The sequence below is a fragment of the Primulina tabacum genome, chromosome 6 (assembly GCF_025594145.1).
Source record: "Primulina tabacum isolate GXHZ01 chromosome 6, ASM2559414v2, whole genome shotgun sequence".
NCBI classification, from domain to species: Eukaryota; Viridiplantae; Streptophyta; class Magnoliopsida; order Lamiales; family Gesneriaceae; genus Primulina; species Primulina tabacum.
The window spans coordinates 11,400,937-11,473,025 of NC_134555.1; the positions used below are offsets into that span (position 1 = coordinate 11,400,937).

Here is a 72,089-nt window from a genome sequence, read left to right on the forward strand (position 1 = left end):
GTCATGAAAGATGATTGACAGAGGCGCGCGCGGCCACGCGCGCATAGATAGAGCATGAAGACCAGAGGCGCGCGCGGCCGCGCCATTTCACGCGCAACCGCGCACGCGCAGATACGAGCCATCAAGCAGAAGCTCGCGCGCAGGCCGTGCAACTTCACGCGCAACCGCACGCGCGGCGTTCAGAAAACTTATAAAAAGCCGCGAGGCTAGGTCAAATTGGAGAAAGCAGCTGCCGTTTGGAGAAAGTCACGAGAACAGCCGTCCTTGGAGAAAAAAATGCGCGAGAAATCAGAGCATACACACGAGACAAAGATTCAGAGTGCGAAGAACATTCACAAATACGAAGAACGACGGATCTGGGGACGGAGACGACACCTCGGATTTGTTCTCTTTCCTTCGCTTTTACATTTTCGTTGTCTAAAATGTTGAACATGTCTTGTCTTTGCTTGGATTCCGTGATGAGCTAATTTTTCATTCTAGAGAATGATGTAGCTTTGTGGAGATGATGATTTGACGTGGTTATTTTATATGATTGAATTCCATTTCATATTTAGTTGTGTTATCTTGTGTTTATTTCACTGCAATTTACATGGCCACAAATTGTTTGTTGTTTGATTAATTCTATAACTCGGGAGAGGGACTAGGATTGTAGAACATTAGAAACACATCGTTGAATGTTTATATCGTTCGGAAGGCGTATAACTTTAGCGAGACTTAGGTAAGAACATCGTTTGTATTTATCAATTAAACTTAGATTTTATTAGGAATAATTGAATCGAAGTTTGATTGATACAATTTATTCGTCACTTGGGAAAGGAGGAATAAAATAATTGAGTGTTCTTGGCCATTAAATAATTGGAATTCAGGAATATAAATTTACCTGAGAATAATTGTCGTGGAAACTTGGTGAAATCATTTCTCTAGATATTTTCTCTAATTGTTATTCTTCAATTCGGTGATTAGATTAATCCTTTGTTTTTAATTAATTCTTTCAAACAAACCAATCTGGTTATTGATTTTGCTAGATAAATTCTTGACTATTTTAATTACAAGCATTGATATATATTTTTATACACACTTTTTGTGGGATCGACACTTGCACTCAAAATTACATTTTACTATAACTTGACAGTCGTGCGCTTGCGAGCATTAAGAAAACACGCAACATGTAGCCATGATTAGTTGATTGAATTCTGCAATGTTGAAACCCGGAGATCGGTGTTCATGATTGTATTCTCCCCTACGTTCTTCTAGCGGATCTTCTTCATGGTTCTCATTCTCGCTATTTTCATATTCGGGATTGTTGTTCTCACGATTTTCTTCACCGCCTCTTCAGTGGGTTCGCATCTTCTTCTACCTCTAACCATCCTATCTATGTTTTCTTCTAATTTCCAAAGACGATGCCAATTGATGTTATCAAAATTTGTACTTTGGGTCCGTTATGCTAAGCCAGATATTCTTCACCTCATGGTACGGGTCAACCAGGGTTCTTGCATGAATTTGCACAGAAAGACAGGAGTTAGAGGGCACTAGAGATGTTTCCGATGTAACCCCTCCGATAATTGAGTTAGTACTCGGACAATACTTAAGAGTGCATGAGAAATAGTGTTGAGTGATAGTGCTGAGTGATTGTGTAGAACCATGAGATTTACTTGATATGCACAGAGTTAGGAGAAGCTAGATACTTTATATGAAAATAACTCTGGTGAAGCAAGTTTCTTGAAATACAAGATTTGTTTTTGCATTCGTACCGATTTGCTTTATTTATGGTAAATTTTGAACTTTGAATGCACTATGATATATTCGAGTTCTTTCATTATCATATCATAAAGTATTTGTTCGCGTATTTTATATTTAGAATACTTTATCAACAATTACCGCAAATATGTGGGATCGGCTCGAATAATTGTGATATGTGTATGGCTATCCTGACCCTTTTCTTTTGTGAAGTGCTTCCCGAGGTGATAGCAATCCAAGTTCCTTAGGAAGTGTTGGTTCTTATCCTGATTTTAAATGTTTAAGATGTGTGCCAAACACACTTTCTTAAATGAGCTAGGGTCTTTTGGCGGTTCGGCTCGAGTCTTCCAAAATACATAATACATGCAGCTACATACCATTTATTAATATCATCTCAAAATATTAAAACTAGAACATTCAATTTTACTCACGTTTTGGCACATTAATATCAAATAAACTCATATATAATTAATCAATGTTATTTTTAAAAGGAAACTTATTTAAATAAAGAACTTGGAAGGTGAATGATACCCTCGGAAGAGCCCGGGTCATGGATGACCCAGGACAATATATGGATAGCCCAAATCAGGGTAAGTTTGCAGCAGGAGTTCATCAGAAGCCGGGCAGGTGAATGCCCGGGACATCTTCTCCCCAGGTTATCAGAAGCCCGGTCTTTCATACAAGTTCCTGAGAGGCTTTCTACCTGGGCCACCTCGAAAGTAGCACCTCACTCGAGTGCACCAGTATGAGATACCTTATGCTTGAAAATCATTACTGTCCGAATTACAGGGGTTTGGCGTGTCAGAGAAGTTATCAGAAGTAGGGTATGGGCAGCCATCTTACCCTAATGAGTAAGTAGGCACTGAAAACAAGGTAATCATTGATTTTATTCTTATAAATAGCAGGTATGTTTTACATTCAAAGGATTCTAGATTTGGCATTCACGTATATTCACACATATACAACCTTTTTCCTTCATCTTCACCTGCTGACTTAAGCATCGGAGTGGTCACGCCGGACACCCCTTCGACGCCCATTCACGAGTTCATCTTCTTGTCTGCAGGTCACGGTTGCAGCAATAACTGACAGATATATATTCACCTCAAGAAATATTTTCCTCGCTCATATTTCCCTTAACAAAACTCTTAACCGATTCGGTTTATTGCCGGACACAGCTCACATAATTCAACCGGATCACATCATTGGCGCCGTCTATGGGAACTTGAGCTCAAGGCGTAGACATGGCTCCTACCAGAAGACCAAATCAAGAAAATTCTCGGGTTCCTGGAGATAACTCACCTCTTTCTGGTCAATGTGGTCCTCCACTTACAGGACCTCAGCCCACTATCACTCTGTCACCTGAAGAGTTGACTAGGATTATATCTAACGCCGTCGAGAAGGCCATAGTGAGAAAGGCCCCTTCTCATCATTCTACCCAGCCAGAAGGGGAGCAGGAGCGAGATCAAGAGGGGAGAGAAGAGGAGGTGAGAGTGGAGGAGAGGGAGTCTTGTGCTGGTTCCAAATCTGCTACTGTGGCTGAGAAGTTGGAGGAGTTGAGGAAGAAAATGAAGATCTTGGAAGGAAAGGCCGGTGATCGAAACAACGCTCGGGTTGTCACGCCAGGAGACCAAGGCGTCGATGACATCCATCATTGTTTAACAATTACTTGAAAACAATTAAGCCTCGTAGCAATTGGCCAAAAACAAGTCTTTTCATATAATAAAATATTGTCTTTACAATGACAACCGAATAAAAATTACATCGGAGTTTGCGGAAACTAAACAAAAGAAAAGTTAAAAATCTTGATTCTTGATCTTGTTAATCGGTCACCATCCCCAGAAAGCCTCTTGTTCATCCTCATTCAGTTGCTCTTCATTCTTATCTGTAAGTTGTAAAGGGTGAGTGTTTTGGGAAACACTCAGCAAGTGGGGGTCGATCGATTTTCAAAGATACATATAGAACTTAATCTTTAAATCATTTCTTTAACAAACTTTCAAAACTTATTACTTTTGGCTTATCATAACAGAAACAAATCAAATATGAGACAAAGATTATCAGACGATTCAGAGCAATTCAGAAACAAATCAGAACGAATCAGAACAAACACAACACTGTTACTCATCTCATTTCTATGGTCAAATTGTCCCCAATATGTTAGTCCTCTAAGGGGTGAGGCCAGAACACGGTTTTATACCCACTGAAGGGGGCTAGAACACAGTTTTATACCCACTGATGGAGGCAAGACAGAATTACTATTATCGTTCCATTTCAAATCAATTTGTAACAGTGTATCACAGAATTCAAACTTATTGAACAGAACTTATCAGAATCTTGAACGAACATAGCGGGATCAAAGAATATTGAAAACCAGAACAAACAAACCAGAAGGAGCATATCATCGATCGAAATTTTAAAATATGATCATGTTGTTTTTCGAAAATAAGGACACACAAACAAGTATGTCACGATATTTTGCAAAAGTTTTAAAATACAAGGAATTATTTAACAAAAACCCACTTATAGAAAATTGAAGATGTGGTCCAAAAATTGGCTTGATTCTTGAACAAAGTTGCTCCCAAAAATTGGACAGCTCTTCGACGTATTTCTTGAGCTAATAATGCCGTGAATACAGCAGCACTTCGACGTAATTTGTTGAGCACACAAACTGTACAAAGCTTCTTTCTTTTTCTTTCCTTGCCTTGGCTGAATTTTGGATGCTTTGTGGATGGAAGGAGCTGAATTTTTCTATGGCTTTGTGGTGTGATTTCATCAGAATATTGAAGGGTATTTATATGTGAGAAACTGGCTTTTCCTTACCCCCAAATGGACGCCCACTTGGTGCCCAATAAAGGCATTTAATGTGGTCAAGGTTATCAAGCATCAAGAGTCACCTTGGTTTTCTAAAGGGACAATTCTTGCACAATAAATTCGTCCAAGCCTCTTAGCCCTTGCCTTAGCTCCCTTTCTTGGTTAATTCAATGGTCATCTCTTGCATAATAAGTTTCTCCAAACCTTTAGCTCATTTAGTTCCTTCCTTGGTTAACTCAATGATCATAAATATGTCCAATCTTTTAGCTCTTCTCCTAGCTCCATTTTTGGTTTTTTTAGGACAAAAGAAAATGAGCTTCCTTGAGCTGAGATATTGAGTTCATGAGATTGGGATTAACTCCTCGGGTGATGGCTCTTCCATTGTTGCGTTTTCCTATAGTATAGATTCCCGTTGAGTTAATCTTTGAGCTTTTGATCTACTTCCTTGAGCCATGTTAGCTGAAATTTTAAGTTTATATTTGAGTTTTATAGTTAAGATTAAAGTTTTGAGCTTAGTTCCGAGTTTTATTTCTTACATGATTTGCTTTGAAATTTCGGATCCTCACATGTAATCATTAAGGGTGCCTTTTTGTTGATGCCATCGTCCGGGAACCTCTTCCCGGGTATTTCAAATCCGCGAAGATCAAGGATTATGATGGGAGTGCTGATCCTGAGGAGCATCTGGCCTGATTTGAGAATAAGGCTATGTTTCATTGATATGGAGATAGAATCAAGTGCAAATTATTCTTGACTACTATGGTGGACTCGGCCCAGAGGTGGTTTGAAGGATTGTCCCCTCAAAGTATCCAGTCTTTCGAAGACTTTCAAAATTTGTTCTTGCACCTATTCAACAGCAGCAAGAAGTATAAAAGACTTGCTTTCAGTATATTTGAATTAAAGCAGAGCCAGGAAGAAAGTTCGAGAACATACATCCGAAGGTTCAACCGAGTTGCTCTGGATGTTCCTTCCTGTGCTCCCGAGACAAAGACTACTGCATTTACTCAGGGTCTACGGGAGGGGGATTTTTTTTTATCTCTAAGCAAGAAAGCTCCCGAGGATTTTGAGGATCTTTTGCCCCGGGCAGAACAATATATCAACATGGAAGAGGCCCAGAAGCAGAAGCGGGATGCTCTGAAGAAAGAAAGAAGTTACCGAGTGATAAGACCCGAGGAGATAGCTCATAAGAAGGTCAATTTCAGGCATTTTTTCCATCATGTGCCTTTGAGAATTGATCGGGACAGGGACGTCCAGGAGTGTAGCCTGGAGAGATCAAGGGACATGTACCCCCCTCAACAATCTTGCAGACCTGAGAAGAAGGGATTCTGTACCCTCTACAAAGTCTGTTTCCATAACACAAATGAATGCCGGATGCTGAAAAGGGATTATGTCCACCCTGCTGCCACAGGATATAATCCATCAAATAAAAGGCCGAGATTGCCACCCTGTACAACTCAGTGTCAAGGAACTAGTGCTTGAGAATATGTGCGAAGTGCCCCGAGTGAAAGGAGAGAGCCTGAGAGGAAGAAGGCATCCTCCCCTGCCTTAGGGATAATAAAAATGATTTCTAGAGGCTTTACAAATGGTGATTCCAATCGAGCTCAGAAGGCGAGGGGCAGGAGAGATTGCATGGAGGTTGAGGGAGTGAAGAGGAATGAATTGGTTATCAGCTTTGGCCCAGATGATCTCAAGGGAGTTAGCCTTCTTCATAACGACGCCCTAATAATCCAGGCCTGGGTTGATAATTATGATGTTATGAGAGTTTTTGTGGACTCGGGCAGCTCTGTGAATTTTATTTTCAAGGAAGCCTTAGTGCAGATGGACTTACAAGGGTACCAGTTGGAGACAGTAGAAACTGCCCTTTTTGGCTTTGCTGGTCACGCTGTGTACACCCGAGAATTGAGGAAGACGTTCATGACCACTTTCACAGTTGTGGATGCTCCTTCATCCTACAACATCATATTGGGATGACCGGTCATGAATGAGTTGAAAGCTGTAGCATCCACATATCATCAAAAGATCAAATTTCCAGTTGGAAATCAAATGGGAGAAGTACGGGGAGATCAACCTTCTTCCCGAAAGTGTTATGTGGAAGCGGTCTGGGTGGATCAGAAGAAGGCAAGGCAAGAGGAGAAGGGGAAAATCGTGTTGAGGAATTGGAGAGGGTAGCAGAGAAGGAGGAGGTTCATTTTATAGTAGAGGAAGAGTAGGAAGTGGTGGAGATTGTGCCAGGAAAGGAGATCCGGGTGGCTCAAGATCTTTACTTATTCACCCGGTTAGTTTATTAAACTGTTTAAAAACTAACATTAATGTCTTTTCCTGCTCATAGCAGGAGTTTGTTGGGATCTCACCCCTAGTAGCTGAGCATCATCTGAGTATCCTCCCGGGATCTCAACCTGTTAAACAAAAGAAGAGACACTTTGGTCCTGAGAAGGACAAAGTAATTGATATGCAGGTCCGAGAATTGTTGCAGGCCAGGCACATTTGGGAAATACAATTTCCTACCTGGCTCTCGAATGTGGTGTTGGTTCCAAAAGTTGCTGGAAAGTGGAGGATGTGTGTGGATTTTAGAGATCTTAACAAGGCTTGCCCCAAAGATCATTATCCTCTGCCCCAGATTGATCAACTGGTGGATTCCACCTCTAGCTATGAGTTACTCAATTTTATGGACGCTTATCGGGGGTACCATCAAATTCCCATGGCAAAAAATGATTAAGACAAGGCCAACTTCATTACCTCTGGAGGCACATTTTGTAATGTAGTCATGCCTTTCGGGTTAAAGAATACCAGAGATACTTATCAGCGTCTGATGAACAGAGTATTTGAGAAGCAGTTGGGGAGGAATGTTGAAGTATATGTTGATCATATATTGGGCAAGTCTAAAGAGTTTTCTTACTTTATTCCTGATCTGGAAGAGACGTTTGCCACTCTTATGCATTATGGGATCAAGATCAACCCAGCCAAGTGCATCTTTGGCGTGAAGAGTGGTAAATTTTTGGGTTTCGTGGTAACTGATCGAGGAATCATGGTAAGTCCTGAGAAAGTCAAGTCAGTGCTAGACATGTCATTCCCTCGATCTATCTGGGACGTACCAAAGTTGACCGGGATAATTGCTTCACTTTCCCTGTTCATATTGCAATCTGTACATCGAAGTTATCCATTCTTTCAAATCCTTCGGAAGGCACATAAATTTGGTTGGAATGACGGGTGTGAGAAAGCATTCCAAGATCTCAAGAATCACTTACCCGAGCTTCCAGTCTTGGTAAAACCAGAGCCCGGGAAAAAATTGTTTGTCTATTTATCAATCACAGAGTATGCTGTCAGTTCAGTGCTTATACGGGAAGAAGGCTCCGACCATAAGCTTGTGTATTATGTTAGTCATGCACTCAAAGGAGCCGAGCTCAGGTATAGCAAAGTGGAAAAGATAGCTGTGGCCCTGGTTATGACTGCCTGGAAGTTACGACCTTATTTTCTCTCGCATCCGATCATTGTGCTTACGTACAGTCCTCTCGAGAGAATCATGACTCACCCTGAGGTTTCTGGAAGAATGGTGAAATGGACAGTGGAGTTAGGAGAGTATGATATTGAATACAGGCCCTAGGTTGTTATCAAAGCGCAAGCCCTGTCAGATTTCCCTTCCAAAAATGATTCAGTTTGATGAAGAAGAGGTGTGGAGAGTATTTGTGGATGGAGCATCGAGTCTAGTCGGATTTGGAGTGGGAGTGGTGATAATAGCCCCCCAGGGGAGAAAAAATTAAATTGGCTTTGAGAATTGACTCCCGGGTGACCAACAACGAAGCAGAATATGAGGCTGTTCTCGCTGGCATATGTGCTACCCAGGAAGTAGGAGCCTCCCGAATCATTCTTTACTCTGATTCACAGCTAGTCACTCAACAGATAAAGGACATTTATGAAGCTAGGGATGACAAAATGCTCAAGTACTTGCAACTTATTAAAACTCAAGCAGAATCCTTAGTGGATTGGAGCATTGAGCATATCCCTAGAGACGCTAATGTTGAGGCAGACGCCCTGGCAAAAATGGTTGTTTCCTTGCCATATATCAATACCCGAGAGGTATTATACTTCGCCCGGCTGGTTATTTCTATGATGAACATGTACCACCTCACCAAGAAAGCTCATGGATGACTCCTCTGATTGAATTCATAACACATAGTAAATTACCAGAGGAGCAAGCCCAAGCCCGAAAGATCAAAAAGCAAGCTCCCAGGTTCGTTCTTTTAAATAAATTCTTGTACATGAGATCGTACTAGGGACCTTTATTGAAATGAATTGCTATGAGAGAGGTAGAATATGTCCTCCGGAAAATTCATGAAGGGTGTTGTGAGGAACATCTCGGAGGAACAGCACTAACATGGAAAGAAATGCTGGCTGGATTCTGGTGGCCTAGCATGAGCCAGGATTCTTCCGGGATGGTCCGAGCATGTGAAGGGTGTCAACATCATTCCAAATTTCAGCACAGCCCGTCCACTCCTATGAAGCCTATATGGGCATCATGTCCCTTTGATCAGTGGGACATGGATTTTGTGGGACCTTTCTCAGTTGCTCGAGCTCAAAAGAATTTTCTCTTGGTCGCAGTAGAATACTTCTCCAAATGGGTTGAGGCTGAACCTCTGGCCAGAATCACTGTAAAAAAGGTGTTGAATTTTCTGTGGAAGAATATTGTATGCCGATTTGGGATCCCCAGAAGATTAATTTCAGGCAATGGAAGGCAGTTTCAAGGAAAGAAGATGGCGTCCTGGTGCCAAGAAATGAAGATCACTCGGTTTTTTACCTCGGTTACTTATCCCCAAGCAAATGGGCAAACAGAGGTAATAAATAGAGTTATTGTACAGGCCTTGAGAGCCCGACTACAAGGAGAAAGAAAAGAATGAGTGGAAATGCTGCCTAGTGTTCTCTGGGCATACAGGACTACACCCCGAGCACATATTCAAGAAAAGCCTTTCAATTTGGTATATGGTTCTGAAGCAGTCCTAGAGGTAGAAATCGGACAATATTCTGCCGGGTAGAATCTTACCCGGACAATAATGATCAAAGTCGGGCAATGAAACTCGATCTAGTGGAGGAGAAGAGAGATCAGGCAATGATTCAAATCGAAACTTATCGGGGTCGTACTATGAAGTCATACAATAAGCGAGTCCGGATCCGATATTTTCAAGTAGGTGATTTGGTGATGAAAAAAGTCAATCCAGCTGGAGAAGTGGGAAAACTTGAAGCACGATGGAGTGGCCCTTCAAGATTTCTCGGAAGGTTAGCTCGGGAGCTTTTTATCTAGAGGATGCTCAGGGACGCTCTCTTAAGTGACCATGGAATATTTTTCACTTGAAAAAGTATTACGCTTGAAATTTATCTATTATTTGAAGTGATAATGAAGCTCCTTTCTCCTCAAAAAGTGCATGAAAAATTATATTTAATCCCGGGAGGCATGAGGCCCCGGCTTGTCACAAAGTCCAGGGACCCGTACCCTGGCCCAAGGCTCCGTACCCTGGTTATGCATTAAACCCAGGGACTCATACCCTGGCTCGGGGCTCCGTACATCAACCATTCCAAAGTCCAGGGACTCGTATCCTAGCCCATGGCTCCATACCCTGGTTATGCATTAAGCCCAGGGACTCATATCCTGGCTTGGGGCTCCGTACCTCGACCATTCCAAAGTCCAGGGACCCATACCTTGGCCCAAGGCTCCGTAATTTGATTATGCATTAAGCCCAGGGACTCATACCGTGGCTTGGGGCTCCGTACCTTGACCATTTCATAGTCCAGGGACCCGTACCCTGTCCTAGGGCTCCGTACCATGGTTATCCAATAAGTCCACGGACGCGTACCCTGGCCCAGGGCTTCGTACCCTGGTTATGCATTAAGCCCTGGCACTCATAGCCTGGCTCGGGGCTCCGTATCTCGACCATTCGAAAGTCGAAGGACCCGTACCCTGGCCCAGGGCTCTGTATCCTGGCAATAAGTCTAGGGACCTGTACCTTGGCTCGGGGCTCCACACCCCGACCATTTACAAATTACAAGGATTCGTACCCGGGCTCAGGGCTCCGTACCCCGATCACTTATTGAAAATACCGGTTATTTTCCAACATTTATAAAAATTCAGCTATTCAACATTCAAAAGCAGTGTATGAATAAGAAGATTTTAATTATTTCTAAGACAGGATATCTTGCAAGCATTATAAGTTTATCAAGAAAAGAGGAGGATTTTATTAATAAAAAAGCCTGAAGGCCAATATTACAATCAAGAAAAGGAATAAAATTTACAATCCTACTCTAAATATATTGGGCTTGGGCGTGGCTGCTCCGTTTCTTTTGGAACCTCCTCCGCTTCAGCGTCCTTGGGAAGGGATGTTATGGCCTGTCCAAAATCGGGAAAATCTTCCGGAAGAAGCCCGGCTTCTTCAAATTGCTCGCGGCATTTATTGAAGCCAGTCTGGAAGAAAGATTAGGCCCGATCTTCAACTGCCTTCTTGAACTCGGGAGACTGGAGAAAGGAGGTTCGCCACTTATCCTGGTCATATTTATAAGTAGCCAGGGCATCCTCAGCAGCACTTGCCCGGGATATTTGTCTCTCCACCTCATTGGTCAAATAATCATTCTTTGAATCTAAGGCAGAGATATTCCTCTGAAAAGTTTCCTCCCAGACAAGGCCATCGTCAGCATCATCTCGGGCCTTTGCCAGATCCGCTTGAGTTGTTTCCAATTGCTGGTTGGCCTTATCTAAAGCAGCTTGGAGGCCAGCAACTGTTTTTTCGTGAACTGATTGAATCAGAGACAGCTCTCCTTGGAGTTGCTCGTGAAGCTCTTGAGTCGTCCGGGCACGACCGCTTTCTCTTGTAGCCACCGCAGCTACTTCTTCAAAAGCCAATACCAGCATTGAAATATTTCATGTTCGCAATCTTGATTTTGATGTTAACAAAACTTGTTATTTTATTTCTAATAGATTTACCTAAGTGCGCAGCAGTTTACGAGCCAAAACTGAAGCTTTCAAAGACGTAAACTGAAAGTACCAACTCATTGATCGAACTGAACCAGTTCAACTGAAGCAGTGAAATCAGTTCAACTGACGAGCCAACTGATTTCACCAAATCAGTTCAAGACCAGTTCAACTGACCAGTTAAGAATTTACCAGTTTGCAGAACACGACAAGTTTAACTAATGGAATCCAGCTGAGCACAAAGGTACAAAAACAAGTGTACTATCAATAGTACAATAATGAACATTGCAGCAGATCTTAAAGACAAAATGTTCCAGAATGGATTCAAGCTGCAACTGATACAATTATTGAGTCTCAATGTACGATCAAGCTTCACGCCTATAAATAGAAGATGAAGATCATTGAAGATAGAAAGAATAAGAGTGTGCGTGAAGAAGAAGGACACGCTTAAAGTCTTATCAGCTTACAAAAAAGCAATCAGCCCAGTTGTGAGGGAACACTTCAAGTGTTATCAGCTTAGTATAGAAGCCCCTTTCCCTCAGTGTGTGAGAACATGAGAACACCTTCTCATTGTATTCATTGTTCAGTTCTCACACACGCAAACACAATCACTCACATTTACAGAGAGAGAAGAGTTTATAGATCAGTTGAGTGAGTCTTGCAAAAAGATAATAAACATGTGTATGTAGTCTTTGACACATAGACGTTAAACAAGTGTTGGCTGGAAGGTGCTGCCTTCAGTCTAGTTCAGGAGTTTAGTTAGGCAGTAGAGTAAGTCCTAAGCTGAGTAGATTTGTACAAGGTGTTGTATAAATCAAAGTCTTCTGGTGGAACCTATCCGAGGTGGTAGAAGGGGTGACGTAGGAGCAGTTGAAGTCTCCCAACATCCATAAACATATCTTGTGTATTAACTGTTTAACTGTGTTTTAAATTGATTTGATTACTTCAGCTGATATCAGTTCAGTTCTCACCATAACTGAACTGATATAAGTCAGAACTAATTCCCCTTATTTCAGTTAATCAGTTAACACAAGCTAATATGCTTTAAAATGTATCAGTTTTCTTAACGAATGATTATTTCGAGTATTTTCCGCTTGGTTTAAAACCATACTCGATTTAATTCATCGGTGTTTATATTCTTAGAACACGAGCTATTGCAGCTCTTGGAGAATATTGTGTTTGAAGCACCTCGAAGGTGCTGAGCACACGATCCTTCATATATATATATATATATATATATATATATATATATATATATAATAGAAGAAGATCAGGAGAACTTACGGAAAGAATCCGATTTGATCCCTCAAAGAGCTTGGGGGTCGGGAGAGAGATTTTCAAATGTGTCTCCTCAGCAGGGAGCAACATCTGCTTGAGGAGCTTGAATCCAATCGGGGTAGCTCCTTCCAAGAAAATATTGCCCCGGGAAGGCAGGGGCTCGTTGAGTGGCGGAGTTTGTAGAGGAATGGTGGATTGGGTTGTCTGGGAAGTGTCTTGATCTCATCCTTTGTTGCTCTCCAGAAGAACAAGCTCCGGGCTTCAGAGTCTTCTTGGGAGTCAACCCGAGTCACCTCCCTCTCCTGTTGAGTTTTAGCCCGGATAGAGTCATTCAGCCGGGCCACCTCCTCCTTGGCCATTTTCTTCTTCTCATCAGCCGTTTTCCGGGCTGCCAGCTTCCTCTCCATTGTCGCCTTCTCGGCCTCCCATCTCCTGGCAAAATCCTCTTGCATTTCTGAATTATCTAAAGGAAAAAAAAAAGATAATATTGGAACTTTTCAAGTTCGCAGTCTTAATTTTGATGTTAACAAAACTTGTTATTTTGTTACTAATGATTTACCTTATTGTGTAGAAGGTTGGATCAGTTACGACTTGTCTATATCGCAAACTGAAGACCCAACTGATCGCACAAGCTGAATCAGTCGAACTGATATGTCAACGAGCAGTTCACCTGATTGTCCAGCTGATAAGTGGTTCAGCAGGAGAACTTCAGAAGCCTGACCAGCCGAAAGAGTGTTCAACTGATGAAGAGCTCAGCTGACCAGTTCAACTGAACAAGAGTGAAATCATTTCAACTGACGAGTCAACTGATTTCACCAGCCCAACTGAAGATCAGTTCAGCTGACTAGTTCGGAGCATCAGTTAGAATCTTTCAGTTGTAGATCAAGAAAAGCTCATTCAAGTGGATTCCAGCTATGCACAAAGGTACAAAGCAATTGTCCAGTCAAAGGACAATAATGAACGTTGCATCAGATCATTAAAGAGAAACGTTCCAGAAGGGCAGTTTAAAAGTCGAGACACAAAGTCCAAGGAACGAATTCAATATGCAACGGATACAATAATTGAGTCTCACTGTACGATCTAGCTTCGCGCATATAAATAGAAGCTGAAGATCAGTGAAGTCGAGAGCACACAAGCGCATACATGCAAATATACCCGTGAGAGTGTGGTAAAAGAAAGTGCACGATTATTGCTTATCAGCTTTCAAGAAGCATTCAGCCCAGAGGGAATACTCAAGCATTATTAGCTTATTTTAGAAGCTCACTTCCCTCAATGTGTGAGAACACCTTTCTGGTGTATTCATTGTTCAGTTCTCACACACGAACACGCATCACCACTCAAATACAGTGTTGCATAAAGACAATAAACTTGTTGTGTATGTAGTCTTTTGACACATAGACGTTAAAGAAGTGTTGGCTGGAAGGTGCTGCCTTCAGTCTAGACTAAGAGTTCAGTTAGGCAGTGGGTAAGTCCTAAGCTGGGTGGGTTTGTACAAGTAGCTGTATAAATCCAAGTCTTCTAGTGGATCCTACCCGAAGTGGTAGAATATGTCACATAAGAGCATTTGAAGTCTCCAAACATCCATAAACATATATTGTGTATTTAACTGATTAACTGCTGTTTTAAAACTATTTGGATCAGCAAGAGTATCGTCAGTTCAGTTTTCACCGTAACTGAACTGACGTATGCGAAAACCGATCTCCTTTATTTCAGTTATTCAATTTACATAAGTTAAAACGCTTTCAAATATTACAGCTTTCTTCACGAAGAATTACTTCGAGTGTCTTTCGCTTGGTCTTAAAACCAAACTCGATTTAATTCATCGGTGTTAACATTCTTAGAAACGAGCTATTGCAGCTCATTGGAGAATATTGTGTTTGAAGCATCCCAAAGATTCTCAGCACACGATCCTTTAGATAAGTACACCAAATCAAGTATACAACAGAAGAAATAAAGGGAAAGTTCAGAGTTGGAAGTTACCAGGTTGAGCGCCCGAGACACTTACTTCATCAACTACCCGATCTATAAGGTCCTCAGCCAGAGCACTCAACTCGTATGCTATCAAATTTTCCTCCGAAAGGAGAGAATAAGAAGATATTTTTTCCCCTCCACCAGGTCTTGGCTTCGGAGGTAAGGCTCCTCAAATTTGTAGGAGCGGGGAAGAGAGGGTTGTGAAGGAGGAGAAGGAAGAAACCCGGTCAAGCAAGAGAGGGGAGCCGTGAGTTGTATATATAAAACACTTCCTTTCATCCTTTCTGGGAATAGTGGATATCATCAAAGAAGCGAGATTTTAGCCAGGCAGATAACGAGAAAGCATTATCTCCCATCCAGCAGACAAAGAAATAGTGAAGAATAAGGGGGTTAATGAAGAGATTGTGCATTTTGAAGAGGATGTAGGTCGAGGCCATAATCCGGAAGGAGTTGGAGTGAAATTGGTTTACAAGTACACCAAGAACTTGGCAACCTTGATATAGAAGGAGGGGACGAGAAATCTGATACCATTCTTAACCTGGTCCTTGAAAAAGGAAGTAAAAACAGGAGGAGGGTATTCGGCCTTATCAGAGGGGCTGGGAATCAAGATGGGAAAAGAAGAAGGGATAGAACCGAGAGCTCGGAGTTCCTCGTCAGCTCCCGATCGCAGAGTGCTGCTCATTGAAGCAAACCAAGGAACCTCAGGGATCTCAGAGCGAGAAGGAGAGGAAGCCCTAGCTTTGCCCTTGCCCTTTTTCAGAGCTTGGGAAAGGCCAGAAGCAGAAGGTTTTAGGGTTTTGGGTTTTGAAATGGGCTGGGTGGAAAAATGCTTTTGGGGTGAAGACAAAGAGGAATCGGAGTGCATTGTGATGGACTCGTAACCCGACGAGCCACGTGCATTCGCACCAGAGGTAGAGGAAGTAGAATTTGATATTTTCAAAGAAGTGGAGGAGAAAAACTTACGAGTTGATCAGAGGAGTGACTGGTTGAAAACTGGAAATCGCCGAAACAAGAGGGACAAGAGCGCGGAGAAGAGAGTGTAGTAGGAAGAATGCGAGATTGTAAAAGTGGTAAATGAAGTGGTTCTGTTGTTTTATATAGGTAAGGAGAAGTGATCTCAGCCGTTGATCTAACAGACATTCGGACGGTCGGGGTGCGCTTCGGAAATTGTGTAAGGATATGAATAAACAGGCTCGAAAATTGAGGCATTTCAGACTGACAACTTTCTCGGAATTCGAAGCGTTTTGGGCCGTTTAAATTCTAGGACACACGTCATCAAGACATCAGCCCTACCACTCGAGAATATGAAACAACAAAAATTTTCTAAAGCCCGAGAGACAGAGGCCACGGCATCTCATTCTGAAGCATGGGAGACATGAGGCCCCAACATCTTATTCTAAAGACCGGGAGACATGAGGCCCCGACATCTTATTTCATGTCCAAGAGGCATGAAGCTCCAATGCTTTTATAAGCCAGAATTGATTATCTTTCTGTTGAAGTTCAAGCATGACTGATCGAGACAGCGAGTATGACTCTAGCCCGACTATTTAAAGAGGGAGTGGTGATACTCTCGGAAGAGCCCGATCATGGATGACCCGGGACACTATATGGATAGCCCAAATCAGGGTAAGTTTGCAGGAGGAGTTCGTTAGAAGCCGGGCAGGTGATTGCCCAGGACATCTTCTCCCCTAGTTATAAGAAGCCCGAGCTTTCATACAAGTTCTCGGGAAGCTTTTTACCCGGGCCACCTCGAAAGTAACACCTCACTCGAGTGCACTATTATGAGATACCTTATGCTTGATAATCATTACTGTCAGAATTACTAGGGTTTGGCGTGTCAGAGAAGTTGTCAGAAGTAGAGTATGGGCAGCCATCTTACACTAATGAGTAAGTGAGCACTGAAAACAAGGTAATAATTGATTTCCTTTCTATAAATAACAGGTATGTTTTACATTCAAAAGATTCTGGATTTGGCATTCACGTATATTAGCACATATACAGCCTTTTTCCTTCATCTTCACCTGCTGACTTAAGTATCGGAGTGGCCACGCCGGATACCCCTCCGGCGCCCATTCACGAGTTCATCTTCTTGTTTGCAGGTCACGGTTGCAGCCATAACTGACATATATATCTTCACCTCAGGATATATTTTCCTTGCTCGTCTTTTCCTTAACAAAACTCTTACCCGATTCTGCGCATTGCCCGATCCAACTCACTCAATTCAATCAGATCACATCAATGAATTACCTTCAATATTGCAACTTTGAACAAAAAAAAATTAAATAATAATAACTCATATTCCAAATTATTACGTAATTTTCATATTAATAAACTAACTTTAAATCGTAAAACAAAAAACGTTTTTTGATTAACAATGAAAAATGCCCCACCGCTCACCAGATTTGGGGAAAATAAAAATTCATTTTCTCACGCGCACACACTCATCTGTTTCCCGCACACACTCAGCAACCGTGGGCGAAAAAATTTGGGCAATTGGGTAAAGCGACCGTTTCTCGCCGATTCAAGCCAAAAGTCACGGTGATTATCGGCGTCCTGGAGAGCCTTCTGTTCCAGGTATGCAATTTGTGTCGGCCACTGCCGTTCCCGTTGTCAAATTATTCAATATTATCGAGCCCCTGAGTGGTACCGGTTTAGTGGATTTCTATCATATTCAAGGACTTGATAGCCACGTTTAGATAATTGTCCTGTAAAATTCATCTCTATCACGTACCCTGATAGTGGATATATATGCTGGATAATCGAGAAAGTACGCTAAAGGTTTCGAAGAACGTGTATGCTAATTCCGTTCAGAAATACCCATTAATGAATATTTAACGGCTGGTGGTCAAATTTTGATTTTTAATTATGTTATGGTGCTACATTTGCATATAGATCGTGTTCAAGTTTTCTAAAGTGGTGATGTTATCCTCACAAATATTAAAAGCAAAATAATGGAGGAAAGTTTGAGAAAATAAATTTCTATCAATTGAGCATGTCCATATTTAATGAAGATCAATTTTAAAATAATTCCATTTCCAATCAATGCAAGAAGTGGGAAAATTCATTTGAAGATTTGAAATATAAAGAGTTAAAGTGGACGAAGCTCATGGAGGAAATTACTTAATTATGAGCTAGATTTATTTTATCTTTGACCCGAAAACAATTTTTATTTTATTATTTTTGTATTATTTTATTATGCTAGTTTTGTGGCTTAAATAAGACTTATTTTAAGTCCATATTACATTTTTAGCTTAGAGTTCTTATACACATCCCATAGGAAAATATTTTTTAGGTTATAGATAATTATTTAGAGTCTTATTAGGACTCTTGAGAGTAATTATCTAGGTAGGATAATTAATTGTATAAATGAACATTGAACTCATAATTTTGAGGGAGATTATTTAAATCATCTTTTCAAACAATTGAGAGCATTGTGCTTGTTATTTCACTTTTACGTGAAACACTAAAATCAAGCTTATGGATTTCAACTTTGTGGCGTTTGTCGACTTGTTGTTCTTATGTTCTAAAGGACAAGTACTTTGTGGATTTAGGATTTGTGGCGTCGTTTCTTCTTATTGTTTTGGTTCCTACCTCGTTTATAGGTAACGGGTCCAAACACGCAATTGAAGCTACCTTTAAGTTCTTGGGGTTTTGTTCCAATTATTGATATCGGGTTTTCACCGGCGTTGTCTGGGTTCATGTCACTAGTTTGATATTGGGTTCATGCACATTGGTGTTGGTTCTCTATCATGTGGAGTTGATCATGGATGTTTTTCTTTAAGATACAGAGATGGAAGGAAGAATAGTTAAAGAACTCTACTCCCGCGTCTTGCAGTCAACTAGTGTTGAAGGCATAGGATCAACTTCAACCCAAGCTCATCAAAATCTGCATGGTAAGAGAAATGCAATTAGCTATTACTGATTTCAGGTTCTTGCTCAGTTATGATAAGTTTGGGTGTGTGTCCTGATGCAACTCTAAGGATTTCAAGCTGTTTAGTGAAGCTCGGATTTCAATTTCCTTGGATAAATAATAAAAAATCTATTCTACCTAACAATAATGACACCATATGTTTGTGCTTATATTAAGGACACAAATAGTTTTTGTTTCTTCCAATCAGATACTAACTGGAAATTTTTTTGGAATTCACCAGCATGCTTACCATCCACCATTTAGCTTACAGAAGCTTTTGTCGGTGTTGCATTCTTATATGTGAAAGTCACACATGAATTGGCTGGCACATTGATACGATCCTTGAATCGTATTGGGCAGACAGGGATTCTAAAAGCTTTTTCCCTTCCCCCAAACAATGCATTCCATTTTCATTGAGGGATATCAAATGAAACAGAATAATTCCTGATATATTCCCTCAAAATTCTTATCCCCCTCTTGTTTATTTTTTTCTGGTGCATTCTATTTTCATTCAGGGATATCAAATGAAACAGAAAAGTTTCCGATATTTCCTCTAAATTCTCATCTCCCACTTGTTTATTCTTTTCTTGTGCGAACCCAAGTTCAAGTTGAGAAAATTCTATTGATACGGATTTAGGTCGTATTGTAGATTGTGTTCTTTGTCGTTCTCAACGGCTTCTGGTTATGTTAACAAGAAAAGAGGAGTGAAAATACAAAAAATTTGATAATTTTGCATCTTGAGAAAACAATATTGCAAAAATCTGGACAAATGCTAGCTCAAAGTTAAATTATAGTTGGCTCCTTTGTATTGAACTTCAAAGTTCGAACTTCATTGTTGGGGGGTCATTGTTGGGGGGTTACAAAGTGTTCTTGTCTGAGTGGTGGAAATATTTCTACTCATTCTTTTCAGATTTTTGGAACTGTTTTTGAACTTCGTCTCATTATGTCGTCTTCAATGAATTTCTTTTCATCATCACATCTCAAAGTAGAATCCTCGCGCGATGGTTTAGCATTTTTATGAAAAAACACCAAAAACTTTGTTGTATATATCCTCAGACAGTGAACTCGATGATTTGTGGTATACATACGTCTGTGCTCACTTGCTAGTTCTTAATAATATTAATAATCAAAGTTATTTTATAATGACTCTGTTTTAGATTATAATTGTACTTATTTTAAAGTATTATTAATCAATTAAATAAGTTATTATTTTCATTACACCCAAACAAACTACATCATTAATGAGACGTCATTGAATTAAGAGTTTAAAAGATGCAAAATACAGAACGGGGTTCATTCAAGGGGAAGTTGGTGAAAAATTCCCAATCAAAACATTTCTTTGGGTTCACTCCCTACCAACAAAATTGTGGTACTATGTCATACAAAATGTGGTACACTTCATGTGGAAATGTGGTACTAAAAAAGTACCCAGGGACTGAACACAAAAAAAATCGACGGCTGGGGATTTAATGCCAATTTCCTGTTCATTCAACACCATAGGATTGGAAAATAAGAAAGCGACTTTAGCCAACTTATTAGCAACGACATTAGCCTATCACCGCACCAACTTGAGGCCGAATTCAAGTACCACATGCAACAATATTTTATCAACAATTGATCCGAACTTTGAAATATCTAGAATCACACAGTGCACTATATCAAATACTCGAATTGCACCATATTCAAACCCATTTTATGTATCTATGACATCGTTTCCAACAAATCAATGGCTTCAGCTTCCTCAAGAATTTGTATACTGTTAGAGTTGTGCCCAGCAAGTCAACTTGTGGCTCAGACTTTTATTGAATCAGATGTAAAATAATTTTTATTTTAATAATATTTTACGATTTTATTCGATTATGACATTATATTTTATCTGTATACCCATGGTAGATAAAGTCCTTGAATATACAATAGGTACCATGATATCTGTCTCGAACGTAATATCATGAAACTCATTAGGAACTGTACCGTCTATTCTAAATAGGTTCCTAGTCGAATCAACCGCTTAAAACAAGGATAAAGGTCGCTCGAGCTCGAGACTAGCATATGTGATGTAAACGCCATGTTTCATTGGCAAGGGCATGAAGATGTTCATTCACACAAATGGGTGATCATATGATGATGAACTGAACAACCTTCCCTCGGACTGTCTAAGTGCTTCTCACATATCAAGTGGAATAGTCCCTGTTGCGTGTTTTCTTGATTGCTCGCAAGCGCACGACGTCAAGTTATAGTAAAATATATTATTGAGTACAAGTGTCAGTGTGTATATATATGTATATTAATTCTTATGATTAAAATAGTCTTGACTTTATTTAGAAAAATCAATTTAAGGATTTGATTTTATGAATGACTAAATTGAAAATGGATTTAAAAATAAATAAATATAGATATATATAACACCAAATTTTAGCAAATAATTTTAGCAAATAACAATGGGATAAAAGATCTAGAGGTCCGATTTCACGCAACTATCCACCATGTGTAATTCTTATTTGCTTTGTTATAAAAGTCTTTTTTATTCATTAGCGAAAATCCTATTATTATCTACTCCCTCTTCCAAGTAATAAGTAGATATTTGTTATCTAAAAATGAATTGTGACATTCCCATCAACAATTTACAATTAAATAACACAAGCAGCACTAGATTCTCTATAGGCTTCGATAGCATTATAGGCCTTCCGAACTCTAAAAATACCATTGATGTATTTGATCTTTTTCTTGTTTATAATTTTCTCTTCCAAGTGATAAATTGTAAACATATAAATCATTCAAAATATGGCCAATAAATTGAAAGTATTAAGATTAGAACAATACAAATGAACAATATGAAGAACTTAAATAACTTAATTTATAACTTCTAACACATGGTTTCTAGTTTTGTTCCATCATTCCTCTAGAATTAAAACTTAGTTCATAATAACACAATCAAAACAACAAAACATGGTTTTAAAATAAGACATAACAAATGAAAAACAAAGGAAAGAAGAACTTAGAACAAGAGTTTGAAGAGCTGATTTTGTTCCCGGAGTTGTACAAAAGATTTCTTCCAAACTTGATGAATTTGATCTTGAATCTAGTAGTAGCCTCCTTCACTCTTTCCTTGGCTCCCCAATACCCTAGATAGTAGCAAAATGATCTCTTAATATAGTCGAGACAAGATAGAAGTCGTAGCACTCAAAATTCTCAAACTTCCACGCACAGCACACAAAGTTACAGAATTTTCGGATTCTGCTTTTCGAAGACCGCGGGTGCGGTGAAGAACAGACCGCGGGTGCGGTCCTCTTTCTGGTGTATGAGCGCAGGTGCGCTGCCTATTTCAGTGCGGGTGCACTAGCTTACCGCGGGTGCGGTACATGAATAAGCGCGGGTGCGCTGCAGCTACTGTATTTTTTTATCTTTTTGCACTTTCCAATTCAACACTTTTAATACTTCACACTCTTATTCTATACTTCGAAACTATAACAACAAAAACAACAACAAATCAAATAAACTGCTCAAGAATCACATAATTCTAAGTTAAAAACAGGTAATAAAAGTGAAATAAATTACACTTATCAAACTCCCCCAAACTTAGGATTTTGCTAGTCTCGAGCAAAATAAAAACACACAAACAAACAAGTCATGAAATTTTTTTTAAAAGAACATGGCCTCAAGATAATTTAACTAAATCTTCATGCAATCACAAGTTAAATCAATCCAACCAATTTTTCATCCGAATATAATCATGAAATCGGTTAATTTTCTTAACTTCTAATCTCTTCAACTAATGTTTCAAAACATTCTCAATCAATTTCAATTTTTACAAACACAAATCAAGAGTTCTTTTCCGGTAAATATTGTGTTCAAAGCAATATTCATTCAAGAAAGGAATACACAATAAATATTTGATGCAATGAGGTGTGTGTAAAATTGATCATGATTCGTACTCAATGGAAGTGTTTATCGATTGTCCATAGGCTAAATCCTCCCAATCCCTCTCCACTAGTATATTGGACAACTATGACTAGGTTAATAGGATTTTCAATTGTTGTAATGTTAGGTCTTGGTTTATAGCTACAAATGAAGATTATGAATTCAAATAAGGGAGTAAATTGAATTTTTATTCTTTTGCATATTCCACTTTTTCTTTTATCTCCATTTTTTATTCATTTCATCTCTTTTTCTCTCTTTTTTCTCCAACTTCTTCAATGAAACATCATTCATTTTTTTTTCTTTTGTAGGAGAATATCAATTTTTTTAATCTTTTGAATTCTTACTCCCTTGAGAAGGTAGGAAATAATTGTATAAGATATTCAAAAGGTTGGTAAATGTGGGCTACTTGAAAGGATATCGAATGGGGGTCTTTTACACATATTAACGTGTGCCATTCGAATTCATATAAGCTACAAAGAGGTGACAAATGATAAAAATTTTATTTGGTAGCTTGAAAGGCTCAATCGATCCAAAAATCACCTAAATCATTCCTAAATCATAGTTTGTCCGTATTTCGCCTCGAGTGTTGTTTGGATAGTTCTAGACAAAATCTCAATTCACTAACACAAAGTAGAATCTAATCATATCAACCAAATACATATATATTCAAAAGAAAAGTGCTTGGCTTCCAAGAAATTTCAAGAACACAGTTCTTTTTCTCATATAGGCTCAAGAGGGCATCAAATGAATCTTTATGAACAATATAAATAGGCCCAAATAAAATCAAAGATTGCCTCAATCATATATGTGTTTACAAAAATTTATTTTAATGTCAAATGAAAATTACAAAGTTGTATAGAAATTATAAGTTTCAAATTTACCAAATCTCATGATTGTTCTCTAAATTTTTCAAATTGATTGATGAACATTAATGAAATGCATGACCTTTCTTCTCAATACAAAAATTTTGACCATCATTGGCCATTTCAAAAATTTTCATGACTATGACACTACAAACACACAAGCAACAAACTCACAAGAAAAAATAAAACACTCAAATAAAACTAAATAAAATGAACAACACACAAAATAAAACACACAAAATAAAATAATATCTCTCCCCCAAAATTAAATATGTGCATCGTCTTCGATGTAAATGATCATGAAAGTTAGAGGAATACACATACCTCGGACAATGACCGTCAGTGGTCATTGTCATCCTCATCATCTGCTCCTTCTTGTGGTGGGTGATATTCAGGCGGATCATATGCGGGTGGCCATTGCGGAGGTTGTGGAAATGGATTACCAGATGTGGAAGCGGATGGAAATTGTTGAGCCTAGACAGATGTGAAATCCATCATATAATCCATGAATGTATCGGTCCTAAACCGAAACGCGTCCATGTCTTGGCGTTGTTGGCGCATTTCCTCTTCCAAATAAGTTAATCTATCTCGCACATTTATTCGTTGCGATTGTGTTCGTTGTTGTTGGACCTGAGCATGGTCACGTCTTTCAGCAGCTCTTCGGTTGAATTCTCTTTGAGCTTCACGTATATCTTGTTGATCAGATGTCAGTGACCTATGTGGTTGAATTATCACAATGGCATTTTTTGGTTTCAACAATTCTTCGTTTGCTGCCCAAGTCACTCCCGCATAATGGCATAAGTCTGTGATAAGAGAAGGGTGGAGGAGTCCACTAGGAGAGTTACCTTTTGTATAATCTAGCATTGAGTTATGAAGCAATTGACCTAAATCAATTGTCTTTCCCGTTAAGATGCAAAAAATCAGGATTGCCCTCTCCTTGATGACGGTGGTAGTATGTTCAGTGGGCTTAATCCTAGCCGAAATGAAGGAATACCAATCTTTGGCAACATTGTTCAAATCAGATTTGGCCAGGCTTAAATGAACATCTTCTCTCATTCGCCACTCTGCTCCCTCGATGCAAATAGTCTGAAGAATATCATTATAATCAACTTCCTCGTTCCGGTATTGTTCATATTCATCATGCATCATTGGAGAGATACCATACATTGTGTTGATCGTATGCGCATCAAAAGCTACCATCTTGCCTCGCACCAAAACCTTCAAGTGATCATGCTTAACCTTAAGGTTAGCATAAAATTCTCTTACCAAGGAAATAATCGCATCCGGTGCTGGCTTGCCAAACTCCTCCCAGTGCCTAGCAGTAAGCATGAATCCAATTTCAGTTCGTCGGAAGCTCAAGTCAAAGCCCCTCTCTTTCACAATGCTCTTGTTTAGAATTTTGCCATAGTTTTCCTCCGCTTTCTCGTCCCAAAACTTGTTTGCATCATAATTTGCAGATGATGATGCACCCTTTGATTGTTTCTTTCTTGGAGGCATTTTATCGAACACTTTCAACTCACCAAATTCCCTTCAATCTAATTCACAAAACTAGATGATTCTTTCACACCCCCAAACTTGTTAACCACAATGACTACACCTCAACAATATACCCACCAATTCAATCAACAATATCAAGAATGTACTCCACTAAATTTCAATTTCTTTCATAACCAATGGCACGAAAAATTTCTGAATTTCAAAGCCAATATAGTATGTAATTGCTCACCTTGGTTGTTGAAATGATTCTTGTAAGAACAAAATCGAAGCTCCAATCAATTATTTGTGAAAATTTTCGAGCCTCCTTTCAAACCCTAGGTTGGTGTTGATTTTGTGGAATGAAGATGGATGTTGGATGAAATGATTAAAGGTATGAATGTGTGGAGTGGGAAATGTGTATTTGGGAGAAAAAAATCGAGTATGAAATGTGTTTTTGAGTGAGTATTTCGAAGTGAAGAAGAGGTGGAGTAGAATTGTTCTTTGTTATGTCCAATGTGTGCTTGTTTCAAACTTTAAAAACATCGACCGCGGGGGCGGTCATAAACACACCGCGGGTGCGGTTTTGGCTCTGGAAAATTTTTATTTTTCGATCTTCAGCAACCGCGGGTGCGGTGTAACATGTAGCGCGGGTGCGGTCTTGGTTCTATAAAACAGCGCGGGTGCACTAACAAAATGACCGCGGGTGCGCTTGGCCTGCTGGAATTTTTCATTCTTTTGAATCCACAACAACCGCTGGTGCGGTGTTAATTTTACCGCGGGTGCGGTAAGCTCTCGGCCAATCCAATGCAGGTGCTCTCCTGAAAATACCGCGGGTGCGATCTAGCTACTGGAATTTTTAAATTTTAGATTCAATAGCTACTGCAGGTGCGACACATTTCCAGTGCGGGTGCACTCTTTGAAGTTTTTTTCTCCTCCAATTTTTAGTCCTGGAAAACAACTGAAATTCATAAGATTTGGGAAGATACAAGAATACATTATACCAAAAATACACAACCTAAAATAATAATACAAGAGTAAAAGCAAAATCAAAAACGAAATGTAATAAAGAAACAAAAAAAATTTGGGTTGCCTCCCAAAAAGCGCTTGGTTTAACGTCGTCAGCCCGACTATACCAATTCTGTTCATGGTGGTTCGCTCAACCCAATGATGTCGATATTCCTTACTTCAGTTCCATAATAAGGCTTAATCCGCTGACCATTCACCTTGAAAGTTCTTCCATCGTTGCATTTTAACTCGATAGCCCCATGAAGGTATACTGTTTCTACAACAAATGGCCCTGACCAACGCGGCTTCAACTTACCAGGAAACAACTTCAGACGAGAATTGAATAATAATACTTGTTGCCCCGGTTTGAGCTCCCTTCGAACAATGATTTTGTCATGCCATTTTTTAGTCTGCTCTTTGTAGATCTTGGCATTCTCATATGCGTCATTTCGGAATTCTTCCATTTCATTTACTTGCAATTTTCTAACATCGCCAGATGCTTTTAAGTCAAAGTTCAACTTCTTAATTGCCCAGAATGCTCGGTGCTCCAACTCAAGTGGCAAGTGACATGCTTTTCCAAATACGAGCCTATAGGGAGACATCTCAATAGGTGTTTTGAATGCGGTTCGGTATGCCCATAGTGCATCATCCAACTTGAGTGCCCAATCCTTCCGGTTACTGTTGACTGTCTTCTCCAATATTTGTTTAATTTTCCGGTTGGATATTTCAGCTTGTCCATTCGATGGGGGTGATACGCCAGTGCCACTTTATGCTTCACACTGTATTTAGCCAAAAGTGAGTTGAAAATGTTATTGCAAAAATGCGTACCTTCGTCACTTATAATGGCTCTCGGTGTTCCGAACCTCGTGAAGATGTTCTTATGCACGAATTTAGCTACAACACGAGCATCATTAGTATTGGTGGCGATTGCTTCCACCCATTTTGAAACATAATCCACAGCTAATAAAATATAAGAATTACCAAAAGAAGGGGGAAAAGGGTCCCATGAAATCAATGCCCCAAACGTCAAAAAGTTCTACTTCCAAAATATTCTTAAGTGGTAGTTCGTGACGTCTAGAAATGTTTCCTAACCTTTGGCATCTATAACACGATTTTACTAAGGTATAACTATTTTTAAACAAACTAGGCCAATAGAAACCAGATTGCAATACCTTAGCTGCTGTTCGTGTTGCTCCAAAATGTCCACCATAAGGTGACGAGTGTCATTGTTCCAGAATTTTGTTTGCATCGTCGCCATCCACGCATCTCCTTATAACTTGGTCAGCACATCTCTTGAATACGTATGGATCATCCCATAGGTAAAACTTTACATCGTGAATGAATTTCTTTTGGTGATAACTCAAATCTGGAAGAAGAGTACCACAAGACAAGAATTTAGCTATATCAGCAAACAATGGGAGTTTAGAATTTACCTCAAAAAGCTGTTCGTCTGGAAATGCTTCTTTTATGATTCCTTCATCTTTTTTATCGTCAAGTTCGAGTCGTGACAAGTGGTCAGCCACTTGATTTTCACACCCCTTCCTATCTTTCACTTCAAAATCAAATTCTTGGAGCAATAAAATCCACCTCATCAAGCGTGATTTTGCATCCTTCTTGGCAAAAAGGTATCGAATAGCTGCATGATCAGTGAAAACAATTACCTTTGTGCCGACCAAGTAAGGTCTAAACTTGTCAAATGCAAACACTACTGCAAGCATCTCCTTTTCAGTAGTTGTGTAATTTTGCTGTGCAGCATCCATGGTTCGACTTGCATAGTAGATTGATCTAAAAAATTTATCACGCTTTTGGCCCAACACCACACCTACTGCATAATCACTAGCATCGCACATCAATTTGAAGGGCTCCTTCCAATCTGGTACTATCATGATTGGTGTTGTCACCAATGCCTTCTTGATCTTCTCAAATGCCTGCAGACAATTATCATCAAAAATAAAGTTGATTCTTTTTCAAGCAAATTACACAAAGGTTTAGAAATCTTAGAAAAATCTTTGATAAATCTACGATAAAACCCGGCGTGTCCTAAGAAACTCCTTATCCCTTTGATGTTCTTCGGTGGTGGAAGCTTTTCAATTGCAACCACTTTGGCTCTGTCTATCTCTAATCCCTTAGAAGACACTTTATGTCCAAGAACAATACCCTCTTGGACCATAAAATGACATTTTTCCCAATTAAGAACTAAGTTCTTTTCTTGACATCTCTCCAAAACATGGGAATTGTTATGTAAACAGTGATCAAATGAAGAGCCAAATACCGAGAAATCATCCATGAAAACTTCCATGATGTCTTCCACCATGTCTGCAAATATGGCCATCATATACCTCTGAAAAGTAGCAGGTGCATTACATAGTCCAAAAGGCATCCTCCTAAAAGCAAACGTGCCATAGGGGCACGTGAAAGTTGTCTTCTCTTGATCCTCCGGTGCTATAGCAATCTGGTTATAACCTGAATAACCATCTAAAAAACAGTAGTGACAATAAACAGCAAGTCTATCAAGCATTTGATCAATAAAAGGTAATGGAAAATGATCTTTCCGTGTGGCGTTGTTCAACTTCCTATAATCAATACATACTCGCCATCCAGTTACAGTACGAGTAGATATTAGTTCATCATTTTCATTCTTTACCAGTCATTCCACCCTTTTTAGGCACTACTTGCACATGAGACACCCAACTGCTGTCAGAAATAGCATATATAACTCCAGCATTTAACAATTTCAACACTTCATTTTTCACTACCTCCTTCATGGCTAGATTTAACCTTCTCTGATGATCCACATAAGGAGCGTATGACTCCTCCATTAAAATCCTATGCATGCATATGGTGGGACTAATCCCCTTGATATCAGAAATCGACCACCCATATGCAGTTTTAAATTTCCTCAACACTCTCAACAATTTCTCTTTTTCATCTAAAGTAAGAAAGGAAGAGATAATTACCGGATATGTTGACTTTCTCACCCAAGAAAGCATAGCAAAGATGACTTGGCAATTCCTTCAAAACAGGGGATGAATGTATAATCTCTGAACACTTTTCTTCATCCAACTTCTCCTTTGCGGCTTCCTTCACCTTTGGCAACTCCTCAAGAGCCAAAAGTTGCTCTCTCAATTCCCAATCATCATCATCAACTCTACCAACAGTACTAGAAAGGCATCTTTCTAATGGATCTTTTACTGTATGACTTATACCAATCTCAGCAACACAAGAGTCAATTATATTTATGCTTTTACAAGTAATCACCTCGTCGTTACCTTTAATAGCCTTATAGATGTTGAATATCACAGCTTCCCCACCAACTCTCAAGGTGAGTTCTCCTTTGTGTATATCTATCAATGCTTTTCCAGTGGCTAAGAAGGGTCGCCCAAAAATCAATGGAGAATCTTGATCTTCCTCCATATCAAGTATTACAAAATCAGCGGGGAAGATAAACTTGTCAACTTTTGCCAAAACATCTTCAACAATTCCACGAGGATAGGTGAGTGACCTATCTGCAAGTTGCAAAGTTATAGTGGTTGGTTTTACCTCCCCAAGCTTCAAGTCCCTGTAAATAGAAAATGGCATAAGATTAATACTTGCTCCAAGATCACATAAAGCTTTATTAACATGATTACCACCAATAATGCAAGGAATAGTAAAACTCCCTGAATCTTTTAGTTTTTGTGGTAACTTCTTTTGGAGAATGGCGCTACACTCTTCCGTCAACTTTACTGTCTCGAACTCTTGCAGCTTCCTCTTCTTTGACATCACATCTTTTATGAACTTTGCATAATTTGGCATTTGCTCTAAAGCATCAGCAAATGGAATGTTGATGTGAATCTTCTTGAAAATTTCCAAAAATTTTGCAAATTGATCATCAATAATCTTCTACCTAAATCTCTGTGGGTATGGAAGAGTCGTGTAGAACCCGTAAATCAGTCTACGTATAAGCCATGCATAATTCTAGATTTTTAAAATTTAATTGACTTCATTGCATGATTATTTTAAAGGCATTTCTTTGAAGTTAATTATTTTATTATTTCATGCAGTAGTTTGATTTTTCAGTTATTTCAGTGAGGCCGGACTGGAGTTGGAGCTTTGAGATAGAATTTAAGATTCGAGAAATATTTCCAGAAGTTAATTTAGCTAGCAAGTAAGTTCATCTAAGTTAAAAAGGATGTTTTGAGGATTTAATTTAATTACTTGAGGTGATTAAGAAATAAGCTCATTTAAGTAACTTAATTAAGGGATTAATTCACTAAATTAATTAAGGATTAGTGAGATTTTTAAGGGTTATAAATTTACTAGCTAGAAAACATTTTTCCTTCCATTTATTAGATGAATTTTCGGCCCCTTAGATGATTAAGCATTGATATGCCAACTCAACACCTTTGACTCTTTCTTTGTATTTAATTAGTAGGATAATTCTTTTATTTTTGGGAGCACGATTTAATTAATGATCAACCTTATCCTCACCTAGTCTAGATGGTAATTGATCGGTCATCTCACCCCAAGATGCACCAACAAATCATTTGATATCAAACTAGAATTCAAAATTTAAAAAGGTGAAGACTTGGTCTTGAGTTATCCCCTATATCTTGCACCCCCACTTCCCTCACTCTCCTAACCATCATTCTCCCTCCCCCATGACCGAAATTCAGAGCTTATAGAGTAGAAAAATCGTGACCCTCATAGCCTAGAACAAGAGTGAAAGTCGAGAGCAAGGAAAAAAAAAGGAGAGAAGCGCTCCACCTCCTCCGCGCCGAGTCGTCGTATTCTTTTCGTTTTTATTTCAAACGAAAACCAAGGCATGTCTAGATTCTTTCAAACCTCAATCAAGTCCTATTATCAATTATTTTCATTGCATGATCATGATTTTTTTGGCCATAAACCGAAACACACCAAGAAATTTCAGAAAAATATAACATGCAGATTTTCGGTTTCCATGACAAGCTTCACGGGTTCTCTTGTTTTGACGTTTCAGGTGGATGGCTCGACTCCATGCTCCCAAGGCGGCTCCTAGACATGTAATAGGATGCATTAGGACCATGTTGGTCCATTCATTCAGTCCCCATGCTTGCTGGAAAAACCGAAATCACAGCAAGCTCCCCATAGGTGCAGAGTTGTGTTCGAAAATTCAGTTTTGTTGTCCAAGGGTAAGGATCTGATCATGGCTGCCCTAGGGGCCTATAGCCCTGGTTGGATCACTCCCCTAGCATGTCTAAGACGTGACTAAGTCGCCCTTTTGGTGGCTTGGTCCATGGCTCATCGGTTTTTACATAAAACATCAAGTCAGCCCCCTCCCCTCTCGGCCCCTTCGGTTTTGACAGCACATGTACTTCGAGTTGGTTGGTTTGGTGTAGATCTTGGTTGGCCTATGGTCCTTAGCCACTGTTCATACCATGCCCCTAGATGTCTAGATCGTGCCATGGTCAATCAAATGGCCACTGAAACGACACGAGACAGCAATCAAAACAAAACACTACACACGCACGCATGAGGGCCCTCGGTAAGAACTTTCGGGTGGTTGCTGGAATGAGGCGAATTGTGGCTAGCCTAGGGCCCTTAGCCATGGTTCAAATCATTCCTTGGGACGTTGTGGAGAGGCTTTGGTCGGTGGTTCAAGCCTCAATGGCCAAAAGTCTCGCAAACGACGCGATGCAAGCAAGGTTGCAGCTGCTGGAAATTTACAGCAAGTTGCTGTGTCGGTTCGGAGGCTCGTTTGAGTTCTTGGTTGGCTTTTAGCCTGTGGCCTTGGACTGGACAGTGCCTCATCGAGTTAGGAAGGTCGTGTTTTTGACCGTTCGTGATTCGGATCATTTTTGAGGTCGTACGAGAATTTACGGTGCGATGTGCCAAATTGACTCTCGAAAGAGCGTTTCTTGTTTTGGCCTCCATTTCACCTAGATTTCGACCCTCATCATTTTAGGAGCATTAGTTCATAATTTTAAGCGTATTTTAATCATGACTATACGTCGGTTCAGTGTTGGTTCGGGTTGGTTCGGAGTCATGATTAAATACGAAGTCGGTAGACGTAATTGTCGCATTTTCAAACGTAAATTGCATGATTGGTCAAGTTTAAGCTATTGCATATTTTTCATGACAGTTAGGTTGCAGCGAGCCTGGGGACGATCCAATCCAATCCAGTTGGTAAAATTACAGGATTTTTTTTCATTATGCCAGTTAATTATATTACGTGCATGAAAAATAGAAAATACTTATTTTTGAGATTTATGCGATATGGCTTGTGGTCAATTCACTATTATGGGAGCATTATTTTATACGGTCGCCAGTGACCGATCAGTTCAGTTTGGTACCACCCGGTCGCCAGTGACCGGCCAGCTCAGTTCAGTTTTATACTCCCCGGTAGCCAGTTACCGATCAGTTCAGTTCAGTGCAGAGGCCACAGGCGTAGACCATAATCTCAACAGAAAATTTTTACCAGTTATTTCAGTACAGGGCTCCAAGGAGCAAACATTTTTACTATGATTTCAGTTCAGTTATGCACGTATTATAATTGCTCAGTACAAGTTATTTTCAGTATGCCTCATGACATGATATTTTATCTCATGCACATTTTACTTCAGTATTTACTCGTTACCTACGATATTTGCATGCTGAGTCTTTAGGCTCACTAGACTTGATTGTTGTAGGTACTGATGAGGCCAGGGCCGAGGGCGGGGACCAGTGAGCCAGCTTGGGTCGGCAGTAGTGGCACCCGAGGACCTCAGTTTCAGCACTTGCCATTTTTTATGCTCAGAGATTTTATCAGCTGTTGAATATTTTTAAATTGTTATTTTCGGCAAACTTTATTTTCTTCCGCTGCTATATATTTTTTTAAAACATTGAACTTGATTCATCAGTTGATTTTATGGTTGAGGCACTCCATTTATTATAAAAGAAAAATTTTTAATTTTCCGCAAATTTTCAAGCAAGGATTTTCAGGCCTCGACAAGTCGGCTTAAATACTGGAGGTTGTTCAACTTCAACTTCAGCTTTGGATCCCTCGGTTTCAACTTCTTCAACTGTCTTCTCGCTTTCCTCATTCTCTTTGGATTTTTTAACCTCAAGTTCTCTTCCACTTCTCAAAGTTACAGCTTTGCATTGCTCCTTTGGATTCACTTCAGTATTACTTGGGAATTGATCTCTATTTTGATCTCTCAATGCATTAGCCAACTGTCCGATCTGTGTTTCCAATGATTTCATTGTGGCACCCATATTTCCCATGTGAGTTTCCATGCCATCAAGACGAGATTCAGTCCTAGCCATCCTTTTACTAGATTCAACAACAAATGTCCCAACTAGATCCTCAAGTGAAGGTTTTCCTTCCCCTTTGATGTATTGAACCCCGGTGGAGGATTCAACACATTCTTATTATTAGCATATGAAAAATTCTCATGATTTCTCAAACCAGGATGATAAGTGTTATGGGGAGGGTTACCTCGATATCCTCCGTAGCCACCAAAATTCTTATTGTTGATATAATGAGCCTCATCAGGAATTTGGGGTTCATTAGTAACAACCGATGCATTTTCAACCTCTAGTGTACTAGCTTTATTCATAGCTGCAATTTGAGTTGTTAAAGCTGAAACTTGTGCGGTGAGTGATGTAATAGGATCTATGGCATAAATTCCAGCTGGTCAAATCATATGCTTGATCAGGTGATTTTGCAAATATCGTGCCACCAGCTGCTGCATCCACAGTGCCTCTTGTTTGTCCGTTCAAACCATTATAAAACAATTCAATCTGTACCCAATCTTCAAAACCATGGTTTGGACACCTCCTCAACAACTCCTTATACCGTTCCCATGCCTCATATAATTGCTCAAAGTCAGTCTGCCTAAAAGTACTTATCTCAATTTTCAACTGTGCAGACTTCGCAGGTGGAAAATATTTAGCATGGAACTTGGTTGCTAACTCCTGCCATGTAGTGATACTCCCCAAAGGAAGTGATTGGAGCCATCCTCTTGCTTGGTCCCTAAGAGAAAAAGAAAACAAACGCAATCAAATTATATCATCAGAAACACCATTTATTTTTACCGTGTCAGTGATTTCAAGGAATGTTCTGAGATGTAAATGAGGATCTGCGGTAGCTGCTCCCCCAAACTGATTCTGTTGAAACATGAGTGATTTCAAGGAATGTTCTGAGATGTAGATGAGGATCTGCGGTAGCTGCTCCCCCAAACTGATTCTGTTGAACCATGTTTATTAATGCAGGCTTGAGTTTAAGTTGTTTGCATTAATAGTCCCTCGTGCTATTCCTGAATAATGAGTATTTAATACCGGCCTAAGATGATCTCTGATGGGTATTGCAGGGGTAGATTTTCATTATCTCTGTTGTCAGCCATTGCTTGAATCTCTTCTCTTCTTGCATTTCTTAATCTTCTTGCGGTTCTTTCGATCTCAGGATCAAAGATAAGAAAGTCAAGATTTTGCGATCTTCGCATGCACTTTCAAACAAGGATAAGAAACAATTCAATGTTTAATGTAATACAATAAAAACAACTCTAAATTAAAATCAAGACTAATTGGTAACAATACTAATATAAATTTAAAATAAACACTCCCCGGCAATGGCGTCAAAAACTTGTTGCGTGTTTTCTTGATTGCTCGCAAGCGCACGACGTCAAGTTATAGTAAAATATATTATTGAGTACAAGTGTCGATCCCACGAGGAGTGTGTATATAAATGTATATTAATGCTTATGATTAAAATAGTCTTGACTTTATTTAGAAAAATCAATTTAAGGATTTGACTTTATGAATGACTAAATTGAAAATGGATTTAAAAATAAATAAATATAGATATATATAACACCAAATTTTAGCAAATAATTTTAGCAAATAACAATGAGATAAAAGATCTAGAGGTCTGATTTCACGCAACTATCCACCATGTGTAATTCTTATTAGCTTTGTTATAAAAGTCCTTTTTATTCATTAGCAAAAATCTTATTATTATCTACTCCCTCTTCCAAGTAATAAGTAGATATTTGTTATCTAAAAATGAATTGTGACATTCCCATCAACAATTTACAATTAAATAACACAAGCAACACTAGATTCTCTACAGGCTTCGATAGCATTATAGGCCTTCCGAACTCTAAAAATACCATTGATGTATTTGATATTTTTCTTATTTATAATTTCCTCTTCCGAGTGATAAATTGTAAACATATAAATCATTCAAAATATGGCCAATAAATTGAAAGCATTAAGATTAGAACAATACAAATGAACAATATGAAGAACTTAAATAACTTAATTTATAACTTTTAACACATGGTTTCTAGTTTTGTTCCATCATTCCTCTAGAATTAAAACTTAGTTCATAATAACACAATCAAAACAACAAAACATGGTTTTAAAATAAGACATAACAAATGAAAAACAAAGGAAAGAAGAACTTAGAACAAGAGTTTGAAGAGCTGATTCCGTTCCCGGAGTTGTACAAAAGATTTCTTCCAAACTTGATGAATTTGATATTGAATCTAGTAGTAGCCTCCTTCACTCTTTCCTTGGCTCCCCAATACCCTAGATAGTAGCAAAATGATCTCTTAATATAGTCCAGACAAGATAGAAGTCGTAGCACTCAAAAGTCTCAAACTTCCACGCGCAGCACACAAAGTTGCAGAATTTCCGGATTCTGCTTTTCGAAGACCGCGGGTGCGGTGAAGAACAGACCGCGGGTGCGGTCCTCTTTCTGGTGTATGAGCGCAGGTGCGCTGCCTATTTCAGTGCGGGTGCACTAGCTTACCGCGGATGCGGTACATGAATAAGCGCGGGTGCGCTGCAGCTACTATATTTTTTTATCTTTTTGCACTTTTCAATTCAACACTTTTAATACTTCACACTCTTATTCTATACTTCGAAACTATAACAACAAAAACAACAACAAATCAAATAAACTGCTCAAGAATCACATAATTCTAAGTTAAAAATAGGTAATAAAAATGAAATAAATTACACTTATCAGTCCCATTTATGGTTGTACACCATTAGTCCTTTGAACTGGGATAATATAGGGACTATATGTACTAGCATGCACTTTGATCCGTTTACCGACTTCATTGAGGGTCATCAGGCGGCAAGGTTGAGTGTAGTTTCGAAATACGTAAGAGAAAATGCACTATAGTCGGGATTCACCGTTTGCCTACGGGTGAATATATCCTATGTGATCTGATGAGTTAATAGTGCAAGGAGTCTCTAGCCAGAGCAAGAAATGCGCTTTAGGGAAATGTGTTTTCTTAGTTTCACATATCATGCCACTATTAATACTCAAAGATAAATCACATCGTTATCGAATTCATATGCAACTCTCGATATATCAATGGTTGCATATTAGATCGGGATATACGTGTTGAAGGGACCATACTGTACGGTAACCATGACTAAAAGTTCTTGCTAACACTATCAGTGATACATAGGGGATCATGAGGCGATGCTACTAGACGCTCTTACCATGATCCGATGGATGTAATCAGAAATGAATTCTGACATTCTTGATCAAGGAGTTGATGAAAAGGATGATGCTAACTAGGGTAAGCCCGAATAAGAATAAATGTTATTTTGAATCACATGGAGTTGTGAACCCACGGCTAGCTGTATCCCTGAACCATTGAGGGTCACACAAGTAACTGATTATGTTTACTCGTTGAGGTAGTCATATTGCAAGGAGTTGAAATTTGACGATTATAGTTTGATGGTGATCAAACATGAAGGTTATAAAGGAGTTTATGAACAAGACTTGTATCCTTGATACATCGACGATCTCTGATCGTCGATCGAGGTTACAATGAGTTCGGAATCATTTATTTAGTGGATTTAGAATATATTAATTAAATGTTGATACAAGTAGTTATGACTATTAATATGTACACATACTATTATTATTATAAATATCATGTGTTATCAAAAATTGACAAACACATAATATAATAAATAATAATATAAGGATTTAAAATAATAAAAAATTGTAGAGTTCTAGTACAATAAGGACTAAGAGTCCTTGTGTGAGATAGACTCCTAATTGGATTAAGAGTCAACCTCTATAAAGACACCACGAAGAATCATAATTTGACACACAATTTTTGCAACATAATTTTGCACAAAAAACACCACAAATCCTCTCCAATTCCTTGACCAAAGCTCTCGGTCACCTTCATCTTTTGAAGGAAAAATTTCGGCCATCAAGAGTCTTCCACCGCCGCGCCGCCGTCACTGCACTTTCTTCGAATTTTGGAAATTTGGAGACACTCTCAACGCACAAATCGCTTTCTATTTCTAGTGCAAACCATGCGAGGAACCAAGCTTCTGATCGTGGACCTGATTAGACGATCAAATCCGGTGTACCGTTCATAGAGAAATACAAGAAGGACTATCTCGGCTTAAAAACCGGAATAGTTTGGAGTCCAGCGTAGAATACGTGCAGGTATAAACCCTAAAACCCTATGAATGGTTTGTTAAACACTTGAAGCCCAAGCAACGTTTCGATTGTCGAAACGAAAACTTTTAAACTTCCGTTGCGTTATGGGTGCGAGAATACAATGTCCTAAAACTGATATCAGAGCCAGTAATTCTCATCGTGTGTTTTAATCTTTAAATTGTGTTGAGTATATTATTTCTAACCGCGTAAGAATTTTGGAGGAAATCACATCACATGAAAACTGTTTTTTTTTTTAAAAAAGGGCAATGCGCCCAGGCACCCGCTGCACGTCTGGGTAGCCAGAATAATTTTAAATAATAATAAAAAATTTTGGGGCAAGGCTGTCCTGCCCATCGCGGGCACGCGGATGCCCGTCGAATGCTGCCCGATCTATGGGCAGGCAGCTGCGAAACTGGCTGCCCAAGATCAGTCCAACTAGGACTCTTCCTTAGGGCGATTTTCCAAATTTTCATAAATTTGGGGTTAAATTGATATTTTATGAAAGTACATAAGATTTTATCTCTTCAATAATTTTTGAAACTAATTTATTACAAAATAAATAATTGAAATAGGATTTTAATTATTTATGGTAAAAGTGTTTTATAAGAAATTTAATTATTTGAAGTTAAATAAAAGTATTTTTTTAATTTGATAATTATGACGGTTAGTGATAATTTGACGAGATATACGATTTGTTGATAATATGTGATATTATCAGATTAATAGAATATATGATATTATATGGTAAAAGAATTATCGAGATCTATGACCAATGTGCTAGGTGTATGTTACGATATTTTACGTGTTGTAATTTTTGATAATTTGATAATTAAAAGTGGACCTGATTTACGGTCCGTTATCACCTCCTAAATTTATATCTCAATGTTCCATGGATATTTTAGTAGGAGATCAAGATTTGTAGAAGGTGGGCCGATACTCGAAAGGTGTGTAAAATATTGGAAGCTTACATAATATTGCATTTGCATCCCTGAATTTACCTAGGCCATGGACATGGATCCGTATATGGCTCGTATGGATCAATTAGCTCTCGGTTATCGATAATCCTTTATTATTTATGATGTCTATGATATATTATAAATAATCATTATGTGCGTTATTATTAATATAATAAAAAGAGTGGCATAAATCCGGCAATCATACAAACAATCATGACACAAGTTTTAAAATTAATGATGAGAAAAAAATTTAAAATTAAAATATCTCATTTTGGATGAGATCCAAAATTTAAATCAAGTCTATTAAAAAGATAATTAAAAGAAACTTTAATAATTCCTCGCCTTCCATCAACGGTGGTTTTATGATGAACGCTACCTGCGATCAGTGTCTGGCTTATATTTTTGGCGAGGCCTCGACGCCGGAAAGCTGTGACTTCCACTGACATATTTGATGTGAACTACGTGGAACTTCCATGACTTCGGCTAATATTATTAAAAGATCTCATGACGACCGTCCACTAAGGTTTGATATTGATGGGTCGGGCTCGACACGTGAAGAGAAAGAAGATCATATTATTGCACCCCTCCTCAAATGTGAGGCAAAACTACGCAAGGGTTGCAAAGAGTTTCAATTGGGCTCTATCTTTTGGGAATTACGATTGGCTGATATTATTCGGGATCATTATTTCCCAATTGGGTCTTGCATACTCACTAAAGAAATTGGATTTCTCGTTTTCATCAGAGGGTGGTGAAAATGTCAAAATGGTGCGAGACAATTCGTAAACACAAGTCCATATTTTACGTCTTAAAAATATTTTAAAATCGTCAGTAATGTTTATTCTGTTTTATTTTCAGTATATTTACAATGTCATCTCGAAACCCACTATATGTTATACTCAATCAAAACAAGCTGACAGGACTGAATTATCATGATTGGTTGAGGAATTTAAAAATTGTTTTAAATTACAAAAACATAGCATATGTGCTCACTAAGACTCTTCCTAAGTCGGCTGAGTCAAATGCCACTGCAGAGGAGTTAGCTAAGTTTGAAAAATTTTAGGACCATGACTTAAAAGCTAAGAATTTCCAATTGGATCTTGCGTACTCACTAAGAAAATTAGATTTCCCGTTTTCATCAGAGAATTGTGAAAATGTCAAAATGGTGGAAGGCAATTCGTAAAAACAAAAGACCATATTTTACGTCTTAAAAATATTTTAAAATCGTCAGTAACGTTTATTTTGTTTTATTTTCAGTATATTTACAATGTCATCTTGAAACCCACTGTCTGTTATATTCAATCAAAACAAGCTGACAGGACTGAATTATCATGATTAGCTGAGGAATTTAAAAATTGTTTTAAATTACGAAAAGATAGCATATGTGCTCACTAAGACTCCTCCTAATCGGCTAAGCCAAATTCCACTGTAGAGGAGTTAGCTAAGTTTGACAAATTGTGGGACCATGACTTACAAGCTAAGATTTCCCAATTGGTTCTTGCGTACTCACTAAGGAAATTGGATTTCCCGTTTTCATCAGAGGGTGGTGAAAATGTCAAAATGGTGGGAGGCAATTCGTAAAAACAAAAGTCCATATTTCACGTCTTAAAAATATTTTAAAACCGTCAGTAATGTTTATTCTATTTTATTTTCAGTAAATTTACAATGTTATCTCGAAACCCACTATTCGTTATACTCAATCAAAACAAGCTGACATGACTGAATTATCATGATTGGCTGAGGAATTTAAAAATTATTTTAAATTACGAAAAGATAGCATATGTGCTCACGAAGACTCCTCCTAAGTCGGCTAAGCCAAATGCCACTGCAGAGGAGTTAGCTAAGTTTGACAAATTGTGGGACCATGACTTACAAGCTAAGATTTTCCAATTGGGTCTTGCGTACTCACTAAGAAAATTGGATTTCCCGTTTTCATCAGAGGGTGGTGAAAATGTCAAAATGATGGGAGGCAATTCGTAAAAACAAAAGTCCATATTTTACGTCTTAAAAATATTTTAAAATCGTCAGTAACGTTTATTTTGTTTTATTTTCAGTATATTTACAATATCATCTCGAAATCCACTATCTGTTATACTCAATCAAAACAAGCTGACAGGACTAAATTATTATGATGGCTGAGGAATTTAAAATAGTTTTAAATTACGAAAAAATAGCATATATGCTCACTAAGACTCCTCCTAAGTCGGCTAAGCCAAATGCCACTGTAGAGGAGTTAACTATGTTTGACAAATTGTGGGACCATGACTTACAAGCTAAGAGCTATATACTAGCTTCTATCTTGAACAAGCTGCAGAGGCGGTTTGAGGAAGCTGTGAATGCTGCTGACATTTACGGCCACCTACAAGAGTTATACGGTGAACAAACGCGTCCACTGAGGCACGCTATTGTCAAAGAACTCATGACATCACGCATGCGAGAAGGGGCCCCGGTCCATGAGCATGGCTTGAGGATGATTGCTCTCATTGAAAAGTTAGTGGGCCTGGACCTTGTTATCCCCAACAAACTCTCCACGGATATTTTGTTATTGTGACTGCTATCTTCATTTGATAGGTTTGTGGTGAACTTCAACATGAACAATTTGAAGGCTAGCTTTGAAAAGTTGGTCAACATGCTGACTAGTTATGTGAAAGCCCGAAAATCCTTGCTTGAAAATTTTAAGGAAAATTAAAAAGTTTCTTTTTAAAGAACTTAAATTGCCTAATTCATAAAATCAACTGATGAATCAAGTTCAATGTTTAAAAATATAGTAGCGGAAGAAAATAAAGTTTGCCAAAAATAACATTTTAAGAATATTCAACAACGGATAGAAAAAAATATGTTTGCATAAAATGTTAACATGCTGCAAATGAGGTCCTCGGGTGCCACTACTGCCGACCCAAGCTGGCTCACTGGTCCCCGCCCTCGGCCCCATGCTCAACAGTACCTACAACAATCAAGTCTAGTGAGCCTAAAGACTCAGCATGCAAATATCGTAGGTAACGAGTAAATACTAAAGTAAAATTTGCAGGGGATAAAATATCATGTCATGAGGCATACTGAAAATGACTTGCACTGAGCAATATAATACGTGCATGACTGAATTAAATATCATAGTAAAAATGTTTGCTCCGTGGAGCCCTGTACTGAAATGACTGATAATAATTTTCTGTTGAGATTATGGTCTACGCCTGTGGCCCCTGCACTGAACTGAACTGATCGGTAACTGGCTACCGAGGAGTATCAAACTGAACTAAACTGACCGGTCACTGGTGGCCGGGTGGTACCAAACTGAACTGATCGGTCACTGGCGACCGTGTAACATAATGCTCCCATAATAGTGAATTGACCACAAGCAATATCGCATAAATCTCAAAAATAAGTATTTTCTATTTTCATGCACGTAATATAATTAAATGGCATAATGAAAAATCCTGTAATTTTACCAACTGGATTGGATCGCTCCCAGGCTCGCTGCAACCTAAATATGCCATGAAAAATATGCAATAGCTTATACTTGACCAAACTATGCAATTAAGTTTGAAAATGCGACAATTACGTCTAACGACTTCGTATTTAATCATGACTCCGAACCAACCCAATCCAACACTGAACCTACGTATAGTCATGATTAAAATACGCTTAAAATTATGAACTAATGCTCCTAAAATGATGAGGGTCGAAATCTAGGTGAAATGGAGGCCAAAACAAGAAACGCTCTTTCGAGAGTCAATTTGGCACATCGCACCGTAAATTCTCGTACGACTTCAAAAATGATCTGAATCACAAACGGTCAAAAACACGACCTTCCTAACTCGATGAGGCACTGTCCAGTCCAAGGCCATAGGCTAAAAGCCAACCAAGAACTCAAACGAGCCTCCGAACCGTCACAGCAAGTTGCTGTCAAATTCCAGCAGCAGCAACTTCGCTTGCATCGCGTCGTTTGCGAGACTTTTGGCCATTGGGGCTTGAACCACCGACCCTAGCCTCTCAACAACATCCCAAGGAATTATTTGAACCATGGCTAAGGGCCCTAGGCCAGCCACAATTCGAATTATTCCAGCAACATCAGAAAAATTACACCCCAGAGCACCTTTGCGCGCGTGAGGGGTGCTTTGCTTTGCTTGCTGTCTCGACTCATTCCAGTGGCCATTTGATTGACCATGGGACGATCTAGACATCCAGTGGTAGGGTATGAACCGTGGCTAAGGGCCATAGGCCAAACAAGATCCATACCATTCCACAAAACTCGAACACACACATGCTGTCAAAACCCGAAGGGGCCGAGAGGGGAGGGGCTGTTCTTGCATTTGATTTAAAACCGATGCACCATGGACCAAGCCACCAAAAGGGCAACTTAGTCACGTCTTAGACATGCTAGGGAAGTGATACAACTATGGCTATGGGCCTTTTGGCAGCCATGATCAGATCCATTTCCTTTATGACAGCAAACTGAATCTTCGAACACAAATCTGCACCTATGGAGAGTTTGCTGTGATTTCGGTTTTCCAGCAAGCATGGGGACTGAATGAATGGACCAACATGGTCCTAATGCATCCTATTACATGTCTAGGAGCCGCCTTGGGAGCCTGGAGTCGAACCATAACCTGTAGCAACTGAAACAAGAGAAAACCGTGAAGAGCATCATGAAAGTCGAAAAATTCTGCACATGCATTTCGAAAATGCTTGATGTAAATTTCGGTTTTCTTGTATAAAAATCATGTAAAAGTGATGTTTAAAATAATAGTAGGACTTGATTGAGGTTTGAAAGAAATCTAGACATGCCTTGGTTTTCGTTTGAATGAAAAACGAAAGAATACGACGACTCGGCGAGGAGGAGGTGGAGTGATTTTCTTTCCTTTTCTTTTCTCTCTTGTTCTAGGCTATGAGGGTCACGATTTTTTTAATCTGAAATGGCTGTTGTTTTCGGTGATGGAGGAGGGGATTAAGTGGTTGGGGGAGTGAGGGGAGATCCCATAATAAAGGGATACAAAGGGGTGACCAAGTCTACCATCATTTGAAGTTTGAAATGTTGATATCAAATGGCTTCTTGGATGGATCTAGAATGAGTGGCCGATTCCCTCATGCAAATCTAGACTAGGATAAAGCTTAATAATTAATTAATTAAGGTTGATTAATAATTAAAAGGTTAGCATGCTAAAATAACAAAGAATGGGTCAAAGGGTGAGTTGTCATATCAATGCTTAATCAATTAAGGGTGGCCGAAATTACACAATAAAAATGAAGGGGAAATGTTGTTTAGTTGATAAATTTTAATACCTTAAGAGCCTTACCTATCCCTTAATTAATTTAGTGAACTAACCCCTTAATTAAGAAACTTAAATTAATTTATATTCTACTCACCTCAAGTAACTTAAATAATTCCTTGAACTTCCTTATTAACTTAAATCAACTTACTTGGTAGCTAAATTAAATCCTGGAAATATTTTCTAAATATAAAATTTATCTTTAAACTCCAACTCCAGTCCGGCCTTACTGAAATAACTGAAAGAATAAAATTTAAACTACTGAAATAAAATAATTAACTTAAGGAAAAGCATTTAAATACTCATGAAATAAAAATCATTTTAAAATACTAGAATTATGCATGGTTTATACGTAGTCTAAGTTACGGGTTCTACAATCCTTCCCTCCTAAAAAGAAATTTTGTCCTCGAAATTACAACTCACCGAATAACTCGGGGTAACGATCTCTCATCTCCGACTCAGACTCCCATGTAGCTTCCTCCTCTGAATGGTTGAGCCATTTGACTTTGACTCGCTTAACTAGCTTGTTCCGAAGCTTCTTCTCCTGCCTGTCTAGGATCTACACTGGCCTCTCCTCATAAGATAGGTTCAGAGTAAGCTGCAACGGCTCAAAGTTCAGGACATGCGAAGGGTTCGCCATATACTTCCTCAGCATGGAGACGTGGAACACATTGTGTACTCCGGCCAGATTCGGCGGAAGAGCAACACGATAAGCTAGCAGTCCCAACTCTGTCAAGGATCTCAAAGGGTCCAATGAATCTCGAACTGAGCTTCCCTTTCTTCCCAAATCTCATGACACCCTTCATAGGTGCCACTTTCACAAAGACATGGTCGCCGACAACAAACTCTAAATCTCTCCTCCGCTGATCGGCATAGCTCTTCTGTCGACTGAGCAGTCCTCATCCTATCACGGATCTTGACTACTACATCTGCCGCCTGCTGAACAATCTCTGGACCCAACTCTGCTCTCTCTCCTACTTCATCCCAATGAACAGGAGATCTGCACTTGCGGCCATACAGTGCTTCATACGGAGCCATACCAATAGAAGACTGGAAGCTGTTGTTATAGGTGAACTCAACCAATGGTAAGTTCGACTCCCAACTCCCGGATAAATCAATGACGCAAGCACGGAGAAGATCCTCTAAGATCTGAATAACTCGCTCTGACTGCCCATCTGTCTGCGGATGGAAAGCTGTGCTAAACAGCAACTTCGTACCCATAGTCGAATGCAAACTCTTCCAAAACGAGGAAGTAAATCTGGGATCTCTGTCAGATACGATAGAAACTGGGACACCATGAAGTCGGACTATCTCTCGGATATACAACTCCGCATACTGTACCATGGTGAAAGTCGTCTTAATAGGCAAGAAGTGCGCTGATTTGGTTAGACGATCTACAATCACCCAGATAGCATTCGATCCTCTGGCTGACCTCGGCAATCCGGTCACAAAGTCCATGGTAACATTCTCCCACTTCCACTCGGGAATAGGCAGAGGCTTGAGCAAACCTGCTGGTGTCTGATGCTCCGCCTTCACTAACTGGCAAGTCAGACACTCGGATACAAAACTTCTGATGTCTCTCTTCATCCATGGCCACCAATACAACAACTGCAGATCTTTGTACATCTTCGTACTCCCCGGGTGAATGGAGTACGGGGACATGTGGGCCTCTGATAGAATATCTGCTCGGATAGTATCACTGCTAGGAACCCACATCCTGTCTCGGTATCTCACTATACCGTCGCTGACTGTATACCAGACACTGCCCTTGGCTTCATCCCTCATCTTCCATTGTGCCAACTGCACATCTGCGGCCTGACCACTGCGAATACGGTCAATAAGAGAAGACTTAATCGTCAAAGTAGATAGACGGGGAACTCTATCTCGAGGATATGACTCTAGATCAAACTTCTGCATCTCAAGCTGAAGAGGTTTCTGAATCGTCAAATGAGCCATCACTGCGACTTTTCTGCTCAATGCATCTACAACTACATTAGCTTTACCTGGGTGGTAGCTAATGTCACAGTCGTAATCCTTCACAAGCTCCAACCAACGCCTCTGACGCATGTTCAGCTCCTTCTGCGTAAAGAAATACTTGAGGCTCTTGTGGTCGGTAAAGATCTGGCACTTCTCTCCATACAGATAATGCCTCCAAATCTTCAAGGCAAAAACTACTGCGGCCAACTCTAGATCATGGGTAGGGTAGTTCTTCTCATGAGTCTTCAACTGTCTAGAAGCATAAGCTATCACCTTCCCATGCTGCATCAATACTGCGCCAAGACCGAGCTTCAAAGCATCGGTATACAGAACAAACTCACCGGACCTTGATGGAACGACTAAAATTGGTGCTGAGATAAGAGCTTGCTTCAAAGTATCGAAGCTCTTCTGACACTCCTCGCTCCAAACAAATTTCACATTCTTCTTGGTCAGTGCTGTGAGTGGAACTGCAATCGAAGAGAATCCCTTAATGAACTTCCGATAATATCCTGCTAAGCCAAGAAAACTGCGGATCTCTGATGCATTTTGCGGCACAACCCAATCTCTGACTGCTGCAACTTTCGCTGGGTCTACCTCAATACCACTGCTGGATAAAATGTGGCCTAAGAATGCCACCTTCTCTAACCAGAATTCGCATTTACTGAACTTTGCGAATAATTTGTGCTTTTGCAATGTCTGCAACACTGTGGCCAGATGCCTGCTGTGATCCTCCTGATTCTTGGAGTAGACGAGAATGTTGTCTATGAATACTATCACAAACTGGTCAAGATACGGCTGAAATACGCGATTCATGAGATCCATGAAGATCGCTGGCGCATTCGTCAGACCGAACGGCATCACAAGGAACTCGTAGTGGCCATAACGAGTCCTAAAAGCAGTCTTGGAAACATCAGCATCTCTCACCCTCAACTGGTGATAACCAGAGCGCAGTTCAATCTTGGAGAAAATCGAAGCTCCCTGCAACTGGTCAAACAGATCCTCAATCCTCGGAAGTGGGTATTTATTCTTCACTGTAACCCTATTCAACTCCTGATAGTCAATACAAAGTCTCATAGAGCCATCCTTCTTCTTAACAAACAAGACTGGCGCGCCCCAAGGTGAGAAGCTAGGGCGAATGAACTCCTTGTCCAGAAGTTCCTGTATCATCTTCTTAAGCTTTGCCATCTCTGTCGGTGTTAGTCGGTACGGCGCTTTGGATACCGGAGCCGTACCTGGCATAAGCTCAATGGAAAACTCCACCTCTCTCTCGGGTGGCATACCAGAGACATCTTCGGGAAAAACGTCTAAGAATTCTTTGACAATCGGAACATCTGAGGCTGACTGGCTGGGTTCCTCGGGGACAGATAAAAAGGTCGCTAGAAATGCCTGACACCATCTATGCATGAGCTTCCTGGCCTGAACATAAGGAATAATGCGCGGTAAAGGAAAGTACCTGTCCGGCTCAAATAAGAACTGCTCCATTCCAGGCGGTCGGACAAGAACATATCTCCGCTGGAAGTCTATCAACACTCTGTTCCTCAATAGCCAGTCCATCCCTAGGATGATGTCAAATTCTGGCATCGGTAGCACAATCAGATCCGCATAAACAAGATTACCGTGCAGCTCAAGGTCTATATCTCGTATAACATTGGTAGCTGCCATCTCCTCGCCTGACGGCAACACTACTGAAAAGGCTGTATCTATCCCAATGGTCTTGATCTTGAGAAAGTTTGCAAAGACCTCCGAAATAAATGAGTGAGTGGCCCCTGAATCTATCAAGGCCTTGGTAGCGGAACCAGATATAAAAATTCTCCCTGAAAGATCGGAACTCTAAGTTGAATCCAATAGCTACAAGAACTAAACTTATAGACATGCAATAGTCAAAGTTCTTCTAACTTAAATCCCCAAAATACTACTGAGTAGAGCATGCAATCCTATCACAGTTCTAAGTTCAATCTTAATCCCTATTCCCAAAACACGGAAATTCAAATAATAACTTAAAGCTTAAAAGTATCTGTCAACAACATAGTCTCCGGGTTTGTTTCCGTGGCATGGAGAGCAAAAACTCTGCCTTGGGTAGGCAGATTCCTCTGAGGGCACTGCAGCAACATGTGGTCTGGACTGCCACACTGAAAACACTTTCCTGAGCCAGACATACATGCTCCAGGATGGCGGCGTGAGCACTTGGGACAGACTGGGTGCTCATAAGTCCTCGGGGCTGGGCGTCCCCGCTGCTGCTGCTGCTGCTGGCCTCTGTTTCTAGGCAGTCCGTGAAAAGGCCTCTTGTTCTGCTACTGATGATGATGAGGAGGAGGGCGGTGTGGTACTTGGACTGGGCGCTTGCCCTGGCGATCCCTCTCGATATCCCGCAGATCCTGCTCTGCGGCTAGGGCTTTGGAGACAGCAATCTCATAAGTAGCAGGGTCAGACACCCTAACATCCCGGCGCAAGATTGGCCGTAGACCCACCAGAAAATGCATCAACTTGGCTTTGGCATCATTCGCTATCAGGGGCACAAAATGACAGCCCCTCTCGAACTTACGGATGAACTCCGTAACCGTCATATCTCCCTGTCTCAGGCTCATGAACTCAGTGGTCAACCTGGTGCGCACATCCTCAGCAAAATATTTGGAGTAAAAAACCTCCGTGAAGCGTGTCCATGACAGTGTAGCCAAGGTCAGGGCTACTGACGCTCCTTCCCACCATAAGCGGGCATCTCTACTGAACAGATAGGTGGCACAACGGACTCTGTCTGCATCTCCCAGCTCCATGAACTCGAAGATAACCTTGAGGGATTTGATCCATCCCTCGGCAATCATGGGGTCAGACGTCCCAGAAAACTCCTTCGGGCGCATCTTCATAAACCTCTCATAAACAGCCTCGGGCCCTGTCAGCCTGGCTGCGGCTGCGACTGCGGCATTGTTCCCCGCAAACTGTGCGAAGAACTGCGTCATCCCAGCTAGCATCTGGGCATTCATATCCGGCGGAGGAGGAGGAGGAGAAGGTGGTGGAGGTCCATGCCTCTCTTGTCTCTGATCATCACCGTCCTCGCGACGGTGCTCGCCACCACCTCTCGGGCGTCCGACTTGACGTCTAGGGGGCATACTGTTCCAAACATAACCCATACGTAACTAACATGCATAATTCCATAATTTATTTTAAATGAACACTGAAATACTGAAAATCTGATCGAAACTATTTCATGGCAGCATGCTGTCAAAATAATTCATGCTTTAAATAAAATGTTGAAATGTAAAACTTACAGACCGAAGACGTGGCTTCGTGAGCTTCTCGTGGTCAGTAGTAGTGTAACCCTTTACAAGAACATAGGCTCTGATACCAACTGTGAAAGCCCGAAAATCCTTGCTTGAAAATTTTGAGGGAAATTAAAAAGTTTCTTTTTAAAGAACTTAAATTGCCTCATTCGTAAAATCAACTGATGACTCAAGTTCAATGTTTTAAAAAAATATATAGCAGCGGAAGAAAATAAAGTTTGCCGAAAATAACAATTTAAAAATATTCAACAGCTGATAAAATGTCTGAGCATAAAAAATGGCAAGTTCTGAAACTGAGGTCCTCGGGTGCCACTACTGCCGACCCAAGCTGGCTCACTGGTCCCCGCCCTCGGCCCCATGCTCAACAGTACCTACAACAATCAAGTCTAGTGAGCCTAAAGACTCAGCATGCAAATATCGTAGGTAACGAGTAAATACTAAAGTAAAATTTGCAGGGGATAAAATATCATGTCATGAGGCATACTGAAAATGACTTGCACTGAGCAATATAATACGTGCATGACTGAATTAAATATCATAGTAAAAATGTTTGCTCCGTGGAGCCCTGTACTGAAATGACTGATAATAATTTTCTGTTGAGATTATGGTCTACGCCTGTGGCCCCTGCACTGAACTGAACTGATCGGTAACTGGCTACCGGGGAGTATCAAACTGAACTGAACTGACCGGTCACTGGCGACCGGGTGGTACCAAACTGAACTGATCGGTCACTGGCGACCGTGTAACATAATGCTCCCATAATAGTGAATTGACCACAAGCAATATCGCATAAATCTCAAAAATAAGTATTTTCTATTTTCATGCACGTAATATAATTAAATGGCATAATGAAAAATCCTGTAATTTTACCAACTGGATTGGATCGCTCCCAGGCTCGCTGCAACCTAAATATGCCATGAAAAATATGCAATAGCTTATACTTGACCAAACTATGCAATTAAGTTTGAAAATGCGACAATTAAGTCTAACGACTTCGTATTTAATCATGACTCCGAACCAACCCGAACCAACACTGAACCGACGTATAGTCGTGATTAAAATACGCTTAAAATTATGAACTAATGCTCCTAAAATGATGAGGGTCGAAATCTAGGTGAAATGGAAGCCAAAACAAGAAACGCTCTTTCGAGAGTCAATTTGGCACATCGCACCGTAAATTCTTGTACGACCTCAAAAATGATCCGAATCACAAACGGTCAAAAACACGACCTTCCTAACTTGATGAGGCACTGTCCAGTCCAAGGCCATAGGCTAAAAGTCAACCAAGAACACAAACGAGCCTCCGAACCGTCACAGCAAGTTGCTGTCAAATTCCAGCAGCAGCAACTTCGCTTGCATCGCGTCGTTTGCGAGACTTTTGGCCATTGGGGCTTGAACCACCGACCATAGCCTCTCCACAACTTCCCAAGGAATTATTTGAACCATGGCTAGGGCCCTAGGCCAGCCACAATTTGAATTATTCCAGCAACATCAGAAAAATTACACCCGAGAGCATCTTTGCGTGCGTGAGGGGTGCTTTGCTTTGCTTGCTGTCTCGACTCGTTCCAGTGGCCATTTGATTGACCATGGGACGATCTAGACATCCAGTGGTAGGATATGAACCTGTGGCTAAGGGCCATAGGCCAACCAAGATCCATACCATTCCACAAAACTCGAACACACACATGCTGTCAAAACCCGAAGGGGCTGAGAGGGGAGGGGCTGTTCTTGCATTTGATTTAAAACCGATGCACCATGGACCAAGCCACCAAAAGGGCAACTTAGTCACGTCTTAGTACATGCTAGGGAAGTGATCCAACCATGGCTATGGGCCTTGTGGCAGCCATGATCAGATCCATTTCCATTATGACAGCAAACTGAATTTTCGAACACAAATCTGCACCTATGGGGAGTTTGCTGTGATTTCGGTTTTCCAGAAAGCATGGGGACTGAATGAATGGACCAACATGGTCCTAATGCATCCTATTACATGTCTAGAAGCCGCCTTGGGAGCCTGGAGTCGAACCATAACCTGTAGCAACTGAAACAAGAGAAAACCGTGAAGAGCATCATGAAAGTCGAAAAATTCTGCACATGCATTTCGAAAATGCTTGATGTAAATTTCGGTTTTCTTGTATAAAAATCATGTAAAAGTGATGTTTAAAATAATAGTAGGACTTGATTGAGGTTTGAAAGAAATTTAGACATGCCTTGGTTTTCGTTGGAATGAAAAACGAAAGAATACGACGACTCGGCACGGAGGAGGTGGAGCGCTTCTTTCCTTTTCTTTTCTCTCTTGTTCTAGGCTATGAGGGTCACGATTTTTTTAATCTGAAATGGCTGCTGTTTTCGGTGATGGAGGAGGGGATTAAGTGGTTGGGGGAGTGAGGGGAGATCCCATAATAAAGGGATACAAAGGGGTGACCAAGTCTACCATTATTTGAATTTTGAAATGTTGATATCAAATGGCTTCTTGGATGGATCTAGAATGAGTGGCCGATTCCCTCATGCAAATCTAGACTAGGATAAAGCTTAATAATTAATTAATTAAGGTTGATTAATAATTTAAAAAAGTTAGCATGCTAAAATAACAAAGAATGGGTCAAAGGGTGAGTTGTCATATCAACTGCTTAATCAATTAAGGGTGGCCGAATTTACACAATAAAAATGAAGGGGAAATGTTGTTTAGTTGATAAATTTTAATACCTTAAGAGCCTTATCTATCCCTTAATTAATTTAGTGAACTAACCCCTTAATTAAGAAACTTAAATGAATTTATATTCTACTCACCTCAAGTAACTTAAATAATTCCTTGAACTTCCTTATTAACTTAAATCAACTTACTTGCTAGCTAAATTAAATCCTGGAAATATTTTCTAAATCTAAAATTTATCTCTAAACTCCAACTCTAGTCCGGCCTTACTGAAATAACTGAAAGAATAAAATTTAAACTACTGAAATAAAATAATTAACTTAAGGAAAAGCATTTAAATACTCATGAAATAAAAATCATTTTAAAATACTAGAATTATGCATGGTTTATAAGTCTAAGTTACGGGTTCTACAAGTTATGAAGCCACCATCAAGAAGGAAAAACATGTTTTCCTCACTGGCTCTTCTTCTAGGACGAAAAAGGGACCAAAAAGGAAGAGCAAGAACTGTTCTCGTCCTTCTAAAACAAACAAACCCAACAAGAAGCAAGTAGCAAACAATTCTAAGGGGCCTGAAAAGCCTGACAAAGGAGAATAAGTTTGCTTCCACTGCAAGAAACCAAGACACTAGAAGCGGAATTGCAACGAATATCTTGCCCAGAAGAGTTTTGGAAATGATCTGTTCAATATTGAAATAAATGTCTCAATTAATTCAACTTCTGGGTATTGGATGCTGGATGTGGATCTTATCTTTGCAATAATTTGCTGGAGAAGATAAGAAGTACAAGACTGAGGGAGGATGAGACATTCTTAAGGATGGGCAATGGAGCAAGAGTTGTTGTGCTTGCCATATGGGACGTTTATTTAATACTACACAATAATTTTAAGTTGCTTTTGAGAGACGTTTTGCTGATTACAGAATTAGTTAAAAACATTGTTTCCACTTTTATGCTTGATAAAGATGTATTTTCTTGTTTATTTAGCAAAGGTGTTTGCGATATTTACAAGAATGAATGTTTAATTAGAACGAGTAAAATACTAAAATACAAAACGACCTTTATAACTTAAAAATAAAAGATATTCCAAACTATCATGCCCAAGTAAACACGATTACAACAATAAACAACATAAGAGAACATGATAGTCTTAACCAAGTACAATTGTGGCACGCTAGGTTAGGACATATTTCCCAAAGAAGGATGCACAAACTAGTGAGAGAGGACATGTTTGACTCGTCAGACATAAACTCTCTAGAGACACGTGAGTTCTGTCTGAAAATAAAAATGACCGAGGCCCCTTTCCTAGGGAAAGTGGAATGTGCACATTATCTGTTGGATTTGATCCATACAGATGTGTGTGGCCCTCTAAGTATTAGCTCGAAATTTGGCCATTCTTACTTCATTATTTTTGTAGATGACCATTTGAGGTTTGGATAGGTGTATTTAAAGAAATACAAGTCTGAAGCCTTGGAAAAGTTCAAAGAATTCAGAGCAGAAGTAGAAAAACAGTTAGGAAAAATATTAAAACACTACGATCAGATCGAGATGGAGAATACTTGAGTACTGAGTTTCAAGACTACCTTAAGGAGAATGAGATTCTCTCACAGTGGACTCCGCCTGCCACACCCCAGTTGAATGGTGTGTCAGAACGTCATAATCGGACATTGATGGACATGGTCCGATCTATGATGGGATTCACTGAATTACCGCCATCCCTTTGGGTATATGCGCTTGAAACAGCGGAAATGTTGTTGAATCAAGTCCATACAAAAGTAGTTGATAAAACTCTATATGAGATATGGATAGGAAAGCCACCCAAATATTCTTACCTAAGAATATGGGGATGTACTGCTTACGTGAAGCAGGCAGTGGGAGACAAATTGGATAAAGAGCCAATTTGTGCTACTTTGTAGGATATCCAAAGAACTTTGTTGAATATTATTTCTATTATCCAAGTGAAATAAAGGTGTTTGTTTAAAGGAATTCCAGTTTCTTAGAGAAGGATTTTCTATCAGATAGAAAAGGCGGGATGAGAAATTTCGTCCAAGAGTTGGGTGTCATTCCACAAACAATTGATCCAGTCCCGGTCTACTGTGATAACACCTATGCCGTTGCGCAAGCTAAGGAACCGAGGTCTCATCATCGATCCAAACATATACTGAAGAAGTTCCACATCATCCGGGAGATCGTGGGAAGACGAGACATATTGGTAGAGAGTGTCGCCTCCGTAGATAACGTTACCGATCCACTGACGAAGCCTCTGCCAGGACCATTGTTTGAGAAGCATTGCGAAACAATGAGTCTAAGATCTATGGATAGTTGGAAATAAGGCAAGTGGGAGATTGTTAGAGTAGGTGCTCAGCAAGCCAACTTGTAGTTCGAGCTTTGATTGACTCTGATGTAAAAAAATCTTTATTTTAATAATATTTTACGATTTTATTCGATGATGACATTATACTTTATCTGTATACCCATGCAAGCTGCATAGGTAAAATCTTTGAATATACAATAAGTACCATGAGGTCTGCCTTGCAACGTAAGATCATGAAACTCGTTAGGAAGTGTATCATATATTCTAAGTAGGTTCCTAGTCGAATCAGTCATGTAAAACAAGGATAAAGGTCGCTCGAGCTCGAGACTAGCATCTGTTATGTAAACGCCATGTTTCATTGGCAAGAGCATGGAGATGTCCGTTCACACATATGAGTGATCATATGATGATGCACTGAATGGTTGTATACCATTAGTCCTTTGAACTAGGACAATGTAGGGGTTATACGTACTAGCATGTATTTTGATCCGTTTACCGACTCCATTGAGGGTTATCAGGTGGCGAGGTTGGGTATAGTTTCGAAATACGTAGGAGCAAATGCACTATAGTCAGGGATTCATCGTTTGCCTACAGGTGAAGATATTCTATGTGATCTGATGAGTTAATAGTGCAAGGAGTCTCTCGCCAGAGCAAGAAATGCGCTTTAGGGAAATGTGTTTTCTTAGTTTCACATATCATGCCACTATTAGTACTCAAAGATAAGTCGCATCGTTATCGATTTCATATGCAACTCTCGATATATCAATGGATGCAGATTACATCGAGATATACGTGTTGAAGGGACCGTATTGTACGCTAACCATGACTAAATGTTCTTGCTGGCATTATCAGTGATACCTAGGGGATCATGGGGCGATACTACTAGACTCTCTTACCATGATCCGATGGTTGCAATCAGAAATGAGTGCTGAAATTCTTGATCAAGGAGTTGATGAAAAGGATGGTGCTAACTAAGGTAAGCCCAAATAAGAACAAATCTTATTTTTTATCACACGGAGATGTGAACCCACTAGCTGTATCCTTGAACCGTTGAGGGCCACACAAGTATTGGATTCTGTTTTCTCGTTGAGGTAGTCATGTTGCAAGGAGTTGAAATTTGGCAATTATAGTTTGATGAAGATCAAACATGAAGTTTATAAAGAAGTTTATGAGCTGATTCCATAAGATTGAAGAAATGAAAGTTGGCTTAATTGCTAATTAAGGAAGGAGAGTGGATCTTCCTGTTTTGTGAAGGAGTTCACTAAAACTGGCAGCTGCCCAATATGGAAAATGAAAATTTTGATCTTCGAAATTTTTAATATGAACAAGACTTGTATCCTTGTTACATCGGCGATCTCGGATCGTCGATCGAGGTTACAATGAGTTCAGAATCATTTATTTAGTGGATTTGAAATTTACTAATTAAATGTTGGTAAATGTAGTGGTGACTACTAATATGTACACATACTATTATTATTATTGTTATTATTATTATATATATATATATATATATATATATATACAAACACATAATATAATAATAATAGTATAAGGATTTAAAATAATGAAAAATTGTAGAGTCCTAGTACCACGAGAACTAGGAGTCCTTGTGTGAGATGGACTCCTAATTGGATTAAGAGTCAACCTCTTAAAATACACCATGAAGGCTCATAATTTGACACAGAATTTTCGCAACATAATTTTGAACACAAAACACCACAAATCCTTTCCAATTCCTTGCCCAAAGCTCTCACCACCTTCATCTTTTAAAGGAAAAATTTCGTCCATCAAGAATCTTCCACCGATGCGCCATCATCGTTGCATTGTCTCCGGATTTTTGAAATTCAGAGACTACAGTCTTAATGTACAAATCGCTTGCGATTTTTAATGCAATCCAAGCGAGGAACAAAACTTCTGATCGTGGACCTGATTAGATAATCAAATCTGATGTACCGTTCGTAGGGAATTACAAGAAGGACTATCTCCGCTTAAAAATCGGAATAGTTTGGAGTCCAGCGTAGAATACGCTCAGGTATAAACCCTAACACCATGTGAATGGTTTGTTAAACATACGAAGCCTAAGCATCGTTTTGATTGTTGAAACGAAAACTTTTAAAATTCTGCAGCATCTTTTTGGGTTCGAGAATACAATGTCCTAACATTTACCAGGGATAACAATAGTTCTGCCAGCAATAAAGTCCCCAACATCACCCCGAAGAACCATTCAAATAGAGTTAACATTCTCCTCAAAATTTAACACAACATCTATGTTATATTTGGGAAAAAAATTGAGCATGCATATGCCATAATAAACAAGAAGATGGATCAACGTTATGCCCAACAGATCTTCCCCCATAAACTTTAACAGCTAGCCTTCATAAAGCACATGGATGGTACTGTTTGTTGGGGCACTGTTTTCTCGCATCCAAGGCGCAGCTGAAGTTTTAAAATTTAGTTTCGACACATGTAACTTTCCTTGGACGTCGTATGAATTTAAACATTCATACGATGCTTAGAATTATTACATTAGCGTATATTATGCTGGACACTAAACCAGTCTGAGATTAGTGGAGTTATCCCTCATTGTATACCCCTTCGCCCGGATCTCCAGCCTTTGATCGTCAAATTAATTCACTATCAGAGACTATGTTCCTTGTTTGAATTGTACTAGAAATCAAAAACAATTTATGTGTTGAGACTAGGAACTTCGAATTTTAAAAATCCGGAGTCATTGCGGTAGCAACGGGCCGAGGCGGCGGGAAGGGTTTCGGCCGAAAATTTTTCTACCAAAACTTTGTTATGGCCGAGAGGTTTTTGTGAGGGGAGAGTTTTTGTATATTTTGTATTGTGTATAATTTTATCTTATATGTTATCAACTTTTGATAACATAATTATTTAAAATACACAAGTTGTACGTGACCTAATCCTAGTGTCCTTATGACTCTTAATTTTCATTAATTAAAATTCTCATATTCTTATTATATCATGTATTAATCAACATTTGATAATACATGATATATTTATATTTTATTTACACGTGTTTATATCTTCATATAAAGTATATATACATATATATTAATATATCCACACATGCACATTTAATATATGCATAAACATATTAGTTAAAAATAAATAATCCATATTTAATATCTTTGATTAACTTATTAGTTAATTCTAAACCACTTTAGAATATTTATTAGAATATTGTACATATTAGTAGTCACTACTACTAATACTATTATTAATTAATAAATATCAAATTCACTAAATAAATAATTATGAACTCATTATAACCCTGATCAATGATATGACAACGCCAATATACCAGATATACAAATCTTGTTCATATAACAAAAAATAAAAATTTTGAAGATCAAAATTTTTATTTTTTGTAGTTGTCAATTTTGTGAACTCCTAATCAAAACAAGCAGTTTCACTCTTCTTACTAAATTAGCACTTAAGCTAACTTTCATTTCTTCCATCTTATGGAATCGACTTATAAACTCTTTTATAAACATTCTGTTTGATATCCATCAAACTACAGTCGTCAAATTAAACTCCTTGAAATTTGACTATCTCAACAGGAACATAGAATCCGATACTTGTGTGACCTCAATGGTTCAATGATACAGCTAGATGTGGGTTCAGAACTTCTTATGATTGAGAATAACATTTATTCTTATTCGAGCTTACCCTAATTAGCCTCATTCTTTTCATCAACACCTTGATCAAGAATGTCAGAATTCATTTATGATTGTATCCATCGGATCATGATAAGAGCATCTAGTAGCATCGTCCCATGATTTCTTATGTATCGCTGATAATGCCTGCAAGAACCTTAAGTCATGGTTAGCATACTGTTCAGTCCATTCAACTAATATATCCTGATCGAATCTGCAATCATTAGTATATCGAGAATTGCATATGAATTCGATAATGATGTGTTGTTTCTTTGAGTATTAATAGTGACATGATAAGTGTAACTAAAGAAATAAATTTCAAAATATACATGTTTTACTCTGGCCAGAGATTTCTCGCACTATTAACTCATCATATCACATAGAATATCTTCATCGTAGGTAAACGGTGGATCTCCGATTACAATGCATTTGCTCCTACGTATTTTTAAACTACACCAAACCTCGCCACCTGATGACCCTCAATGGAGTCGGGAAATGGATCAAAGTGTATGCTAGTACGTAGAGCCTCTACATTATCTCGGATCAAAGGACTAATTGTGTACAGCCACAACTTCAGACTATTCCACTCAATAAGTGATAACCACTTGAACAGTCCGAGAAATAGTTGTTCAGTCCATCATCAAATGATCAATCATCTGTATGAATGGACATATCCATGTTCTTAGCAATCAAACATGGCATCTACATCACAGATGTTAGTCTCAAGCTCAAGCGACATTTATCTTTATTTTAGGCTGATGATTCGACTAAGAACGCGTTTAGAATATATAGTACACTTCCTAATGAGTTTCATGATCTTATGTTGAGAGGCAGACCTCATGGTATTTATTATATATTCAATGACTTTATCTATGCAGCTTGCATGTGTATACAAATAAAGTAAATGTCATAATTGGATAAAACTGTAAAATATTATTAAAACCTTCTCATAATCTTCCAAATTATGTGGAACTTACTTAGTATATGTTTGGATCACTGAAGAGACCTCGATTCTTTTTCTTGCCCAACAGCACCGGTATTGTCGCAATAGAGTGGATCAACTGTTTGAGGAATGACACCCAACTCCTGAATTAAATTCCTCATCAAACCCCCTCCTTTGATGCAACCGATGCAACTATGTATTCGGCCTCAGTGGTTGAATCTTTTGTGTTATTTTTCTTGGAACTCTTCCAAAAGATTCACCACCATTGAGCTTGAATACATATCCAAAGGTTAATTTCGAATCATCCACTTCTGATTGGAAGCTAGAATCAATATAGCCTTCCAATTTTAATTTTCCACTCCCGTAAACCAAAAACAAATTCTTAGTTTTTCTCAAGTACTTATGAATGTTCTTTAAGGCTTTCCAATGCAATGGACCGAGATTCGATTGATATCTGCTCGCAAAACTAACTACAGATGCAATATCAGGCCGAATAGATATCATACCATACATTATACTACCTATAGCAGACAAATATGGAATGTGGCTCATGGTTTATATCTCTTCATCAGTCTTAAGGCACATAAATTTTGATAGAGTCGTACCATGACACATAAGGAGATATCCTCTTTTGGACTCTTCCATAGAGAATCTCCTCAGTATGATATTGATATATGTTAACTGGGTGAGCCCTAGCATCTTCTTCGATCTATCTTATAGATCTGTATTCGTAATACATAGGATGATTCACCCATATCTTTCATGGAGAATTTACTAGCTAATCATACCTTAGTTGATTGCAACATCCCTAAATTATTCCAATGAGTAGTATGTCGTCAATATAAAGTGCTAGGAATGTTACTGGACTCTCACTAACCTTCTTGTATACACAAGGATCCTCAGGATTCTTGGAAAAATCAAACTCTTTGATAGTGTTGTCAAATCTGAGGTTCTGGCTCCTTGATGTCTGTTTGAGTACATATATGGATCTATGATGTTTGCATACTTTATGCTAACTTCTTACTGATGTTAATCTTTCAGGCTGAGACATGTAAATCTCTTCCTTAATATCTCCATTAAGGAAGATTGTCTTCACATTCATCTGCCATATTTCATAGTCATACTATGCTGCTATGACTAGCAATATCCTAATGGACTTGAACATCGTGACTGGAGAAAAGGTTTTCTCATAGTCAAAACCTTATCTTTGAGTATATTCTTTTGCTACCAATATTATTTGAAGGTTACTACCTTCCCATCCGCCTCATGTTTTCTTTTATAGATTCATTTGCATTTTATGAGAACAATTCTCTCAAGTGGATCTACTAAGGACCATACTTGGTTCGAATACATGGAGTTCATATTGCACTACATGAATTCAAGCCATTTAGATGAATAGGCATCGGAAAATGTTTCTCTGATGTTTTTTGGATCACATCCAGGAATGAGCTCATCTTGGCCTTCTTCAAGAAGCAGGCTCATCCTCTTAGGCGGCCTTGAGACACTTTCGATTCTCCTAGGAGCTTGTGTTTCTTCAACTAGCTGTTGTGGTGTGGGTTCTACTATTTCTGAAGTGGGTGGTCTTGAATCTTTTCGAGTTCTATCATATCTCTTTTTCTATCCAATAGAAACTCTTTATCTAAGAAGATGAAATTCCTTGAAACAAACTCATTTGTTTCATTGGGATCATACAAATAGTATCTAACAAAATTCTTTGGATATCTCACAAAATAACAGAAATTGGGTCTACTACCTAATTTGTGTCTCACTGCCTGCTTCACGTAATCAGGACATCCCATATTCTTAAGAAAGAATATTTGGATTGCTTTCACATCTATATCTCATATGTAGTTTTATCTATTGCCTTTGTGTGGACTTGGTTAAACAATTTTACTGCTGTTTCAAGTGCAAATTCTTAAAGAGATGGTCTGCTTCACGTAATCAGGACATCCCATATTCTTAAGAAAGAATATTTGGATTGCTTTCACATCTATATCTCATATGTAGTTTTATCCATTGCATTTGTGTGGACTTGGTTAAACAACTTTACTGATGTTTCAAGTGCAAATTCTTAAAGAGATGGCGGAAATTCAGTGAATCTCATCATAGACCAAACTATGTCCATCAATGTCTAATTACGACATTGTGACACACCATTCAACTGGGGTATGGCATGAGGAGTCCACTCTGAGATAATCTCATTCTCTTTAAGCTAGTCTTGAAATTCAGTATTTAAGTATTCTTCATCTCGATCGGATCGAAGTGTTTTAATAATCTTTCCAAATTGTTTTTATACTTTAGCTCTGAATTTTTTGAACTTTTCAAATGTTTCAGACTTTTATTTCATTAAATACACATACTCATACAGCGAGTAGTCATCAGTAAAGATAATGTAGTGGGATTGGCGTGCCACAAGTATGTTTGATGTAGACTATCTTGATCTAGAGAAATTATGTCTGACGAGTCAAACATGCCCTCACACCTTTGAAAAATATGTCATAGCCTAGTGTGTCATAGGTATGCTTGATTTAGATTATCTTGTTTTCTTTTATTTGTTGTTAAAATCGTGTTCACTTGGACATTCACTTATCATTGTCAAAAATTTTTTGGCCCAAATAATTTCTTATATTCAATCTTCTTGTAGTGAAACAAACATGTTTTAACTTATTGAGCTTTGGGAACCCTTTATGTAATATCCAAAAATCCGATTACGTAAACTACATGCATGAAAGTTATTAAATTGCTAAATTATTTTAATTAAATGATTTTGGATGCATAAATGATTTATTTTGAATGACTAAATGATTAATTGTGTAGTTTTGCTTGATTTCATAATTTAAAGATTTTCAGGCGAATATCGGTGGTTGGCCAGGGACAGAATACCGGAGATGATTAAGGTGTTAAAGATTTAAAAGTTAAACTTTTATTTTTAGTTAAGAAACTATTTATTTTAAATCATTTAAGAATTTTAGTATTTTTGGGGTCAAATTTATATTAATTAGTTGCAGCAAGAAATTTATGTTGGGATTTTGGAAATAAGTGTTTTTAAATATTTTAATTTAAGGTCTAATGATTTTATTAATTTTATGGGCTTAATAAATTATTTAAAAACTAGAGTTTACTTGGCCAATTAATTAATTATTTAGAAAAGCATTTTTGTTTTTTTTAAAAACCCTAAACTACACGCGCACACACACTCTTCACGATCAAAGAGGCCGCACGTCCAGATCTTGCCAAGGCATTTCTTTGATTTTATTTCTAGTTCTTCCTTCCAACAACAAAAACGACTCTCTTGCACCCTAAGGTAGGTTTTCCTATCGGTTTTGTTGAGAAAAAAGGTAGAAATCGTCTTCCGTTGTAACCGACGCTCCACCACACCGATATTCGTATTTCGAGCGTTTTAAACGCAAAGGCACATTCTAAACCTTTTTTTTTTGCACCATTCAAACTATGCATGTTTAATGTTTTGTTGTATGAATAACAATTATTGTTTCGGTTTTATAAAGTTGTGACACATTATACATCGTCTCGACGTTTTAACGTATGTTTTGGACGCTTATTGATTCAAAGGAACGTTGCTACCATAGGGGATGCTTGGGAGGGATGTTTAAATGTTATATGTATGGTTTTACAAGGTCTTAGTCGTCTAGAAGTCTAGCCAAAGGGCTAGTAGGCGGACCACAGCAGCTGTACGCATGTGTGGTCGCCTAGGGGCTGCGCGACTTCGATTCCTTCGAGCTTCTCCTTCAGGTCACGGTCGGCCAACATCTTGTGGCTGGAGAAAGGCTACATGGGGGCTTGGTCTTGGGTTGAGAAGTGCCTAAGGTTGTGGTTAAAGGCGGGAGTCAGGAGGGGTTACGTGGAGTGCAAGGGTCAGCACATAAAGCTTGGGGCGCGTGGGTTGCGGGCAGTGGAAGCGACTTGGGATTAGAGTTTAGGAACTTCCAGCAGATAACGAGAGGTTAGGAGCTCATTCCAGGGGCTGATATGTGTCTTAGGAAGGTGTTTAGGGTCTGGTTGTGTCCGGGTTCGAGTCAGGAAGGGTCAGAGCGAAGGATATATGCGTATGGATCGAAATGAGGCTTGGGTGGAGTCGTACGTCGTCGAGTTGTGGACTGTTGCAGCAAGCTTAGTCCCATTATTGGCTGTGAATTAATTTATGGGATGACTTAGAGAGGACTCGGGTAGTGGTCGAAAGTATAAAATCGAGGAATGTAAAGTTTAGAGGTTTTGGGCCAACGTTACGAGCAAATTCGATAGCATGAAAAATATATTTTTGAGTCGTATGAAAATTTATGATTTTATAATGTATTTTTGACGTATGAAAGATTTATGGAGCGAAAATATTTTAATTATGTGTTAAAATCTCGAGGCATGCTTATTTTAAGATTTTCGAGGAAACGGTATTTATTATATACACAGAAGAAGAAGAAAATATTTTGAAGGATGTCATTTGACTGTGATACAGAGAGTATGTGAGAGATCCGTCGAAAAAGGGGCAATGAACTCACTTTATTTTAAGCCACGACCCGGTGACGAGAGTTGTTGATGCCCCGCCGTCTGGTACCATGGTTTATAAATTGATCAATCGAACATAGGATAAAGGATAAAGAATAAAAGATAGTCACTTTCAATGGTCAAACTTCACCAAAAATGATTTATGATAAATGATGAGGAAATACTATATATTGTTAAGTATTTTAAATGAGTTATGAAAATGTGTATGCTATCGACTTTTAAGTCAGATGTATTTTATTAAAAGTGTTCTTTTTAAATGCATGTGCTCGAATAGGTATGTTTGTTATCACAGTTGGGATGTGCTGAGTCATTAGACTCACTAGATTTGAATGATTGCAGGTGAGGAAAATGATGAGGTTAGAGGCTTCGACTCTTGAACAGACTAGGTTACATAGTACGCACCTGAAGACCTCTTGTTTCCACGTTTTAAAGGATTGAATGAAAGTTGATTTTTATTTTGAAGAGTTTTTAATACTTGATTCTACGGTGGATTGAGTAAGTTTTGAGGACTTTGCAATTTATTTGGATATGGTATAAAATTAACTTTTACTTAGCCTTTTTCCAAATTGAAGCTTTAATTAATTATTTCCGACGAATCGTAATTTTCATGATTAGAAGGAAATTCTAGTATTATTTAATTAAAGTAAGAGCGAGAGACGTTTCAATTTAAGTATCATTTGGAGCTTGTCTCTTATTGGATTTTTTTTCTTATAAGGAGTATAACGATTTTTTCCCTTACCTCGTGGGCCATTTTTGACCCTGACGAGAAGCCCACTAACAAAGCAACATTTACCTTCTTTGTCGTGGTCTCATAAGTCGTAAGCATATTGACTAGCTCTTCAAGGCTAGCCTATATCTTATTCTCGTTAAAGTTCACAACAAACCTGTCAAATGATTAAGAGATTGACAACAAGATGATGTCATCATGTAACTCATTGGGATCATCAATTTCAGGCCCACCACTTTCTCAATAAGTCCAATCGTATGTACACCACCATGCTCATGGGCCGGAGCCTCATCTTGCATGCATGTAGTCACAAGCTCTTTGAAATTAGTGTGCATCATTGTACGAGTTTCAGCACCATACAACTCTTGCATGTGCATTTGGATGTCAATGACATTCTTTGTTTCCTCAAACTGTCTCTGCAGTTTGTTTGACATAGAAGCAAGCATATTAAACTTTAGCTTGCATACTATGATCCCACCATTTTGCATGTCTCGCCAGTTCAACAAGACTGACATTAGAGTGTATGTCATTTTCTCCGACTTCAGAAAAAAATTTCTTATTCAATCTTGGTATTTAGGTCCGGTTAGCTTGTTTTAATAGTAGAAATGAATTACGTGACGAAATCGTAAAGATACTGAATTTGAAACAGATAATCATTTTCGACTATTTTATAATATTTTGTAAGACATAAAATATGAACTTTTGTTTTCGTGAATTGACTCCCACTATTTTAACATTTTTACCACCCTTTGATGAAAATGGTAAATCCAATTTACTCATTGAGTACTGTAAGGACCAATTGCTAAATTATAATCCCGAATAATATTAGCAAATCACAATTTTCAAAAGGGAGAGCTCAATAGCAACTCCTTGCAACCCTTATGCCTCACGTTTGAGGATGACCCAATAATAAGATCTCATTTCTCTTCACGTATCGAGCCCGATCCATTAATATTGAACTTTAGTGAACGGTCGTCATGAGATCCCTCAATAATATGAACAGAAGTCATGGGAGTTACACGTGGTTCACATCAAATAAATCAATGGAAGTCACAGCTTTCTAGCGTCCAGCCTTCCCTAACAAAATGAGTCAGACACCGATCGTGGGAAGCGTTCATAATGCAACCTCGTTGTTGGAAGACAATAAATTATTAAACTTTCTTTTAATTTTATTTTTATTGAGCTTGATTTAAAATTTGAATCTTATCCAAAACGAGGGATTTTATTTTAAAAATTTGACTCGTAATTAGTTTTAAAAAACTTGTGTCATGTTTGTTAGTATGTTTGTCGGATTCATGTAACTCTTATTATTATATTAATAATAATACACAAACTGATTATTTTTAATATACCACGTGTATTATAAATAATAAATGATGATCGATAACTGAGATCTAATTGATCCATATGAGCCATATATGAATCCATTTCCACACCTAGGTAAATGTAGCAATGCAAATGCATTATTACATAAACTTTCAATATTTTATATGTCTTCGATCTTCAAAATTCTTTTCGGGGATCTGGGCCCTTCATCTTCAAAATCTTGATTTTTCACTAAATCTAATGTTTACATTAAATTTTCATAACATATTGAGATACAAATTTATAGGGTGGGAATGAGGCTATAAACCATGTTCACTTTTAATAAGTATCAAATATGTAAAATATCATAACATATAACTAGCAAATTTGTTATGGCTCTCGATCATCATTTTATCATATAATATAAAATATTATATTGATTCCATAATACCACATATTATCAACAAATCATGTATCTTGTAAATTATAACTAACTGTATAATTAATAAGTTAAACAAATATTTTATTTAATTTCAAATTATTAAATATCTTCTAAAATTACTTTTTACCATAAATAAATAAAATATCATTCTAATTATTTATTTCGCGAGAAAATTCTATAATTTCATCAAAATTTATTTTCGAGAGTTGATTTGATCAATCTTCCAAAAATATCAATTTTGATCCAAAAATTTCGAAAATTTGAAAAATACCCTGGAGCTCCCGAAATGAGTCCTTATCGGGCAGGGTTGCCCGAGCCCCGTCGCACTTCCCGACAGCGGGGTTGTGCATAGCCCGAAATGTTTGAGCAGCCTTCCCGCGAGTAGGCACCTTTTTAAAAATTTGTTTTTTCACGAAAAAAATAGGCAGGAATCTATGCCCGTCTCGAGCAGCGGCTGCCAGCGCACGTGACCGAAAATATATATACTCATATATAGTTTTCAGGAGTTTCAAACTAATAGAAATACTCAACATGATTTAAATAAAACATACGATTGAGAAAAAGCCAGCTCTGATAACACTATTGAGGCACAATTTTCTCGCACCTTAGCAGAAGTTTTATAATTTTAGTTTTGATACTCGAAACTTTCATTGGGCGTCGTATGAATTTATACATCCATGGGGAGTTTATAATTATTATACCAAACCAGTCTGGTATTAACATAGTTAATCTTCTTGTATGTAACTTCTCGAAAATCGGAAAGTCCACGGGAACCACATGCATGCAAATTATTAAATTTCTTTGGTATTTTATTAAATTCTTTTAAAGCATAAAATGCATGTTTATTTTAGTAATTCGTGTTTAATTATTTTTATGCATAATTCATGTATGGTAGAATTTATTTCATACATTTTAGAAATTCATGCAGTAGGGTTTTCTAAGTGCATTTTACGCTCGAATGAGGAACGGAGACCGGAGAATTTTCAGGAAAATTATTTTAATTACATGATTCATTTTTATAAATTAATATATGGTGTTTTAAGTGGATTTTTCAAATAATGGGATTTTTCTGGGTATTTTATCCGCAGGACTTTATTTTTAACGGTACGCAAATTTTATCAAATCGGAAGACTTTTTAATGGTTCGGCTATCATTTTCAAAACCTTTTCAACACGAAGTATTTTTCGGAAGTGAGTTTGGATTTAAGAGGGCTACTTTTAAACTTATCGGACTTAAAACTCTTTTAAAACCTTTAAAATGAAACTTGAGGCCCATTAACCTATTATTAACTATATAATTATCACTTAAGCACAATTTGTAACGTCCGAAAAATCAGTCCACGTAAACCCACATGCATGCAAAAATATTTTAATTGCTTAATTATTTTATTTAATTGCTTTTAAATGCTAGCATGATGTTTACTATATGAATAAATGTAAAATTGCATGATTAAATGATTATACGACATGATTTCATGAAAATAAGGATTTTACCCGAATATTCGATAATAGGCAGGAAAAAGGAGACCGGAGACGACCAAGAAAAGAATATGTATTTTTAATTAATTGATGGCAAGGCTTCCTAATATGATTTAAAAAATGATTTTATTTTTCTAAAAATGGTGGAGTTCGAATTATTTTATGAATCGAGCTCGATTTTTCCCGGGAAGCCGGTTTTGGGCAAATAAGGAGTTTTAAAATATCAAAAATATTATTTTTGGGAAATTTATTTTATAAACTTTTATGATTTATTTAATTAAGTGTTATTGGGCCCAATTTAATTAATTTAAGTAGACCCAATTACCCTTAAGCATGCAAGCCCAAAACCAAAGCCCATTAATATGTAATTAAGTTTATAAATAACTAAACCTAGTCTTCAAACCCTCATATTTCAGCCTCCATCAGCCGAGAACACCTTGCACACATTCACAATTTTTTTGAAAATAAGGAGAAGAAAAAGGCTAGGAGTTCTTCGTCGTCCGGTCGTCCAACGTCGCACACTCGCCGAAGATCGAATAATCGAGCGTTATAAACGCAAAGGCACGTTTCCTAAACTCTTTTAACATCATATAAATCATATTATGCATGATTTAATTGTTTATGCTTGAATAAAATAGGTACTCGATAATTTTTACGGTAAAACGTTTATTTCAAAAAAAATACGTCGTTTTTACGCTTTTATGAAAAACGTTTTTGAATCCAACGATACGCTGCCAAGGTAGGATTTTATATGATTGAAATATAATCAAAACATGATAAAATAAAAGAAAAACAAGTTGGAACCGAAGGGGAAGAATTACAGGAGAGGGCCGAGAGTTTCTTTTAGAAAAAACAGTGTGTGTATACTTGTTGATGTTCAAGTTGCACGGTGGCTTTGCATGGGGCTTAGGGGTTCGACCAGGTTTGGGGCTTGGGTCCTAAGGGACGTGGGTCAGGGTCAGGAAGGTTCCTATCATGGCTAGGACTCCTTGGTTGCAGCCTAGGTGGAGTCCTTTAAAGAAGGGACTCTCGCGCGATCGGTTGCAGGGGACAGCAGCCAAGGGGGCTTGCTGCTGGGGCTGGGTGGCTCAGGGTAGGTCCATCAGGGTCCGAGGGTCATGGGCAGGGGTCGGGCCAAAGGGCTGGAGGGGCTGGGCTGGTGGCTGGCTCGAGCGAAGCATGGGATCGTGAGAGCAAAGGTGGCGCGCAGGTTGCTGTTCCACTTCAGGCGGCTCGCGCGCAGGGTGCATGGCTTGGGCTGGTCTGGTTAGGGTCCAAGCGTGGTCCAGGGATGGTGAGGGTCGTGTGGGCTCGGTGGTGGCTCGGCTGGAAGGGTCCAGGTTTGGCTAGGAGTTCTTGAGCGTGATTCACCATGTGTGCAGATTTTGGGTTCGGGTTGCAGCATGGTTTGGGCGAGCCAGGGCTAGGTTTATGGGCTTGGGCTTGGTCAGGAGGGTCCCTAGGTGGGTTGGCTAGGGTTTGGCTCGAGGTGGCTCGGGCGTGGCTCGAGTATTTTGGGAGATGGCTCGGGTGGTTCGATTATGTGTCAAATTCGAAAATTAAAGAACAAAAAATTTAACCTAAGGGCCCACAGGTGTGGCTAATGACTTGGAAGGGTAGAATAAATACTAAAAATATTATGTTTAAAATTTTGGACCAAAATAACGAGTTTTGGAATTTTCCGGGATTTTATCGCCGCGCAAAACGATAATTAAAGAATTAATTAAAAAGCCTAGTTTTAAGATTTATTAAATTGTGAAAAATTAGGTTTAAGGTTAAATAATTATTATAAATCTAAGTTTTTAATTTGGAAATTTTATAATAAGGTTTGGTTTAATTCGGGATTAAAACGCATTAATATGTCCTATTTAAAGATTAAATTAAAAGTCATCGAGTTGAGCCAAATAAAAATATAAGAAAATTCATGTAAGCTTAAATAATTATTTAGAATATTCCCATGTCATTAAATGTGAGAAAAAGATAAATTCGAGAATTTTTACGTACAGGGGCAAAATGGTCTTTTTACACTTAGGAAAATATGAAAACGCTTGGCAGCGTCTCGAAGGATCATAATGCTTGTAAAATGATATTTTATGATTTATTATGGTCAATTTGATGATAATATGTATTTTTATGATTTATGATGAAGCTGTGCAATTTATACTGTCTAAAATGTTATTTTTGGACTTATTTTATGATTTTTTAAAGAAAAGGAAAAATATTTTGAAGGATGTGAATTGATTGTGATAAAAGATATGATCTATGATATATGATTTTGTGGGGATAACGTGAGGGGAAAAGGCCCAGAGGGAACCCATTTACGGGAAAAGGCCTCAGAGGGAACCCATATTTGGGAAAAGGCCCCCAAGGGAACCCGTCTATGGAAAAAGGCCCCCGAGGGAACCCCAACGATCGTATTTCCACGGTGGAGCCTAGTGCACACCCCCATGGGCCATGTGGAGCTAAGACTGCAGTCGACCAAATGATAAAAGCTAGTCACTTTCAAGGATCAAACTTCACCCAAAATGATATATGATTGAAAGCTTATGATAAAAATGATTTTTATGATATATGATTTACGATGATGATGATTAAAGCTATTTTTAAATGATTTTAAATGATTTATTTATGCTTAAGATATTTTAAAATGAATTTTACTATTTATGATTTTTTTTATGCTTAAATAATTTTTAATGATTTATTTATATTCAAAAGATTATTTTAAATAAAAATATGATTTTTAAATGTATGTGGATGTATATGTATTATTTGTTATCTATGTTTAGAACGTGTTGAGTTTTTAGAATCACTAGGTTTGTATGATGCAGAATTTGATGATTTTTGGAGGTGGTGACGATTGAGTCGATCGTGTGCAGCAGTACACACCCGATGGCCTTTATGTTTCCGCACTAACTAGATAGATTTATGATTTAAAGATTTTACCAAGGATTTTTATTAGAGATATTTTTATGCTTTATTGCTAGCCGATCTTTTCGAAGGTCGATTTAGGAATTTTGGTTAGACGATGATTTAGGATTTTATTTTATGCACTTGAGATTTAAATTGATAAATTATTAGGATTCATGATTATGTTAAATTATTTTATTTAGTAATTTAGAATTTATGATTTAAGATTAGAAAAAAAAAATCGAGGTCGTTTCAGTTGGTATCAGAGCCGAGGTTTTCCCCAAATGGTTGTGTGCTGTCACTTCGAGAAGCTTAAGAAGTCACACCTCCAATATATGAGTTTTTACTGCTTTATATTTTATATGTTTAAAATTCTTTTAAATGTTTATATGATACATGATATACATGTTAGTTGCATGCTGCATGAAAAATTTTAAATGCATGTTGGGTCGTGGGAATTGTTTGATATATTGAAGAACTTAGAAAAATAGGGTGCATGCACTACTAGAGCTGGATTTAGGAGTCTACTTTGGGAAGGGTTAGAATTGCAATTTTCAAGATTTTGAGGACCGAATTGTAGGGTTAGAGGTTAAGTTTGAGATGAATAAGAGAATCTAAGCTTTGCAATCATCAAGTCAAGGAAAATTTCGAGGACGAAATTTTATTTAAGGGGGGAGAATTGTAACGTCCGAAAAATCAGTCCACGTAAACCACATGCATGCAAAAATATTTTAATTGCTTAATTGTTTTATTTAATTGCTTTTAAATGCTAGCATGATGTTTACTATATGAATAAATGTAAAATTGCATGATTAAATGATTATACGACATGATTTCATGAAAATAAGGATTTTACCCGAATATTCGATAATAGGCAGGGAAAAGGAGACCGGAGACAACCCAGAAAGGAATATGTATTTTTAATTAATTGATGGCAAGGCTTCCTAATATGATTTAAAAAATGATTTTATTTTTCTAAAAATGATGGAGTTCAAATTATTTTACGAATCGAGCTCGATTTTTCCCGGGAAGCCGGTTTTGGGCAAATAAGGAGTTTTAAAATATCAAAAATATTATTTTTGGGAAATTTATTTTATAAACTTTTATGATTTATTTAATTAAGTGTTATTGGGCCCAATTTAATTAATTTAAGTAGACCCAATTATCCTTAAGCATGCAAGCCCAAAACCAAAGCCCATTAATATGTAATTAAGTTTATAAATAACTAAACCTAGTCTTCAAACCCTCATATTTCAGCCTCCATCAGCCGAGAACACCTTGCACACATTCACAATTTTTTTGAAAATAAGGAGAAGAAAAAGGCTAGGAGTTCTTCGTCGTCCGGTCGTCCAAAGTCGCACACTCGCCGAAGATCGAATAATCGAGCGTTATAAACGCAAAGGCACGTTTTCTAAACTCTTTTAACATCATACAAATCATATTATGCATGATTTTATTGTTTATGCTTGAATAAAATAGGTACTCGATAATTTTTACGGTAAAACGTTTATTTCAAAAAAAATACGTCGTTTTTACGCTTTTATGAAAAACGTTTTTGAATCCAACGATACGCTGCCAAGGTAGGATGTTATATGATTGAAATATAATCAAAACATGATAAAATAAAAGAAAAACAAGTTGGAACCGAAGGGGAAGAATTACAGGAGAGGGCCGAGAGTTTCTTTTAGAAAAAACAGTGTGTGTATACTTGTTGATGTTCAACTTGCACGGTGGCTTTGCATGGGGCTTAGGGGTTCGACCAGGTTTGGGGCTTGGGTTTGCAGCCTAGGTGGAGTCCTTTAAAGCAAGGACTCTCGTGCGATCGGTTGCAGGGGACAGCAGCCAAGGGGGCTTGCTGCTGGGGATGGGTGGCTCAGGGTAGGTCCATCAGGGTCCAAGGGTCATGGGAAGGGGTCGGGCCAAGGGCTGGAGGGGCTGGTCTGGTGGCTGGCTCGAGCGAAGCATGGGATCGTGAGAGCAAAGGTGGCGCACAGGTTGCTGTTCCACTTCAGGCGGCTCGCGCGCGGAGTGCAGGGCTTGGGCTGGTCTTGGTAGGGTCCGAGCGTGGTCCAGTGATGGTGAGGGTCGTGTGGGTTCGGTGGTGGCTCGGCTGGATGGGTCCAGGTTTGGCTAGGAGTTCTTGAGCGTGATTCACCATGTGTGCAGATTTTGGGTTCGAGTTGCAGCATGGTTTGGGCGAGCCAGGGCTAGGTTTAGGGGCTTGGGCTTTGTCAGGAGGGTCCCTAGGTGGATTGGCTAGGGTTTGGCTCGAGGTGGCTCGGGCGTGGCTCGAGTATTTTGGAAGATGGCTCGGGTGGTTCGATT

At 38.7% G+C, this 72,089-nt stretch overlaps 1 protein-coding gene and 1 long non-coding RNA gene across 4 annotated transcripts; both read left to right on the forward strand.

The window, feature by feature from the left end:
• The first annotated feature begins 17,094 nt into the window (after window positions 1–17,094).
• LOC142548071 (uncharacterized) lies at window positions 17,095–32,821 on the forward strand. Of its 3 annotated transcripts, none has more exons than XR_012820863.1 (3): window positions 17,095–17,317; window positions 18,526–18,636; window positions 32,563–32,821. It is a non-coding gene; the product is annotated as an uncharacterized LOC142548071 (long non-coding RNA). The 3 variants fall into 3 exon arrangements; XR_012820861.1 differs by lacking the exon at window positions 32,563–32,821 and adding an exon at window positions 19,710–19,735; XR_012820862.1 differs by lacking the exon at window positions 32,563–32,821 and adding an exon at window positions 19,710–19,735 and having other exon boundaries at window positions 17,129–17,317; window positions 18,532–18,636.
• Window positions 32,822–40,466: 7,645 nt separating this feature from the next.
• On the forward strand, window positions 40,467–40,838 carry LOC142550044 (uncharacterized). The gene has a single exon (XM_075659286.1). It carries the CDS (start codon window positions 40,467–40,469, stop codon window positions 40,836–40,838), a length of 372 nt encoding a protein of 123 aa, XP_075515401.1.
• Window positions 40,839–72,089: the final 31,251 nt, after the last annotated feature.

What these genes read in the sequence shown, in the direction of transcription:
- LOC142550044 (XM_075659286.1), top strand. Translation starts at nt 40,467, where the DNA reads ATGCTCACTAAGACTCCTCCTAAGTCGGCTAAGCCAAATGCCACTGTA.